Raw genomic sequence first — 72,089 nt, 5'->3', positions numbered from 1 at the left:
ATCGCCATTCGTCTATGTTACTGCCGTATATCTCCCCATCAAATTAACTTTGGCTTCTCGAATAACCTACGATCCATTTACATGACGAACGTTCCCCTGATTTCAAGGTATGAATCTTTCTTCAAACTTTAGATCTGCTTAATTTTTTAATTGTTTTGAAAGTAATTAGTATCATTACTTTGATTTTGATTCTCCTATGACTTTCTTTTGTTTCACTTTTTTTTATAGACTTGACACAACCAAAACTGAATGCTCATAGAATGAATTGGTCAAATCCTAAACTAAGTTTTACTTGACGAACACCTAATTTCATGGTACGAGCAATATGTCAAACTTCAGGTCTGGTTCAGTTAAATTTTCATGAAATTAATTAGTATCATTACTTTGATTATGTTATGATTTCTTTTCTTTCACTTTTATTTATAGGTTTCACAAACAACAAATGCGACTGAATCGGTCAAACCTTAACTGAGTTGTGTTACGTTGGAGGCATTATTTAAACGCGATCACCATCGAATGTTTCATATTCAGGCTCCCTTATCGTTTAAAATATGTAAGTAAAAATTAAATTTTTATGTTTGAGATCTGAATACTTTTCACCAACAGTTAATTTTTGTATAATTTCTTGATTTATTTTATTAGACATTTGCAATGGGTGTAAAGAACGATGAGATAACTGCAAGAAGCGAGTTTGGGTTGGAATTATCAGAACCATTAGTAGCATTTGCTCTCTCATGCGGAAGCTGGTCCTCCCTTGCTGTAAGTTGTAGTTAATGTTTATTAAAACCACATTCTTGATACATAAACATTTATGATAAAAGTTTTTGATCTTATATGGTTAATGATTGCAAAAACAATAACCACTATAGTGTGACATTTTCATCTATACAGCTAAAACGTTGATGGTTTTCTGTTCTAATATAAAATAAAATTTAGACCAATGTTGGTTACCATTTATTATTCAGTAAATTTTATTAGACTTAAAGTGAATATCAAAACTGATTCATACCCATGATCAAAAACTTAAAGGTGAGACTCTACACAGGATCTCAAATCGAAAGAGAAACCGAGTTTGGTTCAGTAAATTTTTTCCGAAACCAAACCGGAAACTGGTTTTCCGGTTTGGGTTACTAAAACCGTTTGTTTTCGATTGTTACAACAAGTTTGGTTCGGTTTCAGTTTTTTTTTGAAACCTGGCCCGGCCAGTCGGACCGGTCCGCAGGGACCTGGTCCCTATACCAGGCCGGGTCAGGGTATTTGAGTTGTTTTCTAAAAAACCTGCTGGGTTTTGCGGGTGGCGGTTGGCCGGGACCCGGTAAAATGCTTCTGTTTTTTTTTAAATCAAAGATATATTTGAGCTGGACCCGGTGACCCGGCCGGGTCAGGCTATTTGAGCTGTTTTCTAAGTATTTAACCCTTTTGATTTATTTAATTTGCAATTTTTATATAAAGAAATTTTTTCTAAGGATATTCTAAAAAAAGTCTTATATAATTAATTCATGTAAATATATTTAAAGTTGTTTTAATTTCATTTACAAATTGAATTTTTGAAATTGATTTGTAAACTATATATATATATATATATTATTTATTACGTCTTTAGGGTCAACATCCGGGGCACCTCTGACCCGGTAATGTGTGTTCATGAGTTATCTTCAGTGTTTTGAAACCCGGCCGGTCCGACCAGGACCCGGTCCCTATACCGGGCCGGGTCAGGGTATTCAAGCTGTTTTCTAAAAACCCTGCAGGGTTTTGCGGGTGGCGGTCGGCCGAAATTGCTTATGTTTTTTTTAAATCAAAGATATATTTGAGGTCCCGAGCTGGGACCCGGTGACCCAGCGGGGTCAGGGTGTTTGAGGTGTTTTCTAAGTATTTAACCTTTTTGATTTATTTAATTTGCAATCTTTATAAAAAAAAATTTCTAACGACATTCTAAAAAAAGTCATATAATTTGTTCATGTAAATATATTTAAAGTCGCTTAATTTCATTTACAAATTGAATTTTTGAAATTGATTTGTTGACCCGGAATTATTACGTCTTCCGGGTCAACATCCGGACCGAACCTCTCAGTTCGGTCCGTCCTCTGACCCGGTAAGGTGTCCGGGTCGATGCCCGGTCCAGGTCTGAAAACACCGGTTATCTTAATTACATTATTTATTTCATATTGTTTATATTTGCTTACCGACTTAACTACAATATACTATTTAGGTTCAGAGTTCCATTAGCCGTTCAAGACTCGACCGGAACTGTTTCTTTGACATTATTTGACCGTGATGCTTGCAAGCTACTCAACTCAACTGCCTTGGCTCTTATCGACAAATATGTAATTCTAAGATCTGCTTATTACACAAACTATAATAAAAGCTTTTTTATAAATTTTGTCGTCATTTAAATCTTTCTATATATTACATATATTACAGGGGGTTGATACGGATGATTCTCCCACTGAATTTGATGTCCTTTTGGGAAAAAAATATGCTTTTAAGATTGACATCTCACAGTACAACTTAGATAATGGTTCCTTCGTTTTTGCCATTACTAAATTGACTGATGACGTGGATGTCATTACTGAACTCGAAAAGAAGGCAAACAATGTTGAGGTGGTACTGCTATTTTTTGGCTCATAAACTTTTATGTTTTAATCATAATCATTTTTAATAATCAAGATTTTTATTAATATGTAGGTGGACAACTCTACTCCCATTGGCAATGAAGTCAATGATATCCAATCTCAAGGAACTGTTGAGTTGAAGGTATGCCTTGTGAACTTTTAATTTTTTCATTACTTACATTTGTGATAGTAGATATTTGAATTACAATGTAGGATGCTCAATCTGAAGATCTTACTGTGGGAATCCTTACTGTTGACTCAACACAAAGTGGCAGCTCAAAGGTATTTTACATGAAATACAATTTTTTTTCAGCTATTAATGTTCAAGTAATTCTATGTTGATTACATATTGTGACACTTTTGGTTTATATATGTTTAGGCCGTGGCTGAATACATGGCTGAAAATGGCACTCCTTTGGCAAAAACAATGAATGAAAAATGCATTGAAAAATTGCATGCTGTTGAAGCTGTAAAATTTAAGAGGAAGTCAAAACATCCAAATTTTAAGAAAAACTTGGTTGACAGTTTTGATCTTAAGGATGCTGGCCAATTATCTACCACCAAGCCGCCTTCTGATGGCAAGCCAACTCTTCTTACTCTCAAGATTGAAAAATGATGTCTTCAAAATCTTAATGTTGTATGTTTAATTGTCGTATTTTTGTTAAATGTCTTTGCAATTAGTTTCATGGTTTAAGAACTTCAAAATTATTTTGTTGGACTGAGTCCAAGCTTTGTGTTGGGAAATTTCAATTTCCTTTTGTTGGGGTAACTTTTGTAACATTTGCTTCAAACTACTATTATCTTTTGGCTATGTGATGTTTATTTTGTTGGTAGTTTGATGTTGAATTTTTTATTGGTCTTATGTTTATTTTTAACAAACTTTTTACAAAAAACTAATATTTATTTTATTATAGTTTTGTATATTAAATTTTTTCTCAGATACAAACTTTAGAAATATATATACAAAGCTTATACGAAAGAGAAGGAAATTATATTTGGATGCCAAAAGATCAAAAGTACTCAATTCCGATTGCTATACCAAAGGTCATATTCCCAATACTATTTAATATGTGTCATTTAGTGTTTATATTTCACATTTATAATACACTACAAAACTTATATTATGCAAATTCAAATTGATGAACACTTAAAACACTTTTAATTACTTACTATTTACGTTTACTTTTTATGATAGGTTTACACAACATACAGCAAACTTTAAACCCATTAATAGATTGTGGAGGTTTTGGTTCTAGGCCGACAATGCTTATTCATTATACATCAAATCTATTTGAACATACCAATATTTATAATAATTTGCTTTGGATTCTTTTTGGCGTATGATTGATGAGCTGCCCGTTTCGTGTCGGGGAGGGGGGGGGGGCAGGATGGTTATTTGAGTCAAAAATTGGGTTTTCGTGCTAAATTTATGTAACGGCTCACTTTCCCGCAGTTGAGGTTTTGGGAATTTGTGTATTTACGGTTTTACCCTCGTTACTTGGTACTTCTTTTCTGTACTTGTAGTTTGTTGGGTTGGGCTGTAAAATGTTAGGATTAGGCCTAGTAGAACAAGTTCGTTTTTTATTTGTGATCTAGGCTCATAGATGTGGGCATATAAAATCCGGTTTCAGAGGACCCTGTGTGCCTGACTCACGGGTACGAATCAAGTTTCGGTTTCTTAGAAAAATCAAAACTAGTTCGATGGTTCGACCTCTACCTGGTCAAAACTTGGCAAAAATGATTAAAAACCCAAACATACTCTGGACTGGTTTCTACGCGACCCAATTCTTGTTTTTGTTAAAATTATAGTTTTGATTCCAGAAAAAAAACCCAGTTTATGAACCTCTAGTGAATCCTAACGAAATGAATAAATATATGAATGTGTAGGCTAAAGCAATAAATGAACTAATAATGAGTTTTTAAAATAAAAAATAAAAAAAGACGGTTCTTAACCCGACATCTCAGTGTCGAGTTTCAGGTCCGGTCGACATGTCCAGTCTGTTAAGACATGACATATGACCTTTTCTTACGACTTGATTATTATACAAGTTTTTTAACGGAAAAAGTTATTAAGCATGATCCGACGATTATCATATCAGATTAACATGTAAGTAACAAACCATGTCACATGCTAAAAAAGACAAAATAAGTACAAATAATGGAATTATATATTACATAATTTCATAACTATTTTAGTTGCTATTACAATAGTGCGTTGTACTAATAAAACAATATAATTATATAATAAAAACAACATACTAGTACCATATAACACAATTATAATTGATAGAACATGTAGAATTAACAACATACACATGACGCATTCTATTGGTATTTATTTGCTAACATCTATTTTATACTGGAACCGTCCACACACATATATGTATTCACATCTATTTGAGGTAAACATGGATTGTGCTGGAATAATCCATATGGGGGACATAACATGTGAAGTGGTTAAGTTGTTCAAACTTCAAACTTATAACCAAAGAGCATGGATTGAATGCGTTCATCACATGCATTGTTTTTGTCACGGCTTGTATCAATTAATTGGAAATTTTAAAACTAAAAGAAAATTGAATTAGTTTTTATTGGATTCTTACGAACCAAACGTCCCTAAATAGATAAAATAATATTTGTGATCATGATCTCTATATATCTCATTTCAACACTATGCAAGATCCATCCTTTTTTTAGTCATATACTCGGGTGTTCAACAAACGATACAATACTTAATTATTATTAATTTTTTTTTACAAATACAAATACGAATCGAAAAATTTACGAATGTCACAGGCGCCGAGGAAGCGGCGGCCGGAGAGTACGTGTGGAAAGGGGAATAGGGAGTTTTATACGTTCGTTTTTTAAAGTTGTTTTGAATACCGGAAGAGCTAAATGTTGACTGTTTGGATTAATTAATTAATATCTATATTTCTGTTTTCTTTTGTTTTGTTTTGTTGTTATTTAGGTTTTGGGATTTTAATACTTTAGGTTAGACATGTATAAATGCGTATATGATCTTAATCAACAAGTAATCAGTTATGTTATGGCTTATGAGTTAAATAATGCATTTGTCACTTTGTCTTTGTGTTTGTGTTGAATGTGCAAATGATCGCTATTCACGAGCTCAACTAGTATGTTTATACAAATTTTAGATAGTAACATAAATCAGTTTTAGTGGTTAAGTTTTATGGGATCAAGATTTTAGTTTAGGAAATGAAGATTGTTAATCTATTTGAAAATTGGTGTGAAGGTAGATTACGACCTTATTTTCTTTTTCTTTTTTTTTTTGAATAAGATACATTACAAACCAAATTTTTGTTACTACCAAAACAAGTTTTGCTTTCAAATATGATGATATTTTATTTTAGATTCTTTCTTTCTTGATATGATATTGTTGGGTCGGATTTTTGATAAGAAAGATTGGAATCTTCTCAACCTCTCAGAAAAACGGATATGGACTTTGAGCAAGCTTAGGCGATCGAGCATAGTTTTACTATCTCGAGCAAGGTTTTCTGAGCATAGTGTTAAGGTTTCGAGCAAGCTACACTTCAACGAGCAAGAGTATTCTTCTATCGAGCATGGATTGCCAATCAAGCAAACAGCTTGATCATACAAGTTTTAACCAAGTGTTACGAGCACAGGATGATCGAGCACATGGGGACAAGCATGGATGCAATAAGAGGTGTGATCAAAGCGAGGACTTCGAGCACAGTTTAGTTCCTGAGCAAGATTTACATCCGAGCATGCTAAAGATTGCTGAATAACTGGACATCAAGAATGAGCTTGCTCGATGGACTAGTTCGAGCAAAGCATGGACAAGTCAAGAAGAACGAAGCTTACTGGAGTATATATTCTCCGAAGAATATATTCTAAGTAAAATATGCTCGAAGACACATCGAGCATACCTAGCATAGTGAGTATGCTCGAGCAAGATAGTTACCTTGCTCAAGGACTCAACACTTGTATTATTTTGAGTTTCATTATGTAATGATTAGAAACTTCTAGAAGGAATGTTAGGGTCTATAAATAGGGGTCCTAGGATACCTTTTAGGACACGGATTTCCAGACGGAATACAGGCTGGCACGCACTGAATACGAAAAACAAATAAAAAGGAATATTCTCTTTGTTTTCTCGTACAATCGCCGCCGCCGTCACACACGAAACCCTAGACATTCCTTTCACTGTTGTATTAAATGATATATTAAATGCAGTGAATCTTTGTCTTGAAATCGTTCTTACTGATCATTCATTTACGTTTCGTGTCTGTTATACTTTCACTCCTTCGCTCCCACTTGTTGGATATCCTGATTCCATCGGGATATTCAATAGGCCTTTGGGTTAGCAGAGTCGGTGTGTTCTTGTCAACCTTTCTAAGGTTTCACCCGATTCACGGTCCTGACAAGTGGTATCAGAGCTTGAGTAAGTTCGCTGAAGGCCACGAGACAGAAGGTTATGAAAAAGCTTGAAGCTCTACTCTGTTTTTCACTACTGCAAACACCAGATCTACTGAAATGGAAGACCAAGAAGTATCAACAAACAAGATTCCAAGGCTACTCGGACAAGAAAACTTCATAAATGAAAAGTACTGTTTGAAGCAGCTGTGAACTACAATGACCCAGAGTTATGGATGTCTATCATTGAGGGAAATTACGTTCCTTCAATAGCTCCAAACAACAACGCAACGGTTGAACTGAAGATGAAGAAGAGGGATGATAAAGCTCTGTCTATGCTGAAATTAGGGCTTTCTTGGGAGATTTTGACAACCGTAAATCATCACAAGACTGCAAAGGACATATATGATGCAGTCATTGAAATGTTTGAGGGTAATACAGAATTAAGAGATATCAAGAAAGACAGATTGAAACAGCAGCTTGACAGATTCAAGTTCAAGGAAGGTGAAAGGCTGAAGTCAGTTCTGCAAAGGTTTATGATGATTGTGAATGAAATCAGAACAACAAACCTTCAGATATCTGATTTTGACCTGAACAAGAAACTTCTATCATCTTTGTCTGGTGAGTGGTACACTGCCAGCAAGTTCATCAAAGATAAGACCGGCTTTCCTAACTTCAAGTTAGATGATGTGATAGCCTTCTCAAGGCTACTGAACATGAAATGATTGAAAACCATATGATTCGAGAGGACAAGCCAAGCTTTCAAATGAACAATGCTCTTGTGGCACCCATGGGCAATCTCTCGATCAAGAATCAACAGCCTATCATTGAGGAACCATCAGAAGCAAACTCATCTTGTAACAGTCAGTCAAGATTCAATGTGCAGCTGATTGAAGATGACAATCAATCTACTGGAAATGGGCAGTCTACTTTCGCACAACACAATCCAACTCAAGGAACAGATTACCAGGCATTATTCTCAATGTTCACTGAGTCTTACCATGCCTTTGTGGCCAAGAATCTGATAAACACAAGCATCGTGCAAGAAGACTTAGAACAGATAGATACTGATGATTTAGAAGATATGGACATCAAATGGCAAGCGGCTATGTTAGCAGTAAGAAGCAAAAGGTTGTATAATAGAACTAGCAGAACAAGTTTCAATGGACCCAATGAAAGGATTGGATTTGACAAATCCAAAGCCATCTGTTATAACTGTCAACAACCAGGACACTTTGCAAGGGAATGCAACATGCCAAGGCAGTCTGGCAATCAAGTTAACCAGAATCAGTTCTATCAGAATCAGAACCAAAAATTTCAGCAGCAAAGGAATCAAATGCCCAACCAAAATCCCTATCAAAATCAGAATAGAACCCAGCAACAAACATTTCAACCACAAAGAAACAATCAGATGCAGGTTCACCCAAACCAAAATAGACCAAATCAAAACACTAGTAACCAACAAAGAGATCAGGGAAATGTAGCTGTTACAAGGGTACCACAAGATGGGGAATTTGACTGGAGTAATCATGCAGCTGAGACGGAAAGGACAAATGTTGCATTCATGGCAAAAGTGAATGATCAAGCTGAATCTTCAAACTCTCAGGTACAATCTAATATGTCAATTTCTGATCTACTTATTACAATTGATGAATTAAATCAGGAGATTGGGAAATGATAGAAAACTGTTTACGATGGCTAACCCATGGATTATAAGTTCAAAAGGCTTTGAGTACAGTCATTGGCAAAGTATGGTAGCTTTCCATGGTCTGTAGTTGCAATATGTGATATAAACTTAACCTGGCTGAAGTATGATGTGGTGAAACATTAGAAAATAAGGTATGTTCTCTAGCACATCTCTCTGTATGATAGGCAGAAAGGTCATTATCCAATCATACACGAGCCCGTTGGTGTTTCTGGTTTACAAATATTTACTAAGTAATTGAGCAGATATATATTATTGGTAAATGGAAAACCTCTAAAAAGAAAAGAGAGAGAAAAAGATTGAAAAGTATAAAAAGATCAAAAGTATAATATATATATTTACAAAAATTAAGTTAGATGATTTCATGACTTAAGGGACACTAAGAGAACTACAAGGGTGGGGCATACAAGTAAGTCCTAAACACCCTGAATGTAAGGCATGTAAGTCCGGATGGCATGTAAGTCCAACGTTCAACCTTACAGTCTGTTATCAAAGACAAACTCTATATATAAATAACTGCTCTAGTATACAAAAATCAATTTTGACCAGGGCATCAGGGGCTCGGAGTCAATTCGGGGTGATTTGGAGAAAGCTAAATAAGCTTTGAGAAGAGATTAGAGACAACCTGAAGCTATAGTGATAACCATTCCTATTTTATGCACTAATTAAATCCAAAATGTATCACCAAAAGCAATGACCATTATGCTAAGTATACCTGCTGTCAACCTGACTTGAGTCAGAATAACACTGACCATGAAGTGGTGTGATCGCTGTTTTAAATAGTCTGATCCCAAAATTGAGATCTTTCCAAATTGACTTAAAATGAATTCTATTTTTTGAACTGGATTTTGATCTCTTATGTCACTTTAAACTAATTGCTCATTCGATTTACTGTTATGACATGAATATTCTTTGGTCAAAGTTAAAATCTGAGCACACGACATGATTACTCATGTCTTGAATCAGTGGCATAAAAGTTGTGATTCTCAAACTGAATCGAATTTCAAGTTAAGTGTTTCAATCTAGGAAACTGTGCCTGCTTATGAATTGCTGCTTCGAGTATACACTGCAATGTATGAATTATCTGCTTCGAGCATGACATGAAAATTTGCTGTTAAGTGTTAAGCATGAATCTTGTCTTCGAGCACCTGCTATGTTATGAAAATTGATGTGTTTCGAGCATAGTTGTGTGCTAAATACTAAGGTAGAAGCATTCGAGCTAAGGAACTTGAAGATTATTGTGTTTTTAAGTAGTTCTAGCAAGCTCATGAACTGGACACTTAGCCTGTGAGTTCGAGTACGGGGTTAGGAAAGATTTAGTTTGGTAAGGCTTTCAAGCAGTGTACTTCGAGCATATTAGGCTATAGATGTCTAAAGCTAAGTCCACACAGGAATGCATCTCGAGCATAGGGAATTGACATGTATATTTCTAAGTACTCTCGAGCATGATGCATCGTCAAATAAGGTAAGTACTAGTGTGGCTCAGGATTCAATATTTAGTGAACTTTAAAAGGTACAATCGAGCACACTACACCTCAAGCAAGACGAGCAAGTACCTTGTACCATGTACTCATGTACAGGGGAAAGCTTTTGTTTTTTTTATACCGACTGTACTATGTACAAGAGGTACCTCGAGCAAGAATTGTACCATGTCCTTGTGTACAGGGGGAGCCAGCTTTTATTTTGGCTGTATGCTCGAGCAAGGGAGGTACATTTGAATTTGAAATTAAATGACAACTGTCGTGTGCTAGACGACAAACCAAGGTACTGTACCACCCAAACGTTAGGTATAAAAAGGGGGAATAAGTTTTTCACACATTTCTCTCTGATTAAACCTAAACGAAAGCCTTGTTGCTCGTGCTATCTCCCTCTTGCTCGCTGTTCTATTACTTGCTTAATTTCACTTCAATTATAGCCATTAGCTCTGTTTCAACTTCGGTAAGACATCGTTGTTCGATAATCGTCGCACCGATTTTGAAATTAGGGTTTCTAATTGAACTAATTGACTAACTGTTTACGTGTTCTGACAGGTACGCATATTACTAAGGAACAGGTTAATCGAAGACGCCATTACTCATCTCTCCTTTCTCATATACAAGTTTTGCTTCTTTGTATACTGACATTCTCTTATTCTTGCAGAACTGATGGCCTTTAAATTTGAAAAGAGGCACAATATGTGCGCTCAATTGGATCTAGATGATGAAAATATGGAGTTAGAAGTCATGATAAATTTCCTACGAAACTCCAATCTACGACTGGCGCTGACAGAAAACCCCACACTCTACAGGAACCATCTTATGGACTTTTGGCAGTCCGCAACCTATGTCAATGACGTAAATGGGAAGAGGATCGAGGCATCTGTGTTAAACAATGATATTGAAATTACAGAGGCTTCCATTCGAGCTGCATTAAACCTCAATGACAACTTTGAAGCTCAACAACTGTATTCTGTTCCAAGATTGCTGCGAATTTTTCAAGAGACGATGGGATACCAAGGGGATGTTAAAGAGGGACAATTTAAGAAAGAGAGTTTTCCTTTAATCTACCGATTCCTGATTCATCATGTGATTCAGTCCCTATCTCCTCGGAGAGGGACTTGGACTTTGCTGAGTAGAGAGATCGGGTCTCTTACTGTAGCCATCTTGTATCAGCAGCCCTTCAATATTTCGAGACTTATCTTTCAGGGGCTAGTTTCAAATGCAGAGAAGCCAGTCAATCTACGTTTTCTCGTGTATCCACGTTTTCTATAAATTTTATTCAACAGAGCTCTACCGGAAATTCAAAGAACAGGACAAGTTTTGAGGTTGCAGGACCCAAATATCTGCAAGCGCATGAAAGATGCAAAGAGTAAGTTCATTGATAATGATGAATGGGATGTGCTTCCATGGTTACTTGTACCAGCTCTCGGGGCTATTGATGTTCCAAGGTCCCTTGGAAACAGTGAGGAGGAGGATAGAGTTGGTATGGATGATGATGGTGATGATAATGATAATGATGATGGTGATGAGGGTGGTAATGACATGTTGGTTGGTAGTAATGATGTGCCTTTAATTGAACAGACTGCACAAGAGGAAGTCATTGCAAAGGTTGAAGTACAGGAAGAGACCAATGAGCCGATGGATAAGGATGTGTTTGTTGCTCATGTTGTATCAGATGTTGCAGACACATTAACCAAGATCACTCCACCAGACTCCCCACCACCTGCAGTTCGCCATGATGACACAGAGTCTGTTGAGACAGAGGATGAAAATAGTGATGTTAATGATGATGTTCCTGCTTCCCCAGCAACCACTGAACCTTTTGTATCTGATAATGATCAAATCAATGACATTCCTTCACCACCTCTTTCCACCCAACCAATTCAAGACCAACCAATCACTGAACCACATAAAGTCCCATCCCCTGACACTGCAGAGTCTCAACCTTTTTCTTAACCAACTTCAAAACCAAATGTTGAAACCCCACAATCAAGCCCAGATCTTTACGAAGTTGTGTGTGAAAATGCAAGGCTTGAGTTTGAAAACATAATGCTAAAAGAACAGAATGCCATTCTGGCGTCAAGAAACTCAGCTTTAGAGGCTGCTCTCAATGAAGCATTACTGAAAATTCGAACCCTTGAGGGGCAGTCTGAGGTTGAGAAGACCTCAGATGCACCAAAACAAGGGGAGAAACCTGAAGGTGTAGAGAGCTTAAACGTAATTGGAAAAATGTATGAAAGCACTGATGAAGAGATTGTGGAGGAGAATGTGGAGGTTGGTCCATCATATGCTCTACACATGTTAAATCAAGCATATGATGAGGAAGAGTCAGATGTTGAGAGGGAGGATAAAGAAAGGGAAGAAACAGAAGAAGAAAAACTGAAAAGAAAAGCTAAGGGAAAGAGGGTTGCACTTACAGATGATGATTTACACCCCCTGCCCCAGCATACAGTCCAATCAGAGGATATATTGTTCAAAGAAAATATAGTGGACCCAGATGTAGCTGAAGCTGAATCTGTAAAGAAAGCTATAAATTTAATGAATGAAGAGTTGGATAATCTGGAGAGAGAATAGGAGGAGGAAATTCCTCAGGAAGTGATTGAGGCTTTAATAAATATGAAAGAAAAGGAGGAGGATGATGAAAGAATGATGAAAGAGGCAGATGATGCTTTTAAAGCTACTATAGAGGCTCTGAAGGCTAGACAAGATGATGATACACAAGAGCCTTTACAAACTGAGCCTATGCACTCTGAACAAGAGCCCATACCATCTGAGCCAGTCATAACTGAGCCTGAAGAGCATGAAATGAATGAACCTGAACTTAGCTTGGGACCAGTTATTCAAGTAAAAGACGAAACTATTGAGGTCTCAGCAAGTACAATGGTCAAATTGATAATTATGAAGGATCTTACTTTGATTTTGAATAATCCAGAAAGACATCACCCAGAGATTGTAACAGCAGCAAAAAAGGCACAACAAGATTTCATCAATTTGAATAAAGAAGAACCAAGAGTTGAAGAATATGTTGAACCAAGTGAGCCAATCATTCAAGAAGTTACTGAAGAAACCCGTACAGATGAAGCTGTTATTGAAGAATCTGAGTCAGTTGATGAAGAGATTGTTCTAGAAGGACCAGAGGTTGAATTGCATCAATCTTATTCTCCCACTCAATCTCAATCAAATTTGAAAAAGAAAGACACATCTGAAATTGAAACACCAAAGCCCAAAAGACAAAAATCTGTAAAGAAAATGGTGTGCAAATTAAAATCGGAAAAGCTTGAAGAAAGGAGAAGAACTCAATCAACACAAAATTATGAACCAATGATTGAGGCTCTTCACAACCTTGAAGAAGTGGTTGATTTGGATGCTGAAAATGAAGATGAGGAAAGGTTGAAGAAAGACGAAAAGAAAAATAAAGATAAGAATTATTTGATCAGCCTGGGATATGATCCACTATATCTCCAGAGGCTATCAAAGGAAGATTTAGCAAAAGAAGCTGAGGGGTGGAGAACAAGGAAAGCCAAAAGAGAACTATTAATGAAGGCTGGTCACAAAAGTGCATTCCTTAACCTTCAACCATATGAAAAAATTGACAGAATGTACAAGAGAGCTCTGATAGATGAAGTTTCTGATTACGTGAAGAAAGTGTCAAAGAAGAAAGAAGAGAGTGAAAAAATCTTGAAAGAATCTGACAGCAGTAAAAGGAGGACTGAAAAGAAAACAAGAGATGAAACGGAATATGAATCTTTGAAAGCCAAACACAAAGACATCAAATTTCTCCAGTTGTACGGATACAGTTACAACTACTTGATAAATCTTTCTCCTGAAGAACTGAAAAGAAGAATTCAACAAATTAAAGACTCTCACAAAGATCAAGCAAGTCGAGAAAAATTTGAAAGAGAGCAGGAGTTCAAAATGAGTTTACAAAAGGAAAATGATGAAGTTGAAAGGAAAAATCAAGAATTAAAGAAGTGGTTTGAGGACCCTCAGAGGGTAGAGATGTTAAAGAGAATTGTGATGGAGAAACGAACGATAGAAGAACAGTTTCAGAACATGCCTCTTGAACGACTAATGGAAATATATAACAGAGAGCAGAAACTGTATCTTGAAACAAGAAGAAAGTTGCAGGAAGACGGGATGAGAGCAGAAGAAGAAGTAAGAGCTGAGATGATGAGTGCTCTTCACAGGAAAGGAGTAAAAATTTCAAGGTTAGTGGTGCAAACTGATGAAACATTGAAAATATGGTATGAGGAAGAGGGGCTTGGTGCACAAAAGAAAACTCAGCAAGGAAGCACAAGCCGGACTCCAAGGTCAGAGAGTGTGAGGCCTGTACCGCCAAGAAACTTAAATTTTCCCACACATCTTTTATTCGATAGACGGTCAAAGACCTTGAGAGTCATTACTGAAGACAAGCAAGAACATCTCATCATCTTTAGGGATGATTTGAGAAATTTTACAAAGGAACAACTGACCAGGATGGCTGAACTGACAGTGTATGATAATCAAATCAGAAGTCAGCCATCTGGTCAACAAAGGAATGATCTCTCTAAATTCTTAAAGGAACAAGCTGAAAGAGGATTCCCATTCCTGATGCAGAAGAAGAGAGAGATTAGGAGTCAAGCAGAGAGGGAAAAGAGAAATAAAAAGATAAATGAAGTACACACATCAGAACTCTCCCTCTTTGAATTGAAGAAACAAAGAACTCAAGCAAGCAGCTCACACCACAAAAGGAAGACTTTGAAAGAGTGCTTGGCTATGAGAAAGGTCATGCAGGAACCCAACTCAAGGGTGCAACAATTTGGAAGAATCACATACATAAGATACAACCAAAATGATGATTTAACCACCTTGAGGAATGAATCTGGGATACCTATTGCTGTTATAAGATATGTTGAAGACCTCAAGTTCATGCATCCACAAGACTTACTAGATTTAATTGATGCAAGATTTCCAAGTGATGCATCTGACTCCTCAGAACTTAATATGCTAAAACAAAGGGCTGCATATGTCAAAAAACTAAAGGAAAGAACTGATGCTAGAAGCAGAGGAAGAAGATAAAGGAATGGAGCTGATTGAAGATTAATTTATTTCTTTTTATCTTTGTACTTTTGTTTTAATTGTAAAAACTTTGATTTGTAATGCCCATGCGGCAGAATTCCTTATTATGTAATGAAACGATATGTTAGTAAATGATATATATTGTATGTCTGATACATGTGTAACTCTATGCAGGTATGTTTTGATGCATCTGAGCTTGTTCCAATCTAGGGGGAGATTGTTGGGTCGGATTTTTGATAAGAAAGATTGGAATCTTCTCAACCTCCTCAGAAAAACGGCTAAGTATGGACTTCGAGCAAGCTTAGGCGATCGAGCATAGTTTTACTACCTCGAGCAAGGTTTTCTGAATTCGTAAGGCTTCGAGCAAGCTACACTTCAACGAGCAAGAGTATTCTTCTATCGAGCATGGATTGCAAACAACTTGATCATACAAGTTTTAACCAAGTGTTACGAGCACAGGATGATCGAGCACATGGGGACAAGCATGGATGCAATAAGACGTGATCAAAGCAAGGACTTCGAGCACAGTTTAGTTCCCAAGCAAGATTCACATCCGAGCATGCTAAAGATTGCTGAATTTAAACTGAAATCAAGAATGAGCTTGCTCGATGGACTAGTTCGAGCAAAGCATGGACAGATCAAGAAGAACGAAGCTTACTGGAGGAGAATATATTCAAAGAGAATATATTCTAAGTAAAATATGCTCGAAGACACTCATCGAGCATACCTAGCATAGTGAGTATGCTCGAGCAAGATAGTTACCTTGCTCGAGGACTCAACACTTGTATTATTTTGAGTTTCATTATGTAATGGTTAGGAACTTCTAGAAGGAATGTTAGGGTCTATAAATAGGGGTCATAGGATACCTTTTAGGACACGGATTTCCAGACGGAATACAGGCTGGCACGCACTGAATACGAAAAACAAATAGAAAGGAATATTCTCTTTGTTTTCTCGTACAATCGCTGCCGCTGTCACACACAAAACCCTAGACATTCCTTTCACTTTTGTATTAAATGATATATTAAATGCAGTGAATCTTTGTCTTGAAATCGTTCTTACTGATAATTCGTTTACGTTTCGTGTCTGTTATACTTTCACTCATTTGCTCCCACTTGTTGGATATCCTGATTCCGCCGGGATAATCATTAGGCCTTTGGGTTAGCAGAGTCGATGTGTTCTTGTCAACCTTCTAAGGTTTCGCCCGATTCACGGTCCTGACATATTTTCTACATGGTACAGAAGAGGTTGAATAACGGACACAAACTCGGGCTTGTCAAATTTAATTAAAATTGATCTACTATAAATTTTTATTTATACCAATAGAAGTTTTTTAAATTCAAGTATTAAATGTTTAACTTATATCAAAATAGAATGCAAACAGGCAATAAACTGCAAACGGGCCTGTGTCGCGCCCCTTTTGTATTGCAAAATGGTAAATATGATTTTCAAAGAGAGTTATAATTAGCAAAATGGTCAATGAGGTTTCAAACTATTACCAATGTAGGGCTAGTTCATCTGGTAGAGACACATAGTCACTTATAGAAAGGTTTCAGGTTCGAACCTGAGCAAGAGAGTAGATTAGCGGTGTAAAAGCGTAGAAAGAGAATAACGCGTGTCTGTGGCAACGGAAAATTAAATTATCACTATATTTATCCCTGTTTGACTTCTTGTTCGAAGTGCAGAATAATCCCAAGGGGTTATGAATTTCTTTCCATTCGATTTTTTTCTTCTCAAATTCACTGATAATTTTAAGGATACAAAATTGCCTTAAAAGCTTTAAAACTGATTTAGATTAATTTTATAAATATTTTAGTAAAAAAACTAATTAAAGCATTGATCGATGAAAATCATATTTAGTAGGGACACTAAATGGGATTGTGTTAGTGGGTTGAACTCAACACAAAGTCATCAATTTTTCACAGACTCAAATTATGTCACACACAAATCCAAACATAACTCGTTAAACACGCGCATATATATATATATATATATTATGTATAAAACACATTGGATGGAAAAAATTGTCATTTGACCCCTTTTAAGACGCCTTAAGATGAGACGCCCTAAAATTTATTGACATCACCGGCTGCGACGTTAAATTCTTCTCTCCGGCAACCTTAAATTGCAATCAGTATGGAATAAGGAGTCTAAAATTGAAACCGTCTTCACTATTACTGTTCATTAACTCAATCAATCATTTTAGGGTTCATGTATTGAAGCGATGATGCTATTGAATGGCGACGTTACAAGTGAAGTTCAGGAGATGTTAACAATTAATTGACATCAATTGTAAGTTGTAATCCTAAAACTGCTCCTTCAGTTGCAATTGGTATTCAACCCGTAACAATCTCTAATTGCTCTTCAATTCAATTGGTATTAACAATCTTCAAAGGTTTTTTTTACCTAATTTCATGCTTCATGCCGGATTCGATTGTTGGTATTCGTTAATTGATTGGTGAATAATCTCATCCAAATAATGAAATCGTGGAGAATGTTTGATTTTCAGGATTGGATGTGGAGAAATTCTTTATTTTGTAAGTGCCAACCATATGATAGTGCCATGGTACACGATCCTTTTTTTTCTGTTTTTTGTAACAATGGATAGAAAGTGGATGTCATGAGTTGGAATAGTGGTGTCATTTTGTTTATTTATTCAATTGCAGTATCATGACTAAAGTTATTGGACGATACATTTATATACTTGTTACTTGAGTTCTGATGGACATTTCCAGTATAAGGTTTGTGTTTTGTGCTCTCAATGACAGGGCATTTATAATACTTTACCTTCTACATCTCTATATTTATGGTTGTCTTGTGCTTAGTTATATCGAAACACATAATTGTTTTCATAATAATAGTATAAGCTACTACTATTACCTTGCATTTTTATCTTCAAACAAAGGGTAAAATCATCCATCAAGGTTTACCATAATTGTCAGCTAGAAATGTAATATTACCATACCCCAAAAGGCAAATCTTAGATTATTTGATGGATGTTTTAGGAATAACTGAAACACCAAATTTAACTACATGCTGACTATTGTCGGTTTCATGATTCAAGGTGGAGATATTGTTTACACTGACGGGCAAGGAGGAAATGAACCATTATACGATGACACGTTTTGTGATGAAACTCTTAAAATCAGCTGTCACATTCAGGTTATTTTTAATTTTGAATTTGTATTTTAATTTATTTAAATGCTTAATTGTGTATTTTATTATGTAATCTGAAGGTGCATTTGTTTTGTATGTATGGTGGCTATGGTGAATTCACGAGTACCAGATTCAAATGGCTAGCAATTCTTTGTCTCCACTGTTAAAGACTACTGGTACGATTTATGGGCAAAATGGTCCAAGCTTAAGGCCAAAAATGTTATATTTGCTTTACGGGTAAAAATGTCCAAAGTTGAGGTCAAAAATGTTATATTTGATTACCTCTATTCATGTTTTGAGTTACAGTTTTCTGAATAAGGTTGTGTGAATTGCCCTTTCTTTTAGATGTGTAAAGATTCTGAACATATTGTCGATTGCACTACTCATTATTGTGAAAGGAATCACACTAAAGTTTGGATAATTTACATGGCTACAGTTTTCATCATATGCTGTGTTTTTATACTTGGTAAACCCGTTTGTATATATAAGGAGTATAAAATTAGATTATCGTTGACATACTATTGTTTAGTTTTTGATTGCAGTTGTAAGTCGAAGGCATGGCTAGAGGATAGTGGTTATTGCTACCAATGCCCGACCCAATACCCATTTTGACGCATTTTTGGTCAATCATTCCTTATGTTATAGATTGAAACAGAATTGAACAATTTTTTTTTTTAGTTTTTGATTGCAGCTGTAAGTCGAAGGCATGGCTGGAGGATAGTGGTTATTGCTACCAATGCCAATAAATCGTTATTTTAACGATGAACCCCTTCGGTACAACAAGGTAAAGTGACCTCTACGCTTCGCCCCCAATGCATAGGACCGCTCCCCATGACTGCATATTTTGAACTTTCAAGTTAGTGGTTCTTGTTTTTTTTTACTAATTAGTTATGCTAATATACTGCTTACCAGTGATTTGAGTTGAGTGCTGCACTGCATGTTTTTTTTACCTGTGTTTTTAACTTTAAGTTTGTGGCCCTTAATTTGTTATGTTTCATACTAATTAATTGTGCCTGTCTATGGCTTATTAGTCACTTTTTTTGGGCTAAATGGGTTGTTTTAGTTCGGGTCGGAACGGGTTAAGGTCAAGAGGTTCAGGTCGGAACAGGTCTGGGTCAGAATGTGTCAAGGTCAGAATGGGTCAAAACGGGTGGTTTCGGATCAGGGTTTTTTTTTCTTGAAGAATGAGGAGTCGAGGACAACCGATGAAACGTTTTAGTTTTTTTACATTTTTCATTTTTGATTTATATTTTGAGTTATGATTTTTTGAATAATAAGCCGAGCATACAGAGGTTCACGTTTGGCTCGTTTACAAACTGTGTGGCTCGGACCCTAGGTTTGTTTGTAAACAAGCTGATTTCTAGCGAGTCTCAGGTGATCCATGAGCTGGTTAGTCTAGCAAGCGACCCAATGAGCCGTGCTTACCTTGTCTCAGGCCTGACTATTTTACAAACTGAGTCTGCTTGAGTAGAGTTTGGGCTAGCTTCAAGCGAGCCACGAGTCATGACCCTTTTGAACTCAATAGGTGAAGCTCGATGTAGAAACAGCAACTAAACAATAACTAATTAAGTCATGAGAAGCAAGATGAAGAAACTCATAAATTAGGGACTGATGCTACTTCATTAATATCATAATGGCTTACAATGTCTGCAGTTGATGCCTAGAGCTTTTGTTTTCATGCTTCATAGGTTTATGTTATTTTGATCATAATATCGACTTAGGATTTTATTGTTTAGGTTTCAATTTGTGTATTTGTTTCTTAAAATTACTTTGGTGTGTTTAGGTTTCTAATTGGTCAACTGCTTTGATAGTTTTTTTTGTTGTATAACAACCAAAGGCAGGTCTTATTAGTTTTCTTTTATAGTATGTTTTGTTAATGTTGTTATAGTTGGTTTTGATTGTTGTTACCAAAGGCATGTATTAGTTGTTGTTTTGATAGTTTTTAGATGGTAACAATTTTTATTTATTTTTTACTAGGTTTGCTTGCTGCCGCTATTAATCATTAATGCTCGGGTATTTCTTTTTTATCCATTAAAGTTGACTTATATTGACAATTATATGTTATATGTTATTTTATTAGGTTGCGGTAGAGGTTCATATCTGCTACATTCAATTGGAACTCATATTAACTTAATTTGTTTGTGTGTTTACTTCAGAAGTTTACTTTATGATGTCAAAGGTCTAGGTTTGTGGTATGTCCAGCCCCTCCTCTAAGGATAATGTATCAAAGTCTGACACCCCATGGCAGTTGACCACCTGGAACTCACATTGCAGTAAACATTGTGTATTATGTTGAAAAGCTTACCTTTTTTAAAGTCAACTTTATAAATTTAGTTTCACTTTATTTACTATTACAAAATATCGTTGCTAAAGTATAGTTTCTAAATCAATATAAGTTTTGAAATGTTGCAGGTGTCTCGAGTAAGGGATGAGCTTAGTTAAGCCTTACCGAAGAGCTAGCTAGCATGCTCTTCATAAGAGAAAGGTTGACTTTAATGCCTTAATGTTGACTTACAATAATGCCCTTCAAGTATTAATATTGTGATAATTTGAATAGGTGTTGGCGAGTCACGTGGCCACGCAAAATCAACAATGAGCATTTTTTATAGATGCCATCAAGGTTCTCAGACTTCATGCTGTATGCTATTCTTATTACTTATTACTCAAGAATAATATAACGAATTGCATTTTTAATTTTCAGCTACAGTTTATACTAATTGATTTTTAATTTCTGTTCTAAAGTTAATGAATTGTTATTATTTTAATTGCAGTTTTATTTGTTTATCTTTTTTTAAAAAAAAAATTCTTGTCTGCGTAGAGCCATAAATTTGAACCAACTATAGTTTACTCCATCGATTATTACGGTATTAGTTCATGCATACCAGCCACGAAGCGCGGGCATATCCTTGAACTCGGGGATCCCCATTACCCATTACATTACAAACCAAAAACTGTTTGTTATGGTTGCCACAACAATGAGATTGTGGTTGTCTCCAAACTGTTAGGACACGCCTATCACATGAATTGGTTTACCAGCGAAAAGAGGGTAGTCTTCATTGAGACCCTTGTCTCTCATGCTATTTAAGTTTGTCAATGCCTTATGCTTTTCTTATTTCCCGTCATAACAATGAAGAGCGATAGTAAAAAAGTAAAGTTTTGTAACCCAAAAATAGTAAGTTGTGTTTGAACATAGTAGGCGATTGTTTGTGGGTATATGGCTGAAAGCTTGTTAAGTGAATGCAAACTTACATCTTCATCAGTTAGTTCAACACAAACACAGCCTTCGCCTCGTGCATTCTTGTAATAGCGCATTGTCCCTTTGGATGCGACACGAAATAAAAACTTTTTATTTCTAAAATTTAAGTATATATTCATATGCCAGTATGCATGTGCACAATCAAATCACGTATGCCCAACACTTTACCCTTTTTACAATTCATTGACCGACAAGTTTGTGGCTTTAATTTGAGCATCTCTTTCATTTTATAACTAAATTTTAACTCTACCTACTTAGTACTTACCAATTAACGCACACCAATTCTTTATGTTGATTAAAAATCATAAACCCAACTTATTAACAAATATTTCAGAAAACACGATGCATCCAATATAATACACTGATATTTTAGTGCGCACCACCGTACAAAAACCAACATTCAACCAACCATATGCACATGAGGCAGCGCGATCACACTGATAACCCATTACAAACCACACCAAACATTACAAAACCAATATTAGGGGATAATTTGCGCGAACCTGCGGCAACACGCGGGCACTTCTGCTAATGTGTGTATATATATATATATTATTCGCGTATTAAAACCATAGTCTACCATTTACATATTACTAATTTTATATTAAAGAAAAAAAGATCACACATTTTTCATATAATACCATTTTTATCTGCGTCCAAGTGAAATGAAAACCCACGTGTAAATCATAGCCACATTATGTGAAAGTTAAACTAATTATATAATCTTGATAATTAAAGATTTAACTACATAATTAAATAACTTAATTTCATCATTTTGAATTAAAGTTCTTCTCTCAGCATACTAAAACACAATAACGTAACATTTATAGACTACACAACAAGTGAGCAATTAAACCAAATTAACGCATCAAGTGATAACCAAAAGAAATCGAAAAAGACTCACTATTTTTATTTTGATTTAGGCCGTCAAAATAGTGGGGCCATCCGATTTAATTTAACATGTGTCAAGTTGTTTTACCCTAACCACACTAGTGTAAAGATCAATAGCGTAGCGGACTGATTTTATTTTGTTACGAAGAAAAAGTTAATAAAGTTAAGTGAAAGCAAGCAAATCCCAAACACCCACATAATTATGCCAGCGTTCTTACAATACACCGCCTCGTTCTAATACAACATATCAATCAACCGTTTCTTCTTACAATACACCGCCTTGGATCTAGAAACCCTAATTGATTATCAGTTGATCGAGACTCATCAATCAATGTACGCAAACAAGTTTCTCTGTCTCTTTCAATTCTACATATCGATTTGATTTCTTCATCCGTCTGATTCTAGTTGTTTTCCCACATTCATTTATCGTTACTAGGGTTTATGGTTTTCAGTCACCAGTATGCATCAATGTAACAACAACAATAATAATAATAATATTCTGTGTTAGGGATTTGATAGAATTAGGTTAACTTAATGCTGCTGGTTCAATAGATCTGAATTTGAATTTAGTAGTTGAAAACTTATTTTTTATGTTGCCTATTGTGTGCATACTGCATTTATATTTTTTAATTTAACATATGAAATCGGTATAACCAAGTTTTCATGCTTATTTTCTTTGATTTTCACTTTCAAAGGTATTTGATTTTGTAACTTTTGATCCATGTTGTTATTGTTTGACATGTCTACTTATTTATTTTGTGATTAGGTTTTTCTGGTTACAATTTAGCAGGTTCTTTTTGGCTTTTTACATTCCCTACTTTATCTTATTTTGGCTTTTAAGTTAATTTGATGCATAAATGTTTTTTCCAATGGTTTTCGTTTCGACTTTCAAACGTATTTGATTTTGTAACTTTTGATCCATTATGCTATTGTTTGACCTGTCTACTTTTTTATTACTTTTGTCGGGAACCCTATAACTGGGCACCTAAACATCCATTTCAAAGGGTATTGTACTTTGAGGCTTGTACATTGCGCTTTATGTGTGTGTTTAGGTTGTTCTAGGGATTGATTTACTGATAATAGTGTTTCTGTTGCTATCTTATTTTGCATTGATTTTTATATTGCTGATTTATAAAATTGTGCTATTGTAGCAAGTAGCCGTATGGCGCCAAAGACGGATTATCATCTCAATAAGGAAGGTTCCCGATCCCGGGAGGTTAAAACGGACTTGTATAGCAGTGTTCGTCATGACGAATTTCAATGCCATAATGAAGCAGCGAGTCTGTCTAGTAATTTGAAAAGAATGCAACGTGCTGGTGTTTCTAAGACCAACAAACAAATTAAACAGTTAAGGAACAAAGTATGTGTCTCTTTGGTCAACTAAAAACGCCTTCCCACCTGTGACCTCCCATTGTGATATAAATGTAACGTAATTTCTTGATGCAGGTTTCTGAAAAATGGAGGGAAGCAAATGCATTGAGGACAGAAAATGACTTTTATCTGTTTCAAGAGATGTATGTTATAAAATGTTTATTTTATTTGATTATTCTTTTATTTTGGTTCTTGTTTTATTTTATTTGCTTTTTTATTTTATAAAATGCAGGAACAGGAATATTCGGAATAGGCTTAAGATTGACTTGCATTGCCAGCACAAAGCGCAAGCAATTAGCATTGTGAAAGGTCACCTTGAGTTTGGTGAAAAATTTCAAAGTAAGTGTATTTTATTTAGATCACAACATATGTTATTGTTTTTTAGAATTTTTTTTTTGTTTTTACAATTGGGTTCAGTGAACATTTGCCATTACCAGTTTGTGTTTGCCATTGTTTTTTAGAAATTTTTTTTATTTTTATAGTTGTGTTCACTAAACATTTACCATTAATAGTTTGTGTTTGCTGTGATAATAAATATGTATCTTCTTCTAATTTGTTGTTGTCTAAGTGGTATTAGTTTGAATGGTAAATGTGGTTGTGTTTGTTTCATAATATGCGTTTTAGTGTCTTCAGTTCCTCACAATGTTGGTTATTCTTTGAAAAGTTTTGAAATCTAAGTCGAAGCACTTTCATGTGTTAAGTGGGATTATTACTTTTTCACTCTAAAGTTTCTACGTGTTTACAGTGGTTTTGGGTGACCCACGTCAAGCCAAGGAAATCAGTAGCTTCATACACTTGAATCGACTTATCGAATTTGGAAACATTCAAATCGGCTGACCATCCCCGCAACGCAGGGTGACTAAATCCTAGTTATAATTATATTTATTTAGATCACACATATTATTATTATTATTTATTATTATTATTTATTATTATTTGTTATTTATTTATTATTTGTTATTTGTTATTATTTATTATTTGTTATTATTTTTATTATTCTTATTTATTATTATTATTATTTATTTATTGCTTATTTATTATTATTATTATTATTATTATTATTAAAGTCTGGTTAAGGACGATGATGATGTTGTTGTTCCTTGTTTTTTGATATTTAGGTTTGACGGAGATGATAATAGTCACCGGTAAAGGTGGTGGCGATCACGGAGACGCGGTTATAAAAGTCCAGGTAATCAACTATGATTATTGTAATTGTTATTGCTATTGCTACTACTACATTATTATTTTTATTATTATTATTTAATTATTTTATTATTATTATTTTCTAACTGTAGGTTGAAAATCTTTTAAAAGAAATGCAGCTGGAGTATGGTCCAGACGGCCCAGGAGTTTTTTGGGTCAAATTGAGATATTGGTAGGGTTTGAGTTGTATGATTCACATGATCTCTTTTGCTTTTTGGGTCAAATTGAGATATTGGTAGGGTTTTAGTTATATGATTCACATGATCTCTTTTGCAAGTTTTGTTGAACATTACTTTAAATGCCAAAGGTTACTGACCATGAGCTAAAGGCACTATGGCACTATGTTTAAATATCATATTTATGCCCTATTTAGTATCTTTCAATTTCATTAATAGAACAAATAAGCAAAATCCTTCATTTGTAGATTGCATGTGATGACATAGATGAAGGTGTACAAGTGTCAAAAGTCTAGTTACATCTTACAACAATATGAGCATGTTTCTGTTGGTAGAGAGCAAGGACCAAATGTGGGGGTGGGGGTCAACATGGATAAATCATGCATCAAAGATATATATATATATATATAGGGTTGGGTTAATTTGAAAACCCCCTTTAGTGGAGAAAACCCCCGAAACCCTTTCCTGACCGTTGATCATTTGGATGGATGGATCAGATTGTATCTTGTGGGTGCATGTGTGATAAGTGTTTATTTAAATGTTTATAAGTACACATGGGGGCATTGTGGGTGCTTTCTCTCGTCATACTCTCTCACCAGTACACTTGGAACCCCCCCCCCCTCGCCGTGCAAATCACATCATACAAAAAAGTGACCCTGTCGTTTTTTGCTTCACGATTCCCACCATAACCCTTTTGACAAAAACTATCGTTGATATTGTATGCGACTCACCGATTTGAAGGCTTGAAACACCAATCGAAGGCTATAAACAGCGATTGAAGGTATGGTTGAAAAATATCGTCTGATATTGTTAGTTTTGTAGACGATAGTAGTTTTTTGTTGTTCGTTGTTATGTCTAATCGATTTGGGGTTTTGTAAAATAAAATAGTGAATGCAATAAACACCTATTGAAGTAGTGTTTTGTGTTATGTTGTTTTAGTGAATGCGATAAACGCTGATTGAAAAAGTGTAGTTTTTTATTGTTCGTTGTTATGTTTAATCGATTTGGGGTTTCGTAAAATAAGATATTGGTTTTGGATTAATACTGTATAATAGTGTTTTATTGGTGTTTGTTTTTTGGAAAAGTTTGTTTTATATTGTGTTTGGTTTCATGGTCTATTTTTGCAGGGGGCGGGGGTTTGACTAAGTACACATTTATTAAGAGCATGTTTGGGATTGAGTTTGAGAAATGTTTATTGGCTTTTTCAAACTTCTTAATAATCATTTAAATTTTAATACCAAAAAGAATAGATTTTAAGAGTGCTAGTAACAAACATTATTTAAGTGAGCCTTACAATATCCGCCTCTCAATTTCAATTTAGCATAAGTTATTTGATGAACTTCAGTTGACTTTGAAACATATAACATGTGGGGATGTAGCTCAGATGGTAGAGCGCTCGCTTAGCATGCGAGAGGTACGGGATCGATGCCCCGCATCTCCATTATTGTTTTGTTTTATACTTAACAAGCATAATATATTGTTGCTAATTTCATTGACAAAAGTCACAAACACATACTTATCTAGCACCTATACTGCACAAGTCACGGTTTAGACCTTTTTAATTAGTAACCATTCGAATAGCAAAGTGAGTTCAAACAAACCCAGGACATTATTTCCTATACTTGATGCATAACTAATATGAAATGTAGTAGTAACCAAACTACAAAAGGCCACACAAACGAGGCCGAGAACATATTTGTCTTCCATTTGCTTTTACTAGAGCCATCATTCCTGCTGTTGCACCCGCACATATTACAGATGATATAACACTCTGAGCATTTTGTCCCGCTGCAGCTTCAATAACAAACAAATTCAGCTCATGAAAATACAAATCTAACATCCCTCTAATGGAGTCCGTTCAATACCTCGGTTAAGAGTAATGGATGTAACTGTCAAGCCTCCAATCAATAAAGCTGATGCCACTGGAAATAACTGCAAACAACACAAATTGTTTTAGTGTGTATATCATAGAACGAATGGTAACTTTAGAACAAGCATCATAAATATATAATCTGGACAAATATCTGGTTACTCACAGTGCGTGACTCAAATTTGTTTAGCTGAAATGGAGAAGGACTGTTTCCACTGACGGTATAGTTTCCAGAAATGAGATCAATTGCATCCTGGAAAAAATGAAAAACACCAATACACAAGAAAAATATTCAACACAATCAGGAAGGAAAAACTTTGTTATAGAGAATCTTGCCTGTCGCATCCCATCTTGAAAATTATTTAGATAATATCTCGAAAGAGCACTAATCCCATCTTTTATTAATCCAGAAATAGTTTGTTTTCCATATCTGCAAAAAATGAAAAAAAAAAAAATTCAAGGAAAGGAAGACAGAAGGATTATTGTATCTCAGTCTTTCTTCTGATATGGTGGGATATACTGAGTACGATGATGATGATGATGATGATGATGATGAATCTTTCTTCTGATATTACCTGACATTGTCTCCTTTTAGAGCATTGGTTCCAGAATACTCAAGGCTGATCTCGTCACCTTGATTCACCCACACTATCAAAGAAGAGTTGCAAATATTAACACTGAATAAAGTTTCCGGTTAGGGAAGAACCATACGTAAAATATTAGTACACACAGTTTCTGAAAATCTCAAGATCTTCATCCTCCGTAAAAGTACAAATGTACTCTGAAGATGTTAGTGCACATATCCGTTGCAACTGTTGTTCCAAAGAGATCCTTGCAAGATAGCTCTGCAATCACAAACATCACAATTTTGTTCTTTTAGGGTCTGTAGTATTAATCTGTGTAACCTCTAGATAAATAGTGTAAAGCACTAAAGCTTAAGTGTGCTTTCTTGAACCTGTGTAACATTTGTTCGATCAAGGCAATCAATGCAGTTGGATCAAATTATTCCTTTCTGCTCTTCTAACAACTCTCCATCCATGGTTTGGAGAAAGAATCTGCTGAGCTGGAACAGTGAATATCATAAATTGTATTATGAAAAAACCATCATAGTTCCACTTAAGGAAATCATTTCAGGAGAATAACTTGTAAAGATTGTAGTATTACCCCTGTTTTTCAAAGTCATCGGCTATTTCATCATAGAGAAGTTTTAAGCTGTCAAAATTTGATCCGCGGCTATTTCATCATAGAGAAGTTTTAAGCTGTCAAAATTTGATCCGCCACAGCGTTGATGGAAATCAAATGGGACGTATCTGAGTCAATAATAAATTCACATTAAAACTGCAATCTGCCCCCGTATGAACACATATAACTAAAAAACAAAATTCTAGATCAATGTTTCCTTTATTGCGTAAATGTAATATAAGGTCTAGATTGCAAACAAATATATAGTAGAAAGTCAAAGCATAAATAAAGAATTACCTAACATCTGGCAGCTTTTCCATTTCTGTGGCAAATGCAAAGCTCAATTGGCCCTCATTTCCATGCTGCACGTAACCAATAACATATGATATTAATATAATTGTCGATAACAGAGCACGCTTATATAGAATAACATTACAATGCAATCAAATTAATGTTTGGGCCGACTCTTACCTTATCAGTTAAGTCAACAGCAATAGTATTTCCATATCTTTGCATAAGATCATGAAAGTGGCGCTTCACAACCATAGGCTGCAGAAATTAAGCAAACATTGTTATCGATGGCTGCCTGTATTATATACTCAATAATCTATAGCTCAAAAATGAAGACTGTATTTGTAGGCTAGGTAATTCTTGAACTTCAAGACTCAAATATTCCAATTAGACTTAACGAACAAACGCCCCATTAGGCTCCAAGTTACCATAATCAAAGAATCCTTATATAATAATAGTAATACAGTCTAATAAAGTCCACACCGTATCTTCATGCTCAATGATAGAAAGATGGGGTTTATAACTCAAATCAACAATTTGCTCCCACAACAGCGGAATTGAACCTCGAACCTGGAAAAAGGTAACTTTCACTAATCAGACAATATAACATCCCCAATATCTAAAAAAATGAACTTATAGATCTATAGTAAATTAGATGCGTGTAAGCTTCCAACTATAAGTTTTTTTGTTAAAATAAACAAATTTCACGTTAACATGTCAAAATATGCACAAGTAGGATTAGACATACAGACCATTCACATTACAAAGCCACCAATATTTGGAGTTTTAAATCAATAGTTAATGCACTTAAACGTTATACTTAGATTGGATAATATCTTTCAAAAAGTAATTACCTGCAAAAATGATGACTTGAATCGGTCATACTCCAGCAGTTGTTCGGTTTCAATAAAATTAGCAGTATCCCCTTCTAGATTAGCTCCACGTCTCCACATTCTAGTACCTGATTCATATCAGATTACTCAAAGTTTGGCATATATAAATGGCGTTGTCTTAGATTAATAAAAATAATATTCATCTTCACCTACCAAGACGCCTTGTGCACCTCCTTGATATTAATGTAATTGTGGATGTTAAATTGTTTAGCTTGACCTGTCCCATCTGGAAGCTTAATTCTTAGTTAAGGATGAGTATCATAAACCCTATGGAATCTGATAACAATACTTTGCATAAAATTTCATTGGTGGACATTCACATAGAATACAGAGAATGAAGAAAAGAAACATGCATATGAATATGTACATGTCACTCAGACACATTGAAAGGATATTTCCTTGTAATAATGGCACAATGAACTCATCAACCTGTGAGAAGAAATATGAATATTTCAGAAAAGATATATCAAATGTGATATGCCATCTATATAGTCTAGAAATAAACAGTTGTGAAAAGAAGAAAATGTGAAGTGCATTATGTCTCTAACCTTATTCTCAATTAGCTCCTCTAAGATATTCCTGTTCCAAACAAAGCGCGGGTCAGCCTGAAATACAAACATGTAAGCTTTTATATCCTCAGCAAGAGTTGTTATCATTATGGCAAACCATTATGCAGGATAGATGAAGGATGCGTAGTGGTTCAAAATCAAAAGACTGCATAATATGATGATATTGCAGTCATCTTGAGCTCTTGACCCAAAAAAATATGAAAGCAGATCCAAAATACGTGTAATAAGCATATGAAATTTATCCATTGTGGATTATAATAATACAAATCAAAACTCATATGTGTGCATACCTGCTTCCAAATTGGTTTACTCATCCACCCATCAGCCATCTTGTATCTTCTCTGCAAGCTGCAAGATATCAAGTTTCTTTAAACAAAATTTACCTAGTTATGTAGTAACTCATCATACAATAAGAAGCATACTTTAATGTAATATCAGTTTCATAGGAATAATACAAGCCAGGTGTCTCCTCCACAATTCTCAACAATGTCTGGAAGTATGCTTCGTCTTTTTTTCTGTAAAATGATGTTTAATGAATCAATTAAGCTTGGGAGATGATGAATAGGAAGTATTATTGAGAAAGTGAACTTACTTGCTGATTAGTTAAGTTATTTAAACCTTGATTACAAGATAAAAACTTCATAGACATGACTCGGAAGACAGGGTAACCAAGGTAAGTGCCGACCTCCTTGCGAGAAGTTATAACCAAACTACGCAAGAGGAATAAGTTAGAGAAGCAAAATAACATACAACTAACCAAGTGTAAGGATGGATGGATTAGATTAGAAAAGAAAAGAAAAGAAGCATGAGACCGACCTGCAAGCAACCTAATGGATCCGGCAACTCCAAAGACAGGATAGACCTTGGAAGCAGCAGCAGTAGTAGTTTCCAAATTATGAACACCTACAGTATCATTGATTGAATATTAGCATCAGCCAAATAAAATGAAAGCAAGCAAGTAACCGACCGTGAAAGTTATGAAAGGTTCCATCGGAACGAGAGATAGAAAAGCCATCAGGAAGTGATGCTGATGACGAATTTGTCTGCATATTCCTGCAACTCTAATTCGCTCCGTACCTTGAATTCATTCTTTTCCTTTTCCGTACAATTTGCTTCCATATGCATATGCTCTGCTGATTCTTTCTGTCACTTTCTCTGCCGATTGATTGATTAATCAGTCATTTGATGAAGAATTATAAGAAAGACAGAACGAATGAAAGAAAGAAACATCAATTTGATTAATTTGGGGGTCCTTATTATTATTATTATTAACACTATAACACCAACGCACTTATTCCTCTTATTCTTATCCATTTCTTTATTGTTACTTCATTTATTTCTATTTAGAGTTAACAGCCATTTTAGTGAATGGTTTATCCAATTACGCATCTTTAGTTCCGTTTTTGAATTTATTGTAAATGGCTATCTTATTTTTTTAAAACTTGCAATTTTAGTAATTTTTTCTAACCCCGTTTATTTTGTCCGTTAAGTCAGGGGCAAATTAGTAATTTCGATTTTTTTATTTATTTTCTGTTTTAAGTTAAGTGCCATTTTAGTACCTGTGGTTTGTCAAATTACACAACTTTAGTACCTTTTTTTGAATTTATTGCAACTAGATACTTTGATTAGTTTTGGATATATAAGCAAACCAAAAGAGGCATTGCATATTACAATTAAAAGATCATCTCTAACCCTAAATGAACAGATCAACTAGGCCTGTAAACGAACCGAACGTTCGTGAATTATTCGTGAACCGTTCGTTTATGTTCGTTTATGTTCGTTTATTTAATAAGCGAACGAACATGAACAAAAAATTTGTGTTCGTTTAATTAAAAGAACGAACATGAACACATGTTCTGTTCGTTCATTTATGTTCATGAACGTTCATTTATGTTCGTTTATGTACTAATAGAAAATAATTAAATATTATCTGGATAGGTCATCTGCTTAAAGGTTTTATATTTGTTAATTTGTGTTCATTTAAGTGTTTTCGTTTAAGTTCGTTTATATTTGTGTTCATTTACATTTGTTCATACATGTTCATTTATCTTTATTTAGTTATGTTTGTTTAGATTTTAAATAAACGAACACAAATGTCCATTTTTAAATAACCAAACATGAACATAAATATTTGTTCGATTAAGTGTCCGTGTTCTTTTAAAATTAAGTGAACGAGCATGAACATGCCCTTATTTGTGTTCATTTGATTCGTTTACAGGCTTCCATTATTTACATTGATGAATACATCGGTCTCGATCTCTAGGCTCTGCCGATTTTATTTGTGTTCATTTGTGTTCGTGAACACATTAATTTCCTTAATGAACGAACACGAACATAAACCTCGTTCGGTAAGTGTTCGTGAACCGTTCGTGAACACATTATTTTCTTAACGAACGAACATGAACAAGGCCTTGTTCGTGTTCGTTCGGTTCGTTTATAGCCCTAAGATCACCCCCCTCCCGCGCTCAATGATCCTTCAAACCCTAACCATTGTTCATCTTTAAGTTCAATAAATTACGATATATTGTTTTGTCCATGTGATTTGTCAACCGCCATTCATCTACAAGTTCAATTGATGCTATACTAAGAGGTGTGAAGTTGTGTGATTGTGTTTTGGCTTGATCTTTCGATGTGTTAAAGAGCTACTGTTATCATACCCAAACTTTTGAAAAAAAAAATCAATGCACATAAAAAAATGCAAGAAAAATGGCTAAGATAAACTTGGATCTTGAGCTACTAAATTGGCAATCAAGAACAAAAGGTTAAAAAATATGTTATACATTTCATTGTTTTTCATCTTCTATCATGTATTTAGTTATCTTTTAATTGTAATATGTAATATGTAATGTCTCTTTTAATTTGTCTATCTATCCAAAACTAATCAAAGTATCAAGTTGCAATAAATTCAAAAAAAGTTATTAAAGTTGTGTAATTGAACAAACCATAGGTATGAAAATGACACTTAGCTAAAAGAGAAAATAAATAAAATCGAAATTACTAATTTACCCTTGACTTAACGGAAAATAATAGACAGGGTTAGAAAAAAATATTAAAATTGCAAGTTTTAGAAAAGTCAGGTAGCCATTTGTAATAAATTCAAATACGGTACTAAAGTTGCGTAATTGGACAAACCAAAGGTACTAAAATGGCACTTGACTCTTCTATTTATTTAGGGATATACATTATACAATACGTAATTATTATTATTATTATTTTTGTTGATAAATAAAAAAAGATTGATTCATTTGTTTGTTTCTCCTTCCTTTCCTGTACGACGTTTCCAGAGAGAGAGAGAGAGAGAGAGAGAAACTAGGGATCGACCGATACATCATAACCAGGTACCAATTGAATCAATCAATCAATCCTTCTTCTGTGCTAATTAATTGTGTGTAAAGTTTCAGACTTTGTTTTTCAATCAATTTGATGGCTGGAGGGAATTTTGTGCAGCGTGTATTCTCATACCTGGTCAATGAGATCCTCGTTGAAAGTCTCGCCAACAGGTAGGTTTGCTTTACCTTCCTGCAATCTAACTATCATTTACCTGCTGCTCCTATTTCATTAAGGTATAATTAGATAGATTTCGAAAAGCATACATGTCCTATGCTTTGCTTTGCTTTTATTGCTTGTTGCCCAACTCTTTTTATTATTTCACCTATCAACACCAAATGATATTTCCTACTTACTCACTCTATCTTTCCATTACTTATTATATATCACAATTTAACTATCTTTCTCGTGGAATGTGATGCCATAGCCGAACATTTCAACGATTTGCTGTCAAGACTTCCAAGTCAATGGAAGAAATGTCCAGCCTAGGTAAGTAACAACACAATACTTTTACAGCCCGTTTATATACGAATGGGTCGATTTGGGTTGTTTTTAAAGGAAAATAACTAAACTGTGATGGGTCAAAATGCTATCAAGATGTTGCCCAGAGTTTTTCTTGTCTTCTAAGTTGATTTTTATCCAAAGAGATGGAATTTTTAAATTTGTAATAATAGTAAAACAAAGCGTTGCAAGATCTAAATTGTAGTAGGTTCATCCAGAGTCTGTGTAATATGCATGCATCTAATGTAGATCTGTATTTGGCTTTTACAGCTGCAAAAAAGAGGCAAGAAATTGCTGAGCAGGTGAAAGAAATGACTCGAAACATGGAGAAATGACTCAAAACATTGAGGTATCTTTGTGTTTCTCTCTTCGTTAACAAGCATTGAAGATTTATTTAATCTAATCTGATTTACATTCTATTTGTGTTGCAGTCCAAGAACCGATGATGATTGACTCTGGAACAAGTTTCATGTCAACATCTAGGTTACAAGACCAAAATATGTTACTTTGCTTTTGTTTGTAGATAGTCATGGTACTGTGGTAGTTGAGACTGTTGCAGCCTGCTGCTGTTTATCAGTTCAAGACTAACTTTCTAGTTCAAAGAATATGGACCTTGTTGTGCATGCTTGTTTTAATTTGAGATTTTATGGTATAATGTGTTTTGATGTCATGATTGAATAAGAAAAAGTTTTATGGAGATTAGTTGACATGCTAAGTTGCCTGTTTCATGTGCTTAACTCAAAAGAGTCTACAACCAAACTTAACTATTAATCATGTCTAGTAGCCACAGACTCATCACTTAGAACAAGATAGTAAAGCAAGTAAAAGAAGAAAATTGATTGTATATATATATTCTTAAGATGCACTGCAAAAATACTTTTTAAATAAATGTGTTCAGATTATTCTTTGTGATATCACGAAAGCCTAGAAAAGATAACACATAATCTTCTGTTACAAAATATATTTCTGATCCTCTTATAATATACACTCAGATAGGTTGACCTAAAGCTTTCACTGAACTTTGGAGTTAACCCAAATTAGCTCTTCAGCTTCAGGTATTCCACCAAATGTCAACCAATGGAACTGCAATAACTAAAACGCATTGTGTTATCAAACAAATAAAAAAGTGTAATGTGATCCAATTTGATATTATAGTAAATGAATTCCAGATATAAAAACTTAAAAAATGTTTCACCCGAAAGTTAATTACCATCAGAAAGCCACAAAACGGTGTTATGATATGAAAGAAGCTAAGTCTCGATATATTCAGGCAATTCAGCTTTCCCTAGATAAATCTGTTGCATCTCCTCTCTCCAGATCTGTATGCAACAATATAGTAAACAAGCACAATGAATGCCAAATTTTTCACACCAAATAATTTGATAACAAAACCACAGAAAAGATTATGCTCGTTTAAATTAAAATGCATACCATGTCACGGAATTCAAGTCGAATATGTGGCACATTCGTCTTGTGAATGTCATTTCCATCTGGTCCTCTCTTGTAGTACTCCGAACCAATCCAATGTGACTGTAAGAAAAAAAAAGTTCAGTTACCACCAATTCACAATATAATATTTAACATACACAACCACAAGAAAATGACATCGACAATGGTAACTTTACCTTGAGAACATGTGAGAAACCAGATTGGTATACTGAATTACGGGCAATCTCACAGAGATCACAGGCACTTAATTTCCATACCTGTGAAAGGATAACATTAGTATTTACAAATCTCAAGAAAAATAGGAAGGTGGATGCTTACAGAAGCAGCAATACTGTACTCCTCCACTAACGGCTCCTTTGTTAGGTGGATTTGTAAAGGGTCATCAGTAGATAAAGAAACATTAAGGCCTCTCAGGAAAAACATTGGAAACGGGTTCCGGTGGTAATCTAGAAATAAGGAGTTGTTACTCAAAGGAGACATTGCAAGACCAATCTGATTACAAAGCTCATTAGATATACTTTTAATTACAAGTCAACAAACCAAAAAGGGTCAAAACCAGAAAGTCTCTTTTGTTTTACCTGTGCAAGGTAGTACAGGTATTGAAGTACAGGAGACTTTCTTAGATTAATCCCATGTGCAATGTTATGAGTCGTAAGAAACGCAGCAGCAAGATGGTCAATATCACCAGCCTAAATATAGAAAATAACTCAATAATTCCAAAAGGTAGAAACAGAAGAGGTGAACGGACTGGCAATGCGTACCTCACCACAATGAGGGCGGAATCTGATGGTAGTCATGCCTTTTGATTCACGAAGCTGTAGCATAACATCATCAAACTCAAAATTCATATGTTTACTTGTTGGAATGTAATTGGATTACAAAAAAAATGGATCTTTATAAAATTGTGCATATTGCAGAAGCATACTTGCCTTGTTTAAGGTATAAAGGTTGGCGTAGCAATAGTAAACATAATAAGAGAAAGCAGGATTGAATATATTGGTCCATTGTGCAGGTGTTGGCATGTGTTTTGTAGGGCGTCTTTCAGGCTTGCTTTCATCATCCACTAAATCCAACCCCACAACCTGCAGTTTTTAAATAAAAATAATTTTGTATGAAAATTGCCAATAATACACCATCATAATATATTTAAAAACAAGAAATGCAAGCTTTGCACACTATGTAAAGCGCAATTTTCAGGAACCTAAACATGTATGCAGCCGCAGCACATAAATATTGTAATAAGTCAAACAGGCAAACCTGTTTCAAGAAAACATGCAACTGCGGATGAGATCCTGGGTCAACTGTAACCTCGAAAAGAGGAAGGAATATGTTGTCAAGAATGGTCTGAAATGATGTCACAATACCCATTTCCTTATATATATTGTAAAGTCGAGGCAGCTGCAAAAAAATTTTAATTAAAAGAAATCATTAATTGGAAGTGATAATAATGATGTTTAGCGTTTATGCCTTACGATAAGGGATACTAATTAACAATGATATATGATTACAGATGTACCTGAATCAACCAAACAACGTTATCACTGTAGAGTTCATTATTCACAATCCAACTTGCCAAATTGTCCCACTCACTTTGTTTTCTCCCATATATGGATATTCTGTATTCAGCCATCTGTAAAATGCAGCATTTTAAATACAGAGCAAATGCCATCAAAATTAATTATGAAAACAAACATTAAACAATCCAGATTCATAACTTACTTGATATTTACTTGCATCAAGATCCGCAAATACTTGTTTGGTCAGCTCAGCAAGGAAGCGACCTGACAAAATGGTGTTAAGATGCAATTTTGAATATTCTATCTCTGAGATTGCAATAACAATTTTTTATTCCCTAAGTTAAATAGAAGAAGCTTACCCTGAATTAAATTATCTTGCTTCAAGAAAATCTCCCTAAGCCTACTTTGACCACATGGATTGTATTTGAGATTAAATTTGTCAAAACGGTGAAAGGTGCTCTTGTCAGCGTGCACATCTAACAGATCAACATTAAGGTCATAACTGCATCATAAAAATTTGAATGCCATTAGACTAATTAATCACGACAATTTAACTATTGTCAACAAACAGGGCGTCCAAATGGTCATTTTACTACCCAGTTAAATCCAAGCTCTCAAAAACCTCTCTTAAAGTCAGATAGGTCCCATCCCGAAATATTACAACCTAAAGAAACAAACACAAGGTCAGCACCATAAATCAATATAACAAATATGAAAAACAAACCGACGGATTATTTATTTTATTACCTCATCAGGCTCTTTTTTCAACTTAGACTTTATGAACCTTAACAAATGTTTTTGATTCATGCATGCAGAATGATGAACATGGGTATCCACCTTCCGCACATTATAGAAGTCACGGTGTGGTGCACTTTTCTGAGCTAAAAACTCTTTATCCGCGTTTAGCATTAAATGAAGGTTGAATTTCTTGACATAAAAGAAGTCAAAGTCAGAAAAATGAAAGCATATCACCTAAAAATTGCAAAACGAACATAAAAAATCAGAAACCTGTTCTAGAAGACCAAGCCGGTGATGGCACACTGTTCGTGTATTACCAGCAGCTATCACTTTAAGAATGTGATGTAGGTCAGTAAAAAAGGTTGTTGCATCAGCAACAGGAAAAAGCTTCTCATTTGCTGCAAATCGTTCAAAAAATTTTATAGTTCATATATATGCATAGAGTCATAGACAAAAAAAAACAGCATTAGCAATGACTGAATAATGGAATCTTACAGTCTTTATTTGCATAAACATGAACAACTCCATCTTCCATTTCAAAGTGATGCTGTAACATGATCAAAATGTCATGTCAAGAAAACTTTATATTGATATACATGAATTAGTCTAGAGTAGAAATTGGCTTACAACTTACATCAGATTTTGTTTCAGGAACGTAATCAAAGGGATTTGGATTGCGTTTAGGGGTACTAGGATCAGATATAACCTCTTTTTCCCATGGTGCAATGGTTTCTCTAAACACATAACTTTCCCTCATTTCAAGGCAAACCTGTAAAGCCCTGTAAACCTCTGCTTCATCAAGTGATGGTGTCTCTGCAAGTAAGTAATCAAATTGTATGATGTTGAGGCACAATTACTGATGAAGGAAACTATTAGCACGCATAAATCAAATAAAGAGGCATGAGTACCAACCATATGGAGTGATCCTAAGGCGTACAAAAGTTTCCTGCTCCGGCTCCTTTCTAAGAATATCAGCAGCAACAGGATCAGGTTGCACACCATGTAAATCACCAGATACACTATGCGACCTTATCATAGCAGGCGCAGCCATGGGCAACTGTTCACCATTTGCATTACCATTCGCTTGCTCCGCGCCCTGCTCATTCATTTCCAAACACACGTACGTATTCAGAGGAAAACCAATTTCTCATAGCACCATAAATCATAAAAAACAACTTACAGCATTCCCATTCGTGTGAAGATACGTAGAATCTAGATTAACATTGTCAACATTCACATCAACATCTTCCTCATCTGATCCTTCCACACTTTCAAAAGCACTGGCACTCGCTACTGGAGACTTGGGAGAAGTCGGTCTGAGTATAAGTGAAGCCCTCTTTGCCAATCCAGTATGACTACTAGCTTTCCCTATCATAATTAAAACTTAGCAACCTCACAACACACACACACACACACACATATACACATATACATAGTGTTTGGATCAATTACACCATGTAGTATGCATAATTACACTACTTGATTTGCACAATTAGCAATTTAATTTAATATGTATTTGATTCAAACCCTATATATGTTGTGAGATTATATATATAACATAGTGTAATTACACAGTCGTATGTATAATTACACTACTTGATTTGCACAATTAGCACGTTAATTGAATTTATTACAGAATGAAATTGATACCTTCAGGAAGCGTATGGAGTTTAGGCAATCCTACGGGGATAGAAGTAGGATCGTGGTCATCATGAATGGAGGTGACGTCAGGCAAGGAAGTGGAGGCCCGACGGTTAAATCCGTTTCTGCGTGGACCTTGAATCCGCCGTGGCTTCTTCTTCTTCTTCTTCTTGTAATCGTCCAGCTCTGCATCTTCTTCTTCCTGTCTGTCTCGTTCAACGGTCATTGCAAACTCCAGCAATTGATCAAGGGTTTTGCGGTGCATATAGTAGGCCGAGACTGCCACAAACGAGGCGCCGACGAGTGCCGCCATAGCCAGGTGCAACGCATAAGTATCCATTGTTGATTTGGGTAGAATGTAATTAAAACCCTAAGACATGAAATAGAATATGTGGGTGCGAATAGGATTATTATTATTGATAAAATGGGTCCCTCAACTTTAGACAATGGTGGAGTAAATGGCCCTAATAATGCTCTTTATTTGAACACGTGCCTGTATTTCCTACTTGTCTTGTCATTTTCGTCTTTCTAATAATAAAAGTTTTTCTTAAGGTGTACATGTTTGTATGACTAAATATTGTATTTAGGTCGATATGAAATAATCACGCTTACTTTACATTTCTTGCTCTCACTTCTTCTTTTTCTCACGTCTCGATGGTTATCACGTCAACTAAGAGAATCAAGAAAAAAAAATACTTGAACTTCTCTTATGCAATCAACAACGAGTTCAGTAATCAATATAAATTAGATATAGTAAAAAATAATTCAATCAACTAATCTATATGCAATAGGATATAAAAATCAAACACTACGTTTACAGTAAAAAACTTCATAAGTTTATCGACAATTTAAAATGAAATTAATGTTTTTATCCTACATCATTGGTTACGGTCTAGTAAAAGACTTTAGCACATCATTAAAAGTCGTTATCCTTATCAGGGCAACTGGTTACAAGTAAATAACAACTAAAATGAACCAACACAATTACTAATTATTATCAAAATAATTGGAAAAGTGAACCAAGACTTCTACAAACTAAACTATCGCTAGGGCTATAAACGAACCGAACGAACATAAACAAGGCCTTGTTCATGTTCGTTCGTTAAGAAAATAGTATGTTCACGAACGGTCACGAACACTTACCGAACGAGATTTTATGTTCGTGTTCGTTCATTAAGGAAATTAATGTGTTCACGAACACAAATAAAATTGGCAGAGCCTAGAGATTGAGACAAATGTATTCATCAATGTGAATAATGAAAGCCTGTAAACGAATCGAATGAACATGAACAAGGGCATGTTCGTGTTCGCTCATTTAACTTTAAAAGAACACAGACACTTAATCGAACAAATATTTATGTTCATGTTCATTTATTTAAAAATGGACATTTGTGTTCGTTTGTTTAAAATCTAAACAAATATAACTGAACAAAGATAAACGAACATGTATGAACAAATGTAAATGAACACAAACATAAATGAACTTAAATGAACCCAAATTAACAAATATAAAACCTTTAAGTAGATGAATTATCAAGATAATATTTATTTATTTTCTATTAATACATAAACGAATGTAAATAAACAAACATACACGAACATTTATGAACATAAATGAACGAACGGAACATTTGTTCATGTTCGTTCATTTAATTAAACGAACACAAATTTTTTATTCGTGTTCGTTCGTTTATTAAATAAACGAACATAAACGAACTTCCCGCCGAACGGTTCACGAATATTTCACGAACGTTCGGTTCGTTTACAGGCCTAACTATCGCTATATTGATAAGCAAGTGTATATATTTTTCAGTTGTGACTAGTAGACAAGCGATAAGACAAGTAATCCCAAAGGAGGTCACGCGGTGAGGACCTAGAAATTATATTTAAGAAAACCAAATTGATTCGAACAGCTAAAACTTCTATTGAAACCTTACGAAACAAACAAAAAACACTGGGATTTTCAGTAGGACGTGACTTTATTATCTTATTAGCATGTCCATTTCACTAAAGAACGTAGTGAAAAAGGACACATGAAATTTGCCATAATCCTCATATATATTAATAAATAACTGTATCATGGTTTCCGCTAGCCACTAAACACGTAGTTTTCAATCGTTAATATAAAAGTACAAAATGACAAGAAAAAGAAAATATGAAGTAATTTATAGGTGATTAAAATTTCATTAAAGAAGGTCATATGAACTATAAATTAATGTGAACCTTTAAAAACTCGTGGCTGTAATTTTGTTATATAACAAACCAGTTTTATAGCTCGTGTTACACACGGGATAATTCAAATTATAAAATTATAAGTAAAACAAATAATTACATAGCGTATATGAAAAAAAAATGTATTACATCTATGCTTGTATCTATACAATGTGTACAAAAATTGATTTTATTTATATCACAAAATGGTTTTTTTAAATGAACTTAATAAAAAATGTCCGTGCAAAATTGTATTCGATAATGCTTCTTTCTATTGAAAAATTCATTCTCTGTGTCATATATGTATAATTGAAAGAATTTTGGTTATGAACCAATTTCGAAAATAAGACTTCTCATATGATAGTAATTCTAACCACTCAGCCTAAATACAAAAGAGGCGTTACCTTTATTGTTTATCAATTTACTACCCATCAAAGGAAGGTAGGATATTAAATTGCAACAATGGATGTTCTTCAAGAACTATGATTTTCGGAGCTACACCATAAAAAAGATGTTGATAAGTTTCAGAGGGCTTCTCGACTTTGTCATAATGACAACATAAAAAATAACATGTTAACCCATTCAATTTTGTGAATATTTTGTTTTATTTGAGCATAGTTTTGCATGCACGCTTTTCATACAACGTTCTGATCACCATTGAAGGAAAAATTAATGTTGACGTATATAAATATTTGAAATTTGATAAAAGTTAGAAGCATTGATAGGCATGGGGGTGACATGTCGAAAGTGTCGCAATCTTTTCTTAAGTTTTAATAGTTGAGGGAAAAATAATCAATTTGCCAAATCCCGAACCTTTTGATTATTTCAAAAAATGCCCTTAAAAATAAACTTGAAACCCGAATCACGTTTAAAATTCTAACTTTCATACTTTTGACATTTTAAAGTCAACACTTTGAACCCATAACAAATTTGACGATAAATCTATTTTGCATTCTAAAACTTTTAAAAATATTCAAAATTTTCATTTTTGACCCGTAACAAATTTTGACCTAAATGTAGTTAACCTGTACCAAACAATCTATTTACCAACTTTTGACCCATAAAATCAAATTTAACTTCCATAAAAAACCCGAAACAATTTTCATTTGATAAACATGATTTGTCGTTGATTTTTAGGATTCACCAAGTATTTTGAAATATATAGTAAAATAATATGTTAATATTTATATTTATAAAAATATATATATATATATATATATATATATATTATATAAATATATTATAAAAGAAAAGTGGATAATTATTGATTTATTACATATATTAGGGTATATTAGTTTTGGAGGGAAAAAATTGTGAGAATTAACTAAAACATGATAAGTGTCCCTATTTATTTTACTTTATTAGAATTGGTAGATTGAATTCTAAGTGTCACGCTTTTAGTTTCTTCCTTTTAAATTTCTTTTATACAAAATACAAACTAACAAATGATGAGAGGAAAAACAGAATCCTAAATACGAAAATTGTAAAATTAGAAGACTATAGCTATGCTATTCTTGTAGCATTTAACCTACTTACACAATATTTTACTCTTAACACTTAGAAAGTTAGTTAATAATTTACAATGGAAATAATTAAGATGGCATGTAATATAGCTTAAGTTTCCAACAATGTATTATATTAAATCAAAGAATAATAGTTTGCCAATAATTCTTATTTATGCAATAAGTTGTGAAGATTTTTATTAAAACTGTGCAGCACAAAAACTCAAAAAGTGTACTGAAACCTAGCAAAAACTACATAAAATTATTACAATTTTACATGAAGGTAGATACATGTATTACATCGGAAATTATTTAATGAAAACTCCGAGAATAAAGTAGGGTGCACGAGCCATGCATTTATAGCACAAAAAGTAATACATTACTTTCCAGATTTTATTTTATTATAAATTAATCAATTGTTATCCATGGTCCTAAACCTAAAGATTATAATTAACATTTCCCTTTATTTATCAATAAAAGAGTTAAATATTCTTTGGGTTTTTGTTGGTTAGCAACTCAATTTACTACACATATAAAATATAACGTGAGAATATATATTTTAAAATCCTATGGCCGGCTATCAACGACAATTGCCACATGAAAATTGCTTACTATGTTCATTTAGTAGCTATGAGTTTTTTAAATCATATGTTAGGCCATAGAACACTGTTCGTGTGATTTTAGAAGATTTGTATTATTTTCTTATTTAGAAAAGGAAATGCATGCCCTATACCTTGACAACCATTTCTTATTTGCTTCGACCCGACAATACGCCAACCTGTCATCCATGCTTGCAAAGTCATCCTGAGTATGAACTAGCAAAGAAACAGATGCTTGATTTTTGTGGTATTGCCAGTTTTGAAGTGAACTCCAATCGAATGTTTGTAAATTACAGTTGTAACTTATCATTTTCTAATTTTACAAATTTTCATTATGAATTAATATTATACATTAATTTGAAGCTGAAGGAAAAGAAATATTTAACATAAAAAAATTTGAAAGATTTGAGGTGGTCCAGATTATTGAGTTTAAGCAAGAGAACACAATTCTGGATAGGCTGGTTGAATGTTACATGCAGCAAATTATAATTATATTTATTTATTACTGCACAAATTATTTCTACACCTAATCATTGTGTACTCATAATGTCTTAGTGGCCACATGAGTTGTCATATTTGCACTTAGTAGGTTTGCTTAATTAGTGTTCCACTCACCTAAATCTTTTGTAATGATCCATGGATTTGTGATGCATTATTAAGTATGGGATTTGATTTGTTCTGTTATAAAGAAACATACAAAAGTTGATGTCTATAAACAAGGAATGTGGTTTGTCTTGTGTCTTTTTTCAAAAAGAGAGACTTAAAAAGAGAAAATTCAGAAACTGATTATGTATCTGTACATTACTGTTGGAGTTAATTCCCGGACTCGAGTTATGGGTTGAGAAGGTGGGGCAGTTCGAGCAAACAAATCTATCTCTTTAATTAATTAATAATTATTGCAATTAGAGATAATTATCTATTTTATTTTAGTAGACAGAGATGAAATTTTATTTAATAGATAAATAGGAGCTTGTATTCAACTCTAATTGTAATCGAGCCTCTATATAATCCTAAAGAATTCATGTTAGGGTTAACAGAGAATTGATAAGTTTTGAGTTATTTTCTTTATTAATAAAAATTAGTGAGTTGTGTCAAAATTTTCTCTTGTGTTTAATTCGATTTGGGCCATTAACCGCTACATGTATTTTGTTTAAAAACAAAGTGTATTTTCAGCTAATTTATCACCCAGTTCTAGTGTTATGTTTGCATAGGTTCAATTAACCATGGTCGGCCAAGCCTTGTATCCCCTCTCAGCGGGCACCATGAACATGAGGGTCGGCTCAACATCCGTGGAGGCCTAAAACTAACTATTATGTTGAGGCCTTTTCCTTTTTTTTTTTTCATTATGTGTATAGCGCTAGAGAGTATACAAGAAATATAGAATACGTATGATATGCAGTGATAATGAATATAAAACAGTCCTCCTTAATTTGTGACCCATCAATGAGTTACCAATTCCAAAATAACTCTACTTTCAAAATCTCATAATACATAACTTCTACTTAATATGAAGACCCTGTATAACTAGGGGCCTAAAGCCATTGCCTCATTTAGCTTACCCACAAGACGGCCCTAATGAACATGTATGCTCCACCACGACATCCTAAGAGCCTACTTTCAACATTACTTTAATCTCACCTCACCGTCTCTGTCTAGTTGAGTGAAGTTTTTAAGTCCACTTTGTTATTTAAAACTCATTTGATGAAATATATCACACACAATAGAAAGACAACAAAGAAAAAGATACACAAAATTACTAACCTAATTGGCCTAAACAAGGTGATCAAGTTCACACAAAAACAATATGCGTTATAAGAAACATCGAGCATCTTAACGTGGTTTGTTTTCTTCAAACATCATCTTTGTGCCACCATAGTAAGATTCTGAATCAGTAGTAGTACCATATGAAACTAATGGGACCTCACAAAGATCAAATTGATCGTCTTCAAGACCTAAGCTTCGATGCTCTTGACTTGTTTGTTGCGGACTCCACGGATGAGCTGTGAATTTCCTCAAGTTGTCTAACTCCACGGCCACCTCTTTCATTGTAGGTCTTTCACGACCCTCTGGATTAAAACATCTCCTAATGAGATCACCTACAAGTTGTAGTTGTTCAAAAGTCCCTTCACGTAATATTCGAGGATCAACAATTTCATATAAGTGGTTTTCTTTAAGTGAGTTGACAAAATATGTCGCTAAATTCTTTTCTACGTTGGTTCTATCAACACCAATGGGTTTTTTCCCGGTTATGAGTTCTGCAAGGACCACCCCAAAGCTATAAACGTCACTTTTGTCAGTTAGTTGGCTTGTGCTAAAATACTCTGGATCAAGATACCCTAGTGTGCCTTGAATAAGAGTAGTTACTTGCTCGTGATCTAACGGGATTAACCTTCAGGCACCAAAATCCGAAACTTTTGCTGTGTAGTTATCATCTAGTAATATGTTGGTAGATTTGACATCTCTATGTATGATTGACATAATAGTTTCAGAATGAAGGTATGCAAGTGCACCCGCTGTTTCAATAGCCACTCTTAGCCGATTCTCCCATGATAGCCAACTCATTCCACCCGACCTAGAATGAACGTGATGGAAAAGTGTGTTATTGGAGACATATTCATAAACTAGTATGGGAACTTCCTCTTCCAAGCAACACCCTAGTATCTTTACCACATTTCGGTGGATGACTTGTGTAAGGATCAAGAGTTCATTTATGAACTGTTGTGCTTGGCTCGCATCCACTATTTTAGACTTCTTTATTGCGACTACACGCTTATCAAACAAAACTCCCTTGTACACCACGCCATAGGCACCTCTGCCAATAATGTTTTCTTGAGAATAGTTATTAGTGGCTTTACGAAGCTGCACAGTGCTAAATAACGTCATTGCCTCATGAGACCCTTGTGAATTGAGCTTTTGTTTTAGCAACACGCCCCCATTTTGCTCAAAGAACTTTTCTCGGAGCTTCATTAGCTTCCTCCTCCTTAAACCAAAGAAAATCCCCAATATACCAGACAATATTCCTAATGGGCCAAACACCATTGCTACATGTGAATTGAAAATGAAAAACACTTCAATTAATGGTTTTTATTCTTTGTTTCAGTGAATAATATGATTTTTGAAGACTAACATCTTGAAAGGATTAATATTTAAGGCTATAATATTCGGCATACATCTATTCATGTTTTCATGAAAGAATTACCTGTAACGAAAGCTGTTGAAGAAAACTTCAAGTCTTTGCTGTGTTGGCAACCGTTTTTTATTTTTGGATCGCCAGAGTATCCTGGCGGACAGGTACAATTGTAGCTTCCTGGAATATTTTTGCAAGCACCATAACAAGGGTTGTTTCTAAAAGTGTTTATGGTATTGAATAATTCATCGTTTCATTGAATAATCAAGATCCCTTTAAATAGGGTAAAGGATTACATAAAACAACTCCTAATAACTAGGAAACATAAATCAACTATGATACAACTTCTAGGAATAGATAATGATTAACTAATAATAGATAATGATTAACTAATAATAATAATATAAATATTATCGGCTAAGAGTTTCTTGGGTCTTCACACTCGTTGATGTCTAGAAAAGGAAAACTAAGCCACTGTTAAGTAATGCAGCAAACATCACGATTTTCAGTTTTTTGTTAACCATAAAACAAACTACCTTTAGGTATAATATTTTTCAAGCCCTAAATCATATGGTAATAATTCATGTTATTGATTTTTTTTAATTTACTTCTATTGAAAAATAATAAAAAGTTGAGCACTATAAGGTATAATGAATAACATAAATGCTTTCAATAATTTAAGGTGATTTCTTCATGATCTGCTAATATTTAGATTACTATAATCGGTGTAAATTTAAATCTCCATCTTATTTTCAAAATTATAAAATAAGACACACATCTTATATTCTTCTGTAGACCTTAAAAGAAGAGCAATTAAGATAATATTACGAAGTAGAAACGCCAACTCTTCCAAGATTCAAGTAGCTCTAAGCCATGTTAATTTCACTGTTCCAACAATTGCATTTAAGATATATGAGTAATTTTATAAATATATGTATTTATCACCAACTAGTTAAAAACAATATCATAAAGATTACACTCAATTTCCAAGTTTGGTGAGGGAAATCAATTGAGTAACACATGATCATTCATGTATAATAAAATTAAATCCATCCAATACTTTTCTTGTGTAGAAAGAAAGTTAGCATTTAAAATCTATCAATCCTTTTCTGATATGCTACAAGTAACTACTAGCAAATAAGCTCATTGGTTCTCACCATGTTATATGAAGTCAAATTTATTAATTAGGAATGATCGATGATAAACTTATTCATCGATTTATAAACTTGATGTAGATGTATATGAAGTCGTACTTCAACCTAGGGATGGCAATGAAACCCGAACCCGAGGGGAAAACCCGAAACCCGACATAAATGGGACGGGTAATACCCGACCCATTAGGGTTTGGGATTAGTTTTGAAATTTTTCGCGGGTTTGGGATTTCTAATATACCCGATTACCCGATAACATAGACCCATTTACCCAATTATATATCCGATATAGCTTATTATAGTGTATATATATACTATATTCCAAATATATTATTTGTCGAAACTTGTTTATGTCAATTATTTGAGATATTTTACCTTTATGGTAACCATCTTTGTAATTGATTAGTTATATTTTGTCAAAATCCAGTAGAAACACGACGGATTTTGAGCCGGGTATACTCAATGGGTATTTTATCAAAACCCGATGGGAAAACCCGAAACCCGATGGGTAATTACCCGATTAAAACGCGACGGGTTTGGGACGGACTTTTATAACCAGGTATGGGTTTGGGAATACCTAAACCCGACCCAAACCCGTCCGTCCAATATAGGTACTAAAAGATAAATTTTATCACAAGATCAAGTCATTATTAATTGACATAAAGATCAATATCATAGAGACTTACAAGAAACTGATTTGTTTTTTTAAAGCTGAGCCTTATAACTTTTTATTTGGTTAAAAACATGAAGTAATTAGTCTAATTGATATAAGGAAGGGAAAGGATAATTTGAAACATAAAACATGTAACACTTAAATATTAAGGTACCTTGGCAGCCAGAAGACAGATAAGGGTTTCCTTCATAGCCATCTTTGCACATGCAACGGTATCCACCAGTTACCCTAGTAGAGTTAACACACTTGCTATTCGATTGGCATGCGAAACCATCGGCTGCTTTGGCTTCTTCACAGCTCAGATTACCAATGGCCCATTCAAGCACAACTGAGACATTGCCTTCAATTCTTTCACGTAAAGAAGAGTTATATAAATCGATTGCACCATTAAACTTGAATACGTTCTCCCCAGCGAGAAACGCGTATGTACATTCACCATTTACAGGCTTCCTATAGCCTGCATCATCTTCCTCAAGCAAGGTACTTAGCTGAGGTGTATAGTAGCTTATGTCATGGGCAATGGATGTTTGACAACCACCATTACCTGAACACTCGCCAACTTGGGTGTCCTCTAGATTAGTGCAAAACACCACACAACCTGTAGACTTGTTACCAGACATCGAAATCCAAGCATGATCATTGCAACCGACCACAGTGAATTTATTTTCTGGTGAAAAAGTGTATGGCAAATTCGTAAAATTTGGAGCGATATTTAATAAGTTGGAGGCAGTACCATTTGGCTAATAGCATCTAGTAGCAGCCACCATGCTAGAAACCCGGAGTCTAGAATCAGATATGTTTTTAATCAAGGTGTAACAAGTATTTGTGTTCTTAATATATGCCATGGGTGGATTTGAAGAAGTGTTGCAGTAGATGCCAAACCCGTGGCCCATAGAACAAGTTGAGTTGACACCAAAAGGATAGGGGACAATTAAGTCTCCACATCGGCTCTCGCAGCCCGGTTTTGATATGTTAGTAGAGTTGATGAGGGTGTAGGTTTCAGATGCTGTGAAGGAGAACATTATAATCCACATTAGAACATGAATTTTCATAGCTGTGTTAATCTAACTTTATGTTAGTCACAACTAAACATATAAATTGGTAAGTTATTAGTACCAACTCCAAACTAAATTTTATATTATGATTGGTTGAAGTTGGTAAAAGGTCAATTGTTCACATTGTATTTAAGTATTTCTTTAATTGCTGTTATCAAGTGTACCGGGCAGGGTGAGCCGGCATATATATATTGTGCATCCTATATAGCATAATATCAAATTTTCTAACAAGTTAATTTAAAAAATGAAGAAAAAATCACCTCAAGTTAAAAATTGACTGACCAGGTCGTCACACAATATTACTGATACAGTCATTCACATCTATTTTGCCATATTAACTAAACAATAAACTTCTTTTCATCTATTTTGTTAGTTGGTTTTACTACTTTTTCAAAATCACGAGAACCCAAAAGCTGAGAAATCATAATGCTTGAAGTTTCTTGGAAGCAATTAGCTTAACTTGGGTGGTATGATTCTCAACTCAATTCAGCAATCAACATATCCTGACACCAAAATGTGGATTTATAACAGTAGCGTTTCTTCTTTAACTCAATTTTGTTTATAATTTGACAATCAACATATTATAGTTTTCATATCCACGAAATCAAAATTTTAGGATTAATACAACATTTCTACTTTGATTCTCGATCCTAATGTAAATACAAAAAATATGAGAAAAAACAACCTAACCTGCAAAATTATGCAGCTTCCAGAGTAATCGGTTCTTCCAGTGATTCCAAATCAAAACTCACCTCCTCATTTCCCTCCAACTCGTGAGCATTAGGATTATAACCAAACAACTTCATTACTTTACTAAGTGTTCTCAACACCAGATAAATTTCTTTCTTTTTAGCTTGCCGTCTATCTTTCACCATAAAAACATGAACTTTACCCTCAACTTCAATCCAACTACACCCTGGTTGTTTAACGACACCTCTTTGCTTCATAAGCTTTCTAACTCGTTTAACCTCCCCCCAATTTCCCATCTCAGCATACATATTTGAAAGCAAAACATACGGACCCGAGTTACTAACATCTATCTCTATTAACTTTTCTGCCACATATTTTCCTAACTCAATATTACCATGACCTTTACAACCACCAAGCAAAGACGCCCAAACAACAGCATCCGGTTGCATAGGCATATTATCAATTAAGTCTTTGGCTTCATCAAGACAACCAGCTCGACCAAGTAGATCAACTATACACGCATAATGGTCACTCGTTGGTTGTATTCCAAATTCTTTACTCATTGAGTTGAAATAATAACGACCCTCGTCAACTAAACCAGCATGACTACAAGCAGAAAGTAATCCAATCATTGTAACATGATCCGGTTTCTCACCGGCTGCCAACATTTCTTTAAACAATTCAATCGTTTCTACCCCGTAACCGTTTTGAGCAAACCCTACTATAATTGCATTCCATGATACCCAATCTTTACAAACCATGTTTTTAAAAACTTGTTTCCCCTCTTCTATGGATCCACATTTGGCATACATATCTATAAGCGAATTCCCTACAAAGATATCACTTTCGGGTCCAGATTCAAATCTAAACCCGTGTTTTAACACATGGGCGTGAGCTTGCTGGCCTAATCTCAAATCAGCAAGGTTTGCACACGCGTTGAGAAGATTCCCAAAAGTGTAATGAGTTGGAAAGACGTTATCTTGTTTTAGTTTGCGAAAGAGTCCTAATGCGGTTTCATTATCTCCATTTTGTGTGTAGCCAGCAATCAGCGCGTTCCACGATACTATATTTCTATCTGGCATATTGACAAAAATTGAACGTGCAGTTTCAACGTTTGCTGACTTGGCATAACCGCTAATAATAGAGGTTTCTGTTATGATGGCATTGTATCAAAAATCCATCTTGCTTCTGTAATTTTACTGCACTTTGCATACATATCAACCAACGCGTTGCATATCACAATATCGTCCCTTAGCTTGCTAACTTTTATAACTCGGTTGTGAATTTCCCATCCCAAATTCAGTTTTGACAAGGTTGCACAAGCACTTATCACACTCGCTAGAGTGACCTCATCCGGTTCAACTCCACTATTCATCATTTTCCTAAAAACATCAAGCGCTTCATCAGCCGGACCATTCTGTTCATAACACGAGATCAAACTGTTCCAAGAAACCGTGTTTCGGGGACTCATCCCATCGAAAACCTTTTGAGCAGAACCCACATGTCCACATTTCGAATACATGTCTATAAGAGCACTACCCATATAAACATCCCCCTCGTAAGGAGACTTGGAAACCGAAGCATGAATCTGAGCACCCATTTTCATATCCCTCAAGCCCGCACACGAACTAAGGGCACTACCGTAAGAATACTGGTTCAGCACAAAATCTAGAGCATGCATACGCACGAAAAACTCGACCGAGTCAACGAACCGATCATGTTGAGCAAAACCCGACACCATAGAGTTCCAGGAGCACTGGTCAGTGACAGGCATGGACCCGAAAACCCGGTTGGCCTGGTCTAAAAGACCCGCATTGGTTAAGGCAGATAAAAGAGCATTCCAAGAGAAAATGTTTCTGTGGGGAATATGATCGAACAGCTTGTGTGCATCACGTATGGAGCCAGATTTGGCATAAATGTGTAGTAGCCTATTTAGGATGAAAGTTTCTTTGCTGAATCTGGATTTGATGATGTGGGCGTGTATGCATTGGCATTGGGTTAGTCTGGATGGTGAAGTTGATTTGAGGCATAGCTCCAGAAGGTGTGCGAGATGTGAAGAGTTTGAATGAACCATCTGATCTGCTGGTAACGTATTTAGCCATTCCATTCCATTCCATTCCATTAGCAATGAATCGATTAAAGATTCCAGCTTTCGTTGATGATTGTCAATGAGATCCTCGTTGAAAGTCAGTCTTGCCAACAGGTAGCTTACCTTACCTTCTATTCTATTTTCTAGTATTTATTTATTTATTACATCAGAGGTCCAATCTCCACATTCACTTATCTTATCATAATTCATATGTAGATTTATTTATTTATTTATTTGAAACCATAAACAATGCCTTCTCTTTCTTTGCTTCAATTGTCAGTATGTTGTTTGTTACTTATACGTCCCGCATAATACTATACCGGAGGGGGGGGGGGGGGTTGGGACCTAATATGCTCCTCGTATAGTCTTATACGAGGCGTATTGGTTGGTTTTTTTAGAAAAAAAGGGTGGGTGTCCCTAGAATTCCCCAAGTTTTAACCGAACAAAATTCTAACACCGTTAGTTATACTTTGCCGGAAAAACGTTTTTGGCCAGAAAACTTAACATTTTCATCTCAAGCATCTTTGTAACCTTAGATTGGACATTTAGGAACCCTTTTCTAGTAACAACCCCCCCCCCCCAAAAAAAATTTATTGAGGTCTCTAGAACCTTAGAATCATCATCGGAATGAGTTGGTGGTACTCAAGTGGTGGTTGTGAGTCTGGTGGTGGTGGTGGTGGTCAGGTTGAGTATTCCGGCAAAAAAATATGACTTTTCCAGCTAAAAACATTTTCCCAACGACCTGCAAGTAACTGCGTTAGGATTCTGTTAGTCGCAAACTTCTGTGAACAAATACGTTAAAAGATGAGACCGTCAGCAGTCAACGTTAGTTGGGACCGACAACGACCAAAAGATGATGGCTGAGACTAATAAAAATCAACACACTTTTTTTTATTGATTTTAAACATGTAACATTAAAAATTAAATTAGTGATTCAGGTTGATTTCTCATACTTCTCGCGATAACTTGATTATCAAAAAATACACAATTTAAAATTAGGATGACATCTCTTTAGTTTAAACATGGAGATAGTCCAATCAAAGTAAGGTGATTACACAACATTATTATTAATAAACATTATGAAAGACAACATTTATAACCCTAATAACCATAAAAGGCAGCGATTCTCATGCAATCGACTCTACAAGAAACACCAAATTAACATTTAACGTGGAATGTTTTCTTCAAGCCCCATATATGTGGTATTGTTGTAAGATTCTGAGTTAGTAGTACCACATGAAACTAATGGGACGTCGTAAAGATCAGATTGCTCAACTTCTAAGGCTGAGCTTCTAGTCTCTTGATGTGGTTGTTGAATCCAAGGATGGGTTGTGAATTTTCTCAACTTGTCTAATTCTGCCGCCACCTCTTTCATTGTAGGTCTATCATGACCCTCTAAATTGAGGCATCTTTTTACCAGATCACCTACAAGTTGAAGTTGGTCAAGAGTGCATTCACGCAATATTCGAGGTTCAACAATTTCAAATAAGCGGTTTTCTTTAATTGAATTGACAAAATATGTTGCTAAATTTTTTTCAACATCCGCTCTGTCAACACCAATGTGCTTTTTCCCGGTTATGAGTTCAGCAAGGACCACTCCAAAGCTATATACGTCGCTTTTGTCAGTTAGTTGGCTTGTGCTAAAGTACTCTGGATCTAAATACCCTAGGGTACCTTGAATAAGAGTAGTTACTTGTTCATGATCTAATGGGATTAACCTTGATGCACCGAAATCTGAAATTTTTGTCGTGTAATTATCATCTAGTAGTATGTTGGCAGACTTGACATCTCTGTGTATGATTGGCATAATAGTTTCCGAATGAAGGTATGCAAGTGCACTAGATGCTTCAGCGGCAACCCTTAACCGATGATCCCATGATAACCAATTCATTCCACCCAACCTAGAATGAATGTGATGATAAAGTGTGTTATTTGGTATGTATTCATAAACTAGTATAGGGACTTCTTCTTCCAAACAACACCCTAAAAGCTTTACCACATTTCGATGGATAACTTGTGTAAGGATCAATAGTTCATTTATGAACGGCTGTGCTTGGCTCTCATCCAATACTTTAGATTTCTTTATAGCAACTACACGCATATCAGACAAAACTCCCTTGTACACAACACCAGAGGAACCTCGACCGATAATATTTTCTTGAGAATAATGATTAGTTGCTTTACGAAGTTGTGTAGTGCTAAATAACATCATTTCCTGATCATATCCCCGTGAATTGATCTTTTGTTTAAGCAACATGCCGCCATTTTGCTCAAAGAACTTTTCTCGAAGCTTCATCAGCTTCTTCCTCCTTAAAACAAAGAAAATCCCTGATATGCCGGAAAATATTGCCAGCATGCCAAACACCATTGCTACATGTGAATTGCAATAAAGAACACTTCTATTAGTGGTTGTTGTGCTCTAGGTGAAAACATGGATTTGAAAACCGGAAGCAGTTGAAGAAAAATGGACATACACATGATATTCATAAGTGCTTACCTATACTAAACCTTGTTGACGAAAATTTCGAGTCTTTAGAGTGTTGACAGCCATTTACTATCTTTGCATCACCGGAAGATCCTGGCGGACAAGTACATTGGTAACTCCCTAGAGTATTTTTGCAATCACCAAAACAAGGATTGGTTTCTTGGTCCTGGCACTCATCGATATCTAAAGAAAGAAATTGTCAAAGGAAGAAAGAAAATACCATAATTTGCAGCATATCTTACAAGAAGAAAATTCTCTTGCACTATTGGTCAGAAGTTAATAATTTATTAAGACTTGTATGAGTAGATGAACACAAAAAAAACACAATGCATACAAGAAATGATTAATAGTCCTAATATCAAGACTGACAATAGCATTCACTGAGCCCCATCTCCATCGCTACAAATTAGCTAATAATATATATTTTGTTTACTTTTCAAAAACCTCACATATCCAACTCTCCATTATACACTCGTAATAAAATATAAAGAGTTGAACATGAGCCTGTAATGTTGACGTTAAAGCAAAAAAAAAAAAAAAAAAAAAAAAAAACTGATTGGTTTCCAAGTTTAACCGCGTATGGTTTATGAAGTCATAGTTATTAGGAGGCCAGAATGGATGGATATAATATTATACTGACTGACCTGTAAATTTGACGTTGAGATGATGCAGCAACAGATAAATTTAACTAAAGACCGAGTCAGTTATTGCCACAGTCATCAATATCATATCTAAACTTGTAAGAAAATTATTTACTTTTTAATAATGTGAATATAGATATACTCCAGGAATCATGCAGTCAAGGCTATATCTGTTTATTTTTTTCTTCCTAAAACCAAGGCCTAACCAAACAAATAATATGCAATTATATGTTAAATTTGTTATGAGGTTTAAGGTTAAAACCTTAAAAAAAAATGATAATTTGCAATAAATTAAACAACGTAAAACTTAGAAATAAATTATACCTTGGCAGCCATGAGACAGATAAGGGTTTCCTTCATAGCCATCATTGCACATGCAACGGTATCCACCAGTTACCCTAGGAGAGTTAACACACTTGCTATTCGATTGGCATGCGAAACCATCGGCTGCTTCAGCAGCTTCACAGCTCAGATTACTAATGGCCCACTCAAGCACAACTGAGACATTAGCCTCAATCCTTTCGCGGAAAGAAGTGTCATATAAATCTGTCACACCATTAAGCATGCGCACGTTCTTCTCAGCAAGAAACGCATATGTACATCGATTTAAAGGCTTCGTATAGCCTACATCATCCGCATCAAGCAAGGTACTTAGCTGAGTTTGATAGTAGGTAATGTCTTGATCAATGGATGATTGACAACACCCATTACCCGAACACTCGTCACCATGGATTCTCCCTAAATTGGTACAAAACACCACACAACCCGTAGACACGTTACTAGGCATTGACTCTGAGGTCATCCAAGCGTAATCATTGCAACCGAGAGCAATGAACTTATTTACCCGTGAAAAAGTGTAGGGCGAATTCGTTAAATCTGGAGAGATACCAAACGAGTTGGTAGCGGTACCATTAGGAGAATAGCATCTAGTCGCCACCATACTAGAAACCCGGAGTGTGGAATCAGATATGTTTTTAATTGGGGTGTAACCTGTATTTGCATTTTTAATTAAGGCCACCGGAGGATGTATCGAAGTGTTGCAATAGATTTCAAACTCGTGGGCTATAGAACACGTTGAGTTGGTGTCGATACCAAAAGGATAGGGGACGATTAAGTCTCCACATCGGCTCTCGCAGCCTGGCTTCGCAATGTTAGTAGCAGTGATAAGTGTGTAAGTTTCAGATGTGAAGTTTGAATCAGATGCTGTGAAAGAGAACATTAGAAGTAGTACCCACATTGGAACATGGAATATTAGTTTCATGGTTGTGTTTTGTAGTTACAACCAAACTACTTTTGATATTGTTAATAGAGTAAATCCAACTGATTTATAGTATGAATTGATGCATGAAATAATACTTATGAAAAGGTCAATCGTTCAAATTGTTAATTAAGTAATTCATTAGTTGTTATATCAAGTGTTCCGGCAGGGTTAACTGGTGTAGTATGTATCATGAATATATGTCACAATATCCAATTTTTAATTAACCAAGTTAATCTTACAAAAATAATAGAAAAAAGGCACGTCATTTTAAAAAATGACTGGCCTTGTTAATTACTATATATATAGACATCGTCATTTATATCTACTTTGTAATGCTAAGTAAAAGCCAAATGAGCAAATAACTTTTCGTCTACTTCGTTTGTTGTTATGACTTTTATTTTTAATTTTGTTTTTTGTAAAGTGCCTATTGCGAAAGCGGGAGGCAATCAGATTAAGAAAGCTAAGCTAAGGTGGATGTGTGAGAAATAAAGTTTTTCTTTTTTGCAAAAATCAAGAGTGTATCTATCATGGATAAGACGAGGAAAGAAAAATTGAGACTGTTTGGGTATTTCAAGAGTTGGCAAGTGACAACTTTAGTGGAGGGGTAGAGGAGCGAAGCCCAACCCAAACTGATATGAGATAAATGAATTATTACTGGACTTGCAGCTCTATATAAAAACATGATAGGGGATACGAGTACTTGGAGAGTCAGATTAAGGTTAGTTATGGACATTTAGTGAGTGTATAGACCTGTCTTAGGCTTTATTTCTTTTTCTGCATTTGTGTTTTACTTGGCCTTAGCGTTGTCTTGGTGCATATATAGAACTTTCTACAGTGTATTGGTACTGTTAAGGGGGTTATTGTGACTTTTTATCGTGTCTTTGCATTTTCTTCTTTTGAAAAAGTTTACTACACACATTATGTTAGCAATAGTTTACAACTTTCATTATTAGTACATCTTATATCGTTGTTACTTTGATTCCCTTTTAATATTATCTGGATTACCATACTATACATATAAAAAGTGGGCGAAACCAAGGTTTTATAATCAGTTAGGCGATGTAGGCTGTTTGGTAGAAAGAAAACCGAGACTTGGACTATGTGTATCAATGTATGAGACGTTTTTACTTTTTTTTTTTCAGCAACAAAGATTTTATATGCATGAATAAACAAGGCTCGCAATAAGGTAATAACTAGATAGATATCAGAATACATCCTAAATACAACCAAACACCACAACAGAAACATATCAATAATGTAGCAAACGATAACAAACACATCTCAGCATCGATCCTACTAGCATCAAGAGGGTTACTGACACAATCTACCTGATTTAACACTAGCTTTCTCCTGTAGGGTGCTCCTCTGTGAAAAACTTCCAAAAATATTAACATGTAGTGCAACTTTAAATATTTTAAGTTATTTTTACAAAGAAGTGTCATTTTCCAATGCATAGATTGAGCTCGAAGCAAGCTGAAAATGATGACATAGCAAGAAAACATTAAAGACAACATTTTTAACCTTATTAACCATAATTTGCGCAAATAAGGTACGGTATGCTACACAATCAATTAATACTATAAAAAGCACCAACGTGATATGTGTTCTTCAAACGCCATGTATGTCCTACCTTAGTAAGATTCCGAATTATTAGTACTGTATGAAACTAATGGGACCTCGTAAAGATCAGATTGCTCAACATCTACCACTAAGCTTCTAGTCTCTTGGCGTGATTGTTGTTGAACCCAAGGATAGATTGTGAATTTCCTTAAGTTGTCTAGCTCCATAGCCACCATTTTCATTGTAGGTCTATCATGGCCTTGCAAACTTAGGCATCTCTTTACCAGATCTCCTACGGCCTGTATTTGTTCAAAAGTCCCTTCACGTAGTATTCGAGGTTCAACAATTTCATATAAGCGGTTTTCATTAATTGCGTTGACAAAATATGTTGCTAAGTTTTTTTCAACATTGGCTCTATCAACACCAATGGGTTTTTTTCCTGTTATGAGTTCTGTAAGGACTACTCCAAAACTATATACATCACTCTTTTCAGTTAATTGGCTTGTGTTGAAGTACTCTGGATCCAAATACCCTAATGTGCCTTGAATAAGAGTAGTTACTTGTCCATGATCTAATGGGACTAGCTTTGATAAACCAAAATCTGAAATTTTTGCTGTGTAGTTTTCATCTAGTAAAATGTTAGTAGACTTGACATCTCTATGTATGATGGGCATAATAGTTTCTGAATGAAGGTATGCAAATGCACCCGCGGCTTCTATAGCTACTCTTAGTCGATTATCCCAGGTAAACCAACTCATTCCACCGAATTTAGAATGAATGTGATGGAAAAGAGTGTTATTGGAGATGAATTCGTAAACTAGTATAGGAACTTCCTCTTCCAAGCAACATCCCAACAACTTTACCACATTCCGATGGATAACTTGTGTAAGGATTAACACTTCATTTATGAACTGTTCTGTTTGGCTCCCATCCATTATTTTAGATTTCTTTATTGCAACTACACGTCTATCAGACAAAACACCCTTGTAAACAACACCATAGCCACCGCGGCCAACGATGTTCTGTTGAGAATAATTATTGGTGGCCTTACGAAGTTGTGCAGTGCTAAACAAAGCCATTGCCTCATGTGACCCTTGTGAATTGATCTTTTGTCTCAACAAAACGCCTCCATTTTGCTCAAAGAACTTTTCTCTTAGGATCATTAGCTTCTTCCTCCTTATACCAAAGAAAATCCCCACTATGACCGACAGTATTACTAACAAGCCAAACACCGGTGCTACATGTGAAAGTAAAATTGACGAAAACACTTCAGTTAGTAACATGCTTTATTTTTGGGAACTTAAATCAATTGATTGAAATACCTATAATGTAAATGGTTGGAGAAATTTTTGAATCTTTAGTGTAGTGACACCCATTTACTACTTTTGCATCACCAAAAGATCCAGATGGACAACTACAAGTGTAACCTCCTAGAGTGTTTATGCAATCACCATAGCAAGGGTTGGTTCCTGAATCTTCACATTCATTGATGTCTAGAAGCAATGAAAAAATAAATAGCCTTTTCAAAGAAAGCATAAAACATATATCATAATATTTTAATTATTTCAATATACTGTAATATTATACTGTATGAGATATAGAGAAAATGATGATTAATCTAATTATTAAATCTCAAATAATAAGATAACCTTAATCAACATCAACACAATTTTTAAAGCAAAATAATAAAACATAAATTACGTGTGTTTGCTCCCCATTTATTTTTTGATGTAAACAAGTAACGATACTTGTCATAAATGTTGAAAATGATTTTGATATATTGAAAAGTAAACTGACCTTGGCAGCCTGGATCAAGATAAGGGTTACCCTGGTAACCATTGTTGCATTTACAATGATACCCACCACCATCTACCTTAATGCATGAACTGTTTCCTTTGCACTCTGAGCAATTCCCTGCAACCACCCAATCTACCACCACAGGGACAGTGGCCCATATCCTCTCCCAAACACTCCATTCGCCCGTTAAATCGCGCGCACCTTGAAACTTAAAACTGCCTTCCTCAGCAAGAAACGCATAGCCGCAACGGTTGAAAGACCAAACATCCGTGTGGTTTCTAAACGTATAAATTGTGATATTATAGTTGTCTAGTCCCTTTGGTATAGATGTCTCACAACAGCCCATTCCCGAGCATTGCCCGTTATCTGGTGCGTGTTGTGCTTCGCTACACAATCCAAAACAGCCACCCGAAAAGCCCACACCTCGGATCAAAGAATAATCATCACACCCAACAACTATGAACTTGTTTTTTGGAGAGAAACTGAATGGACTTATTGAATACCGTCCTTCGTAATCCCAACTTAGACTCTTGTCTTCGTTGTAGCACTTATAAGCAACATCCGTCCCTATGCGGAATTCTGAATCTGAAATACTGTATATTTGTATGTCACTTGATTGGAGGAATAGTTTCGGCTCTGCACTAGACTTGTTACAAGTCACGTAAAACGACTCGTCTAGAGAACAACCCGTGTCTTTACCGATACCGAAAGGGTACGGAACTGTCAGATTCCCGCACTGGGTTAGACACCCTGGCTTTCCGATGTTGTTCATAACCTCTAAGGCCGAACTTTTTGTATAATAAGGATTTATAAACAGGCATAGGACAAAATGAAAAAGCATCTCTCTTGTGTGGTAATACATTTTTTGTAGCAAATTATATAGTGTGGGTGCAAGCAACTGGTTCGATGTATTTGTTGACTATTAAGTTATCCATGGACCCTATACATTTAAGACATTAACAAGTAGGCTTTAGATTTTTTGATATGGAACTTTATTTTGGACGCAACTAAAATATCTATCCCATATGCTTGAAAGCTTATATACCATAAGTCAATAGTATTTAATGTTGGGTTATGGAGGCTCGATTGGTGTTGGGCCAGTTCTTTTAGAAGATAAATTGTTGGCAGTTAATTAAAGAGACGGATGGCCCGATTTATTTTTTAGGCCCGTTATTGTTTTCCTGGGGAACAAGTTGTTAACCCTAATCTTGTTATTATAAATAGTATCTTGTACTTGTAATTCCTCATCACGAGTGAGGCAGAGGCAATAAAAAAAGTATCCTGGTTGCAGCCCGTGGACATAGGTCAGCCGACCGAACCACGTAAATCTCGTGTGTCATCTTCGTTTATATTTTCTCTTGCAGTTTTATAGTGTTTGTGTGTGTTTTGCAACCCGAATCCCTAACAAGTGGTATCAAGACCTGAGGTTACGGTTACACACCAGAGAACACGATCGTGAGAGAAATTGTTCGGATCAAAGGGTTAAGTTTATTTGGCCATTAAAACCCAAGTTTTCGATCGGAGGTTAGTCGTTCACCAAACCCCACCGTTTATTTGAATTCATTACCAAGAAAGGAGATCTGGGAATTGATTCTTTTTTAGCATTTGTCTTTTGTGAGCATATGCTATGCCCATCGTGATAAATAAAAAAAAAAGTGTGAAGAAAGTTCTTTTACTTGTTGATCGATTATTTCAAGAAAAAAAAAAGCAGTAGGCCTTTTCTTTATTGTGAATATAGATCAACATGAAGGAAAAGTAATTCTTTTTTCTTGCTTTGTTTTTAAGCCATCTAAGATCAGAAAGAAGCCGGAGAAAACAGGTTCGCGTTTCTTGTTTGTTTCAGTTTCTGATCATTGATTAGGTTTGGAGTTTGGGTATATTTATCGGGCAGTTTAGCCGGGTGGTTTTGTGGTGATTTTCGGGGGTTATTTTGTTTGCCGAGATTAATTTTTTGATCGTGTTACCTAGATCCAAAGTTGGGAATTCTGAGTTTGAGTAATGGCTGAGAACGGGGAACTTCAGATTGAGAAGTTTGATGGTAAAGACTTTGGTTGGTGGAAAATGCAAATGAAAGATTTGCTGGTTCAGAAAGATTTGGACATGGTATTGGGTGAAAGACCGGAGAAGATACAACCAGACGAGTGGGAAACTTTGGATAAGAAAGCCAAGGCGGTTATTAGATTGTCGTTATCGAAGGATGTTGCGTTCAACATCTTGAAGGAAAACACGGCGCGTGGGATAATGAATGCTTCGTCTAATATGTACAAGAAGCCTTTGGCAGCTAATAAGGTTTTCTTGATTCGTGAACTGGTGAACACGAAGATGAAAGAAGGAAGTTCAGTTACAGTGCACATCAACAATTTTAACTCGATTTTGTCAAGACTTGGGTCAGTTAGTATCAAATTCGAGGATGAGGTTCGGGCTCTACTACTGTTATCATCATTGCCAGATAGCTGGTCAGGGACTGTTACAGCGATTACTAGTTCTACCAGTGAGTTCACTTTTGATGGGATTCGGGATCTTATTCTAGGCGAAGACGTCAGACAAAGAAATTCAGGTGAATCATCGGGTGATTTAATGCATGTTGGCAGAGGAAGGAAAAATAATAGAGGTAGTGGGAGTGGGAACAGGAAAAGGAGTCAGTCTAGGACTCGGAAGGATGTGATATGTTGGAACTGTAACGAGACGGGACACTTTAGGAATCAGTGTTCGAATGAAAAAAATGAAAAGAAAGAAGTCAACACAGCGGAAGAATACTCAGAGGATGAGGCTTTAGTTTTTAGTGTTGAAGGTAATGTTGATTCTTGGGTCATGGATTCTGGTGCTTCATTTCATGCTACCCACAATAGTGAAGCATTGCAGAATTTGAAGGAAGGTGATTTTGGTAAGGTTAAACTGGAGAACAATGATGTTCTTGATGTTACGGGCATGGGTGACATGAATTTAGTTACTTCTGCCGGTTCATGGACCTTGAAGGATTTCAGAGTGATTCCAAGCTTAAAGAAAAAGTTGATTTATATTGGGCAGTTGGATGAACAGGGGCATGAGGTTAAATTTGGGAACGGGCAGTGGAAAGTTGTTAAGGGAAATCTTGTCATAGCTCGAGGAAGAAAGAGGGGTTCGTTTTATATGGTCAGTTTATCGTCTGAGGGAGTGACCGACCCAGTTCAGAAGAAGACCAAAGTCCGGTTCACAGAGTCTAGTAGGCAGAAGAAGGTTTGTTTTGCAGGAGATAAACCCAGAGCCACAGGTCAGATTCATGTTGAACGTGCTAGAAAAGGTTCAGAGAAACCATTTAGGGGTTTTCGTGGCAGTGGGAGCATTGGCAGACAACCAGTCAAAGCTTTAGCCAGAGTTACCAGACAGTGGGTTAAAAGAACCAGTATTTCAGTGGTTAAAGTCTCTCCAGAAGATTACCTACTTAATATGGAGTGTGTTGTTTGTTCTCATGCTATTCCAGGATTTGGCAGTTCGTGTAAGTGGGAGCCAGTAGAGATAGAGAACGAGTCGGTGGCCGTTGTAGCCATGACTAATGCGTTGGAGCTCCGGGGAGTTTCGACAGACCTTTAGGTTAACTGATGAAAAGGCAGATGCAACCAGGAAGACGAGGAAGATTACAAGAGGTACAAGTGATCATAATGGAAGGCAGTTTGAAGATTATCAAGCCTCCAAGTGGGAGATTGTTGGGTTATGGAGGCTCGATTGGTGTTGGGCCAGTTCTTTTAGAAGATAAATTGTTGGCAGTTAATTAAAGAGGTGGATGGCCCGATTTATTTTTTAGGCCCGTTATTGTTTTCTTGGGGAACAGTTGTTAACCCTAATCTTGTTATTATAAATAGTATCTTGTACTTGTAATTCCTGAGTGAGGCAGAGGCAATAAAAAAAGTATCCTGGTTGCAGCCCGTGGACGTAGGTCAGCCGACCGAACCACGTAAATCTCGTGTGTCATCTTCGTTTATATTTTCTCTTGCAGTTTTATAGTGTTTGTGTGTGTTTTGCAAAACCCGAATCCCTAACATTTAATGTATTTCCTTATCACCAATCACATCTAATATTACAGATAAGAGACTTTTCTAATCTTGCTTCCAACTTTTCATGGTAATTGAATGCATGACAAGGAGATTATATATGATTTTAAGGTCCCTTATGGATGGCATATTAAACAAAAGAAAAAAAAAATCATTTTGACTAAACAAGCTTTCATTTGACTCCCAAGAACAATCCACCGAAACAAAACACAACTCAAAACAAACATAACAAGTTATAAATTAAATCCCCATCAACTCGCCTAAGTCAAAGCCTCCCAAGTCAGAGAGATTGAATTAAACAAGTTTTGTTTCCTACATTGATCATAAATCCATCATTTCATCTTCAACAAGATGTAATGTAAAACCAACCCGCTCATGATCCACTGAATATTAAGTTGATGATATTATCCTAACTCCTAAGTAATTTTTCCAGCTGTTGTGAAAATTGACGAGCTAACAAATTAGATGCTTCAGTTTGTGGGCATTATGCTTTTGTAAGAGTTTAAATTTTTCTCGTGACATATGTATCTACTTCATTCAACATGGAGAAGTAATATAATCAAATTTTGTTCTGTTAGCAGACTAAGTCTACTAATTTTAAATATGTCTTCTATCATATTCAAAACATTTTTTTATGATAAAAAGATTAATAATTTTCTTTCAATTCGATAAATAAACGTTGTTTCACACATGAGCGGATAAATGCGACTAATTACCAGTTTCCAATGTATTAGACGGTCGGTTGGTTGGTAATTGTTTACTTATTTAAATTGAATTGCCAATTTTTTTCATAGTTCTTTTTAATTTTTATATGATGGATTGTTAAGTGTGCCTAGTTAAGACATTTACCATCAAATTTTATGTCTACTAACTTCTTGTTTGTTTTGCATATGTAAATCCACACAACATGTTAAAGGAGCAAGAGATTGATAATTAAGGAAGAATTCAAGAAATAAAAAAATGAAGACAATCAAAAGTGATAAACTACTTTAATAAGTGATATTATGTGACAAAAAATATGACGCGACAATTCGATTTCTAACTGGTACAGTTGTTAACGGTGTCACATTTATGCGACTAAACCACCAAACTTCATTAGTATGTATGTGTATAATTGCTTAAATAAGGTCGCAGCCTTGCAGGGATCTGCAATCCTTAATCATTTTTGATACATTGTGTTTATGTGTATGTTCTTATATCTTTTACTCCACAACCAATCCTTATTTTACTTTCTTCTTCCATAACAATATTGTTGGCACGGTCCTTTATTGCAGCAAATAACACACAGCAATTGATCAAAACTGATGATCGACTCTTTCTTGATTAATTGAAATACATACTGGACTATACAAAGAAAGACGCTTGCATCTGTTCTAACGCTAGCTGCTGATATAAATAGGCCCATTCACACACACGTAACATAAACGTGTTGATCAGCCCACGATTAAAAAACTGAAAACATGACCCACTACTTTAACTTACAATTAAGCATAACAAACATGTGACTTAAATAAATAACTTTCTAATAACTTTCTAAACTTGGGTTAATCTTGACCCGTCAAGATTAACCCAACAAATATCACTACCTTTTTGCTTTAATTTCCCTTCCTCCATGACTATGAGATAGATTCTTATATTACTTTCTTTTACCATTGGAATTTTGACGTTGTGACTGATTTTGCTTAAATTGCTCAGTAGGTGTAACTTGGAGCGACGGTGTAGTGGGGAAAGGTAAGGAGGCCGGCAGAGAGGAAGGCAAACCAGCCTATTTTGCTCCGCTAAGTTAATTGAGGTCATAATTACGTTTGCAAATTGGTTTTGAAACCTTGTATTATTTCCGCGTGTTTTAGTTAATGATTCTTTAAACATAATTTGTCTTTAGTTTACCTATAGAAAAACTTATTTGGAAAAAAAAATATATATCCCACAAAAATTAGGCATTTTACAATAGGACAAAGAAAGTTTATAATAACTTCAATATCTTTCCGTTGACAATCTAGAAAATAAAGAAGAGTAGTTTTCAAAAAACTAGATAAATCATTTACTTTCGAAGGGGGGGGCCAAAATAAGAGGTATTGATGTTAAAAAAACAGAAAAAAGAAAGTTATATACTATTTCAAACTTATTAAGTCTATTGTGTAACCATTTATAAATTTCTCCCATAAAAGGTGTTTGATCACAAATAACAAGAGAGCATCAACATGCTTCTTCTTTTCACACTTGTTCTGTATACAAAGTTACAATTGGCAATGGCCACTGGGAACATAGCCAAGCCAAACACAGTGTGGGAAATTGACAGTTTCATACCCTTTTGGTATTGGTGTAGGCTCGCGTTGCTCCAAAGACGACTCGTTTGACCTGACCTGTAACTCGACTTACAACCCACCAAAGTTATTCATCAGATCAGGAAACATTGAAATACACAAGATTTCGGATTATGAGATGTGGGTCACCAATTTTGTTGCTGAAAGATGTTACGACCAGTTTGGGGGTGTGACGGACGATGATTATGCATGGATTAAGTTAGGAGCGACGCCTTTTGCATTTTCCCAAAGGAATAAGTTCACGGTCGTCAGGTGCGATGATTTTGCTTTGATCCAAGGGTCAAATGGAGGTGACTTCTCTAGTGGCTGTTTGGGATTATGCAGTAGGTCAGATGATGTGCCTGATGGCTACTGCTCAGGAATTGGTTGTTGTCAGACTGCAATACCAAAGGGTCTCAAAACTTATAACTCTACACTTCTAACCTTAAGAAACCATATAGGTGTCGTGTCGTTCAATCCTTGCGGTTTTGTATTTCTGGGTGAGGAAGAAAGTTTTCAGTTTCGTGGTGTACGGGATTTAGTCAATGCTTCCGAGTTTTTAACGAGGGTGCAGACCATGGTGTTCACGGTGCTCGAGTGGGTTATCGAAAGCAACCGCAGTTGCATAGAGGCTAATGAGTGCAAGGGTAATAGCTCATGCGTTGATACAGATATCGGTGGGTATCGCTGCAGCTGCAATGATGGTTACGATGGAAATCCTTATCTTGATCCAGGCTGCCATGGTACGTGTATTTCAGTTTAACTTTGGTGCAATTCAAAATGTAAGATGGTAAAAGACTGATTGATTATTAATGAATAATGCACTACAATATACAAATAACGGAATACAAACCTTAGATACCTAATGGGCCCGTTGGCTCATCATACTAAATCTAATCTAATATCCAATACAAAAGGTTCTGGATGACATTGATTGAATGTTAAGTTGTCTACAAAAGTAATAGCTAAATATTTTATGTTGAAAAGGGTTATTGGATTTAAATACTTCTAACTTTTACTCGTTGACCGGAGACACTCCCAACTAATGAAATATTTACCATCACTCCCAACTTTCACCTTATTTTCTTTAGACGCTCCCAAACTAACGTGAAACTTAGTTTTTTTTACGATATGACATTTTTTGAAATCGTTTGGGAGTGCTAGAAGAAAATAAGGTGAAAATTTCGGAGTGGTAATTAATATTTCGTTAGTTGGGAGTGTTCTCGACCAGCAAGTGAAAGTTGGGGATATTTAAATCCAATAACCCTTTTGAAAATGAACTAGGCTACCTACAATTATCATTTTTTATTCATTTTCTGCATCATCTGCATTATTTTATTCCGTTGACTTGTAAATGGCTCGGCTTTAATTTATTTTCTAGACATCAACGAGTGTGATGACAAAAGCAACATCAATTGTTATGGGGAGTGCGTTAATACAGCAGGGAGTTCCAGTTGTACATGTAAGCCAGGATACACAGGAGATGCAAAAACGCCATATGGTTGTCGACCTATTGCTAATGGTTCAAAATTTCCTATGACGGTATTCACGTTAGGTAATTCTTTATTATATATCAATCATGTTCTAACTTATTTAGTAAAATGTCCAGTAAGAAAAATTACCATTAAAATTGCAAATATAATAAGAGGAAAAAAGATATGACATAGGAATTAACTAGTGTGCATATCCATCAATATAATCAAATGGAAAGATCTCATGGCATGCCTTTATTCATCTTTTCTAAAACCAGATTGCTTCATAGTCACTGCAATTGATTAAATTATTTTTCCTGCAATTTCACATGTAGCTCTAGGTTTTGGCTTCGTGGCACTATTATCTGGGGTGATTGCGATTTTCTTTGGCGTACGAAAGAGGAAATTAATCAAGCTACGAGAAAAGTTCTTTGAGCAAAATGGAGGTGTGTTTTTGAAACAAAAACTCAACGCACCAGGGAGTAGTGAGGCGGTGATTATGTTTAGCAGTGAACAGCTTCGGAAAGCGACTGGCAACTATTCTGAGGAACGAATTATTGGTCAAGGTGGTTATGGTTTAGTATATAAAGGAATTTTGCCAGATAAACGTGTTGTTGCAATAAAGAAATCTAAGCTAGTGGATAGGGCCCAATCGGAACAGTTCATTAATGAAGTCTTGATCCTTACACAAGTCATACATCGAAATGTCGTAAAGCTGTTAGGGTGTTGTTTGGAAGAGGAGGTCCCGGTACTAGTTTACGAATTTATCTCCAATAACACACTTTTCTATCACATTCATGATAGATCCGATGGAAGGAGTTGGTTATCTTGGGAGAACCGGTTAAGAGTTGCTACTGAGGCTGCTAGTGCACTCGGATACCTTCATTCACAGGCCGTTACACCTATCATACACAGAGACGTCACGTCTACCAATATATTACTAGACGGTAATTACACTACAAAAATTTCTGATTTTGGAGCTTCAAGGTTAGTCCCATTAGATCATGATGAAGTCACTACACTAGTCCAAGGCACATTAGGGTACCTTGATCCCGAATACTTCTACACGAGCCAACTAACTGACAAGAGTGATGTGTATAGCTTTGGAGTGGTCCTAGCAGAACTTATAACCGGACAAAAACCGCTTTGCGCAAATAGAACCAATGATGATAAGAATTTAGCAACATACTTTGTCAAGGCAATGAATGAAAACCGCTTGTTCAAAATTGTTGAACCACAAGTTTTACGAGAAGGAACGCTTGAGCAGTTACAAGTAGCAGGTGAGCTTGTGAAAAGATGCCTTAACTTACATGGAAATGATAGACCTACTATGAAAGAGGTTGCAATGGAGTTAGAGGGCTTGAAGAGGTTTAAAACTCATCTCTGGAATCAACAGCAAACACATGAAGAATCAAGAAGCTTGATCTTAGAAGTTGAGCAATATGACCTTTATGAAGTCCCATTAATCCCATACAGTTCCAATGAATGGGAATCTTACTCGGGTAGTGCTAATACGAGTTTTAAAGAAAGCAAACCGCGTTAAGTTTTAGATTCCTTGTTATATTTTCAATTCTATGAGAATAACGGCGACAATTTACCCGAATTTCTAAAAGTACGTATCTCGATCCATGTCGTGTTCTTTGTGTTGAAACAATTTATCATGATATGTACTTGTGAACTCTTATATATAACTGTGTACCTTGTATAGTTTGTATAATATTATTTTATAACCTTTTAGCTTATATATATACAAACGTGTGTATCTTTTGTTGGGGATTTCTTGGAAAAAATCGTCGGGTCTTCCTCCGATTTCTTATAAAAGATATTTAATCCATCAGAAGAGAAGTTAGAAAGGTTATTTATGCTCGGCGTGTCCTTTATATGGATATAAGAGGCTAGGGATCCATTCCATTGACTAATGCTGATGAGAATTTTACTCCACGGGAAATGGAACCAAAAGCTACGAAATTAGCCTATTTCTTGTGTGTATCAATTTAAGTATTTTAATTTGAAATCCAATAATTTCTTAAAGTGCATTAGGTATGGAGAAAGGCTTAGGGTTTTCTCAATTGAAACCCAAAACCTAAAAAACGTTCAAGGCGTAAAATGAAAAACGCTCATTTGAATTCCCAAACCGTAATACGCTCAAGGGGTAAAATGAAAAACGCTCAAAGTTAAAACCATTTACGCTCAAGTCAAAAATTGATTCAATTGAAGATCCAGATGTGTTTGTTTGGTTGAATTGATGATTAATTTGACAAATGCCAAAGTTTAATTGATCAATTACTAAAACAATTACTAAAAGCAAACTGTGAACAAAGGGGAATGGCATTGCGTTTTTCCGATGAGTTGCTGAACACTCGTTGTCGACGCCGGTGATAGTGACGGGGGAGTGTTGATGCTAGCGAGTGGTTGATCGGTGGCATTGGAGATGGCAACATTAGTCGCTGGGTAAAGGAATGTGATTTTAGGGTTTTGCGTGTTTTTTGAAATCAAGGGGTAAGAAAGTCGCGTACCTATTGAATGATAAGGGATATCCTCAGCACAGCCCAATAATTTTTAGTGAAATGTGGAATTAGTATTTAACCACACTCCAAGTAGTAGAACTTGGATATCCTACTTGTTTTATGAACGCACATAACCTAGGACGGTGTGCTAGGGAACTCCGGCGAGCTCGGTGGGGACGAGTAGAGTGCCCAGCTCACCCTAACGAGAAAGTATCTTCTGGACATGACCTTGGTGTGCACATAAAAATTTGGTAGTTAAAAATCGCAAGGCCCTTCGAGATGATGAGGTTCTATAGTAAATAAGCAAAGACACGCTTCAATTATAGTGCTTTCAATTCGCTCCAAGACGTCTTTAGGGGAGTGGAGGCTCTGGTTCGGATTTAACTTGGAGGGTGTGTACATAGGAGGGCGGTGTAAGGAAGAGTTATGGGCCATATCTTTACCCATAACTCTCCCACTACACATGTTCTATGTGTACTACCATAAAAACATGACTTATTTGTTTATCTCAAGGTGCAACTATACAGCAACAAAAAGCATTACCTACCTTTTATCTCTATCTACAACTATATACCCAGCATGTGCACATAGAAGAATCTCCAGCTTGGACTTTTACGAATTACAAGTATAACTATACTAAACTTTTGGAAATTTTAATTGTTGTTGGCGTTTCATTAAGTCATCCGAATTATCACATCACTCCATTATTTGTCATTTTGCTAAGTATTTGTGTGATTTACGTACGAATCATTTAAACGACTTTAGGATGTGAGTCGCCTCCTTTCACGCCTTTTGAAGTTCTCATGTGTGTTTTTTTTTCTTTATTTGTGTTGCTTCTTGGTTCCTCATGCTCGTAGCATGTCCTCTTTTCGGTCTTTTAGTTCAGATATTGTTTCCAACATATTAAAGAATGATATACATAATGCTTCTAATACCTAGTGTTGAACAAACCTGTTAATTAACGTTTGGAGGGTAACGTTGGCATATATAAAACTGATCGTGTGAAGCTTATAATTCCTTTCTCTATTTGTATCATTGAAGTTTTATGTTTTCTTAAGCAATTGCATGCAATATCTTAGCTAGTGAAGAAACACTAGACCGCACTGGATAGTCTGATCGGGTATTTCCCCAGATGTGGGTATACTGAAGCATTATGAGACAGATCCAAGCTAGCGCCTGCAAAACAGAACACCGTTGAGTCTCGTTATAGGAAGGACATAGTGGGGGGTCTTCCTGTAACCACCCTCCGGCGTGAGAATCAGTACTATATCTTAATCGGAAATAATACGAGTACCGGTATATTGCGTAAGGCGTGAGAGTGTGAATGAATACCTTGAAGAGGTGATCTTCGTATTTATAGCCGAAGGTGGAGGGAAGGTGATTGGTGGAGTTGTCACTATCAAGTTATTCCTTTTCTGCCTGAATGGACACGTATCGAGCCTTTATTGGATGTGACAGCCTGGACCCGTTTATGGTGTAGCCATTATCTGTGCACGTCGTGGGATGATCATTACGTGTCCAGGTGTCTTCTTTCCATTGGCCGATGTCGCTATCAGGAGGTTTTGAGGGACTCTTCTAGAAGTAGTTTGTTTTAACTGCCCTTCCATATCACGTAGGGATCATGCGTATGAAAAGTCCCTTGAGTTATTTGTGGATTCC

General features: G+C 35.4%; 4 protein-coding genes, 1 long non-coding RNA gene and 4 pseudogenes across 7 annotated transcripts; 2 read left to right on the top strand and 7 right to left on the bottom strand.

Moving 5' to 3' along the window:
- Positions 1-26,930: 26,930 nt before the first annotated feature.
- On the bottom strand, positions 26,931-31,169 carry LOC143542198 (phosphoinositide phosphatase SAC8-like; annotated as a pseudogene). Its single transcript, XR_013136865.1, has 21 exons — positions 31,074-31,169; positions 30,919-31,009; positions 30,703-30,816; positions 30,529-30,621; positions 30,397-30,454; positions 30,086-30,142; positions 29,918-29,966; positions 29,691-29,777; positions 29,499-29,605; positions 29,128-29,214; positions 28,825-28,902; positions 28,651-28,715; positions 28,450-28,481; positions 28,336-28,402; positions 28,127-28,226; positions 27,902-28,016; positions 27,747-27,819; positions 27,508-27,601; positions 27,338-27,424; positions 27,167-27,233; positions 26,931-27,095 (listed from the first exon to the last, which is right to left on the bottom strand). The product of XR_013136865.1 is annotated as a phosphoinositide phosphatase SAC8-like (transcript).
- Positions 31,170-33,509: 2,340 nt separating this feature from the next.
- On the top strand, positions 33,510-34,377 carry LOC143542197 (uncharacterized). The gene is made up of 4 exons (XR_013136864.1): positions 33,510-33,606; positions 33,861-33,922; positions 34,205-34,283; positions 34,366-34,377. It is a non-coding gene; the product is annotated as an uncharacterized LOC143542197 (long non-coding RNA).
- Positions 34,378-34,905: 528 nt separating this feature from the next.
- LOC143542196 (AMP deaminase-like) lies at positions 34,906-39,619 on the bottom strand. Its single transcript, XM_077034841.1, has 20 exons — positions 39,289-39,619; positions 38,819-39,006; positions 38,551-38,734; positions 38,273-38,451; positions 38,134-38,185; positions 37,909-38,036; positions 37,648-37,827; positions 37,497-37,564; positions 37,260-37,402; positions 37,103-37,164; positions 36,900-37,013; positions 36,641-36,781; positions 36,313-36,465; positions 36,145-36,198; positions 35,962-36,072; positions 35,702-35,875; positions 35,560-35,640; positions 35,366-35,464; positions 35,145-35,253; positions 34,906-35,026 (listed from the first exon to the last, which is right to left on the bottom strand). Exons 1-19 carry the CDS (start codon positions 39,617-39,619, stop codon positions 35,185-35,187), a joined length of 2,511 nt encoding a protein of 836 aa, XP_076890956.1. The 3' UTR covers positions 34,906-35,026; positions 35,145-35,184.
- A 5,802-nt stretch (positions 39,620-45,421) lies between these two features.
- On the bottom strand, positions 45,422-49,594 carry LOC143542173 (wall-associated receptor kinase 5-like; annotated as a pseudogene).
- LOC143542172 (pentatricopeptide repeat-containing protein At2g13600 pseudogene) lies at positions 49,498-52,409 on the bottom strand (annotated as a pseudogene). The gene is made up of 2 exons (XR_013136862.1): positions 50,288-52,409; positions 49,498-49,548 (listed from the first exon to the last, which is right to left on the bottom strand). The product of XR_013136862.1 is annotated as a pentatricopeptide repeat-containing protein At2g13600 pseudogene (transcript).
- A 1,132-nt stretch (positions 52,410-53,541) lies between these two features.
- Positions 53,542-55,073, bottom strand: LOC143542171 (wall-associated receptor kinase 5 pseudogene; annotated as a pseudogene).
- A 233-nt stretch (positions 55,074-55,306) lies between these two features.
- Positions 55,307-56,763, bottom strand: LOC143542170 (wall-associated receptor kinase 2-like). Its single transcript, XM_077034822.1, has 2 exons — positions 55,827-56,763; positions 55,307-55,365 (listed from the first exon to the last, which is right to left on the bottom strand). Exons 1-2 carry the CDS (start codon positions 56,761-56,763, stop codon positions 55,307-55,309), a joined length of 996 nt encoding a protein of 331 aa, XP_076890937.1.
- A 1,465-nt stretch (positions 56,764-58,228) lies between these two features.
- LOC143542205 (wall-associated receptor kinase 2-like) lies at positions 58,229-61,081 on the bottom strand. The gene is made up of 3 exons (XM_077034847.1): positions 60,121-61,081; positions 59,646-59,816; positions 58,229-59,560 (listed from the first exon to the last, which is right to left on the bottom strand). Exons 1-3 carry the CDS (start codon positions 60,980-60,982, stop codon positions 58,395-58,397), a joined length of 2,199 nt encoding a protein of 732 aa, XP_076890962.1. The 5' UTR covers positions 60,983-61,081; the 3' UTR covers positions 58,229-58,394.
- A 5,274-nt stretch (positions 61,082-66,355) lies between these two features.
- Positions 66,356-69,646, top strand: LOC143542195 (wall-associated receptor kinase 2-like). The gene is made up of 3 exons (XM_077034840.1): positions 66,356-67,194; positions 67,833-68,006; positions 68,259-69,646. Exons 1-3 carry the CDS (start codon positions 66,591-66,593, stop codon positions 69,464-69,466), a joined length of 1,986 nt encoding a protein of 661 aa, XP_076890955.1. The 5' UTR covers positions 66,356-66,590; the 3' UTR covers positions 69,467-69,646.
- The last annotated feature ends 2,443 nt before the right edge of the window (positions 69,647-72,089 follow it).

The sequence above is a fragment of the Bidens hawaiensis genome, unplaced genomic scaffold (assembly GCF_021521415.1).
Source record: "Bidens hawaiensis isolate Kalapana, Puna unplaced genomic scaffold, B.hawaiensis_p1.1 tig00012786_1, whole genome shotgun sequence".
Classification (NCBI taxonomy): domain Eukaryota; kingdom Viridiplantae; phylum Streptophyta; class Magnoliopsida; order Asterales; family Asteraceae; genus Bidens; species Bidens hawaiensis.
The sequence above is the reverse complement of the archived record's forward strand: the minus strand, read 5'-3'. Positions and strand labels throughout refer to the sequence as shown.

Excerpts from the sequence above, each read along its gene's own strand:
- LOC143542170 (XM_077034822.1), bottom strand. The coding sequence starts at position 56,763 with ATGAAACTAATATTCCATGTTCCAATGTGGGTACTACTTCTAATGTTC. Across the intron at positions 55,366-55,826 it reads TCTGTCTCATGGCTGCCAAG|GCTCATGTTCAACTCTTTAT; the intron begins GTATAATTTATT and ends TCAACATTACAG.
- LOC143542205 (XM_077034847.1), bottom strand. The coding sequence starts at position 60,982 with ATGTATTACCACACAAGAGAGATGCTTTTTCATTTTGTCCTATGCCTG. Across the intron at positions 59,817-60,120 it reads TCTTGATCCAGGCTGCCAAG|ACATCAATGAATGTGAAGAT; the intron begins GTCAGTTTACTT and ends CATTGCTTCTAG. Across the intron at positions 59,561-59,645 it reads TCCAACCATTTACATTATAG|CACCGGTGTTTGGCTTGTTA; the intron begins GTATTTCAATCA and ends TTTCACATGTAG.
- LOC143542196 (XM_077034841.1), bottom strand. The coding sequence starts at position 39,619 with ATGGATACTTATGCGTTGCACCTGGCTATGGCGGCACTCGTCGGCGCC. Across the intron at positions 36,199-36,312 it reads ACCTTTATACCTTAAACAAG|CTTCGTGAATCAAAAGGCAT; the intron begins GCAAGTATGCTT and ends GTTATGCTACAG. Across the intron at positions 35,641-35,701 it reads AGTACAGTATTGCTGCTTCT|GTATGGAAATTAAGTGCCTG; the intron begins GTAAGCATCCAC and ends ATCCTTTCACAG.
- LOC143542195 (XM_077034840.1), top strand. The coding sequence starts at position 66,591 with ATGTGGGTCACCAATTTTGTTGCTGAAAGATGTTACGACCAGTTTGGG. Across the intron at positions 67,195-67,832 it reads TCTTGATCCAGGCTGCCATG|ACATCAACGAGTGTGATGAC; the intron begins GTACGTGTATTT and ends TTTATTTTCTAG. Across the intron at positions 68,007-68,258 it reads TATGACGGTATTCACGTTAG|CTCTAGGTTTTGGCTTCGTG; the intron begins GTAATTCTTTAT and ends TTTCACATGTAG.